This window comes from Saimiri boliviensis, chromosome 8 (assembly GCF_048565385.1).
Source record: "Saimiri boliviensis isolate mSaiBol1 chromosome 8, mSaiBol1.pri, whole genome shotgun sequence".
In the NCBI taxonomy this organism is placed as follows: domain Eukaryota; kingdom Metazoa; phylum Chordata; class Mammalia; order Primates; family Cebidae; genus Saimiri; species Saimiri boliviensis.
Window position 1 is genome coordinate 13,514,342 of NC_133456.1, and position 69,929 is coordinate 13,584,270.

General features: G+C 48.4%; 2 protein-coding genes, 1 long non-coding RNA gene and 1 other non-coding gene across 8 annotated transcripts in view; 1 reads left to right on the top strand and 3 right to left on the bottom strand.

The window, feature by feature from the left end:
* The window catches only part of CAMP (cathelicidin antimicrobial peptide), a 2,003-nt gene extending 97 nt beyond the window's left edge, over positions 1-1,906 (bottom strand). The window contains exons 1-4 of the mRNA XM_003926293.4: positions 1,673-1,906; positions 933-1,040; positions 720-791; positions 1-96 (exon numbers count right to left, since the gene is read on the bottom strand). The exon at positions 1-96 is cut by the window's left edge and continues 97 nt beyond it. Of these exons, the coding sequence (XP_003926342.1) occupies positions 1-96; positions 720-791; positions 933-1,040; positions 1,673-1,879 (483 nt within the window). The 5' untranslated portion in view covers positions 1,880-1,906. The remainder of the gene's footprint in view (positions 97-719; positions 792-932; positions 1,041-1,672) is intronic.
* A 22,352-nt stretch (positions 1,907-24,258) lies between these two features.
* On the top strand, positions 24,259-56,887 carry CDC25A (cell division cycle 25A). Of its 5 annotated transcripts, none has more exons than XM_039477649.2 (15): positions 24,259-24,914; positions 25,916-25,992; positions 28,089-28,131; positions 29,161-29,197; positions 30,256-30,357; positions 32,341-32,460; positions 35,438-35,572; positions 36,288-36,359; positions 39,891-40,064; positions 46,773-46,871; positions 48,775-48,837; positions 48,934-49,032; positions 50,538-50,668; positions 54,662-54,773; positions 55,030-56,887. In XM_039477649.2, exons 1-15 carry the CDS (start codon positions 24,745-24,747, stop codon positions 55,168-55,170), a joined length of 1,575 nt encoding a protein of 524 aa, XP_039333583.1. In that variant the 5' UTR covers positions 24,259-24,744; the 3' UTR covers positions 55,171-56,887. The 5 variants fall into 5 exon arrangements, with proteins under 5 accessions (XP_039333583.1, XP_074260027.1, XP_039333584.1 ...); XM_074403926.1 differs by having other exon boundaries at positions 30,259-30,357; XM_039477650.2 differs by lacking the exon at positions 32,341-32,460.
* On the bottom strand, positions 32,775-32,835 carry LOC120367254 (U7 small nuclear RNA). The gene has a single exon (XR_005581673.1). It is a non-coding gene; the product is annotated as a U7 small nuclear RNA (small nuclear RNA).
* Positions 56,888-67,153: 10,266 nt separating the features above from the next.
* Positions 67,154-69,929, bottom strand: part of LOC141585329 (uncharacterized) — a 14,301-nt gene continuing 11,525 nt past the window's right edge. The window contains exon 3 of the long non-coding RNA XR_012518723.1: positions 67,154-68,599. This is a non-coding gene — a long non-coding RNA (uncharacterized LOC141585329). The remainder of the gene's footprint in view (positions 68,600-69,929) is intronic.

Here is a 69,929-nt window from a genome sequence, read left to right on the forward strand (position 1 = left end):
ATCCTTGATTTTCTGGCCAATTTTTTTAAGTCCTCCGCCAATCTTCTCTCCGGCTTTCTGGAGGATACTGCCCAGCCGGGCAACTGTCCTCTTATCCTGGGGTTGTGTACAGGAAGAAACAGGTTCCTTGTGACGGCTGTGCCCAGGGTCAATCCAAGACCCCCTTCCCACCTAGATCCCCCCTTCATGGCCCCCCAGCAGGAGCTTTGGGGCCCCAGTTCAACCTCTGGCTGTGACCCTTGAAGCATGTGGTTGAATCCCTACACGCAGTAGCAAGATGAGAAAACAGTCCTGGAGATGGTGAAGGTCTTTGCAAGGTCACACAGCCCAGCCTAGCAACACTGAGATGGGAACACAGGGCTGAGAGCTGAATGCTCTAAGAAAGCCCTAAGTGGCTCTCAAACTTTACAGGAGCCAGAATCTTCTGGAAAGCTGATCAAAATACAAACTTCTGGGCCCTACCCAGAGTCTGTCTGAGTTGGTCTGAGTAAGGCCTGAGAATTTGCATATCTAACGAGTCTCCAGAAAGGGCTACACTTGGAAGAGCTACTGCTCTGAGGGATTCCAGAGCCGCCCGGAGATGGAGCTCAGATTGAAGGAAGAGCCCTGGGTAGGCGGGGCTTTCTCTGCCCTGGGTTGGGAGGGTAGGTAATTGACCCATAGAATAGTTCACATTCCATGCTCCCATCAGTCCCTGCATCCCAGAACAGCTCACTCACCTTATCACAACTGATGTCAAAGGAGTCCTCTGCCTGGTTCAGGGTCACTGTCCCCACACACCACTTCACCAGCTGGAAAGGAGAAGCTCAAGGTCGAACTTGAATCCATTTGCCATAACCTCCCAGCCCCACCCCAGTGGGACATGTTCCCCAGGCACCCCTTGTTCGGCTCTCTGGGAGGCACCCACCAACACCCCCAGCCCCCAGCCTCACCCCGTCCATCTTGAAGTCACACTCCTCCGGTGACCGCTGTATTGTCCTGGGGCACACTGTCTCCTTCACTGTGAAGCTCACAGGCTTCGGGGTGTCTGGATCCCCATCCTAGTCAGAGGAGGAAATGGGGAGGTCCATTCTTGTATTTTCTGATTTGTGTCCCTGACCCCCCCGCACCAAGAGAGCAGGCTTTCAACAGCACCTGGTGTGGGATGGGCCCTGGGCTTGGGGCTCGGGTACTGAGGGAAGGAGGACTGAGCCATTCCTGCCCTCCTAGCTGGACAGTGAGTAGGAGCAGACCTCAGATGAGCTCTAACAAGGAGCTCTTCCCACTCTGGGGTGGGGGCAAGGGAACTCAGGGGTCTCCCTGGGAGATAAGACATTCCCACTGGAACCTAAAGTCTGGACAGAGTTCTTCCCTGTGTGGGGTAACATGGTACAGAAGGGAATTAAAGCAGAGGAGGTCCCTGCCCAGAGCCAATGACCCCACCCTAGTGCCCGGAGCTCGCAGATGTCCCTACTCCTGCACGGGGTCGGGTGAGGGTATCTCTGCCACAGCAGGAATTCTAAGACAGGAAGCTCTCATTCTGGGAGGGGACACAAGCTCTAGACAGTTCCCTGGAAAAGATGGGACCACACTTAAAGGGGGAGGTGCCCTCCTGGCAGGCGGTGCAGCAGGAGCGGGAGTGATAGAAGGCTAAGCCTGGCCAGAGCAGAGCAGAACCTCCCCCACAGCTCACCACTGTGGGCCTCGGGTCCAGGTTCAGGAGGCGATAGAGGTTGGCATCCGAGGACCGCTGGTTGAGGCCATCTACAGCACGAAGCACAGCCTCCTGGTAGCTGAGGACCCGGGCAATGACGGCCAGAGGCATGGTCAGGCCCAGCAGCAGCAGCAGTGACCACTGCCCCAGGGAGGGGCCATCCCTCTGGGTCTTCATGGTCCCCATGTCTGCCTCCCTCCAGTCCACAGGAGCCTCCTTTATGCCCAGCCTGAGCCTGATGCAAAGGCCCAACCAGGAGCCTTCCTGATCCACCCATCCCTGGCTGCCTGCCAGGATGTGGGCTGAGATTTGCTTCAGCCCCTGGCTGTTGCTTCATCGGCCTTGCTTCGCAGTGAGGAAGACATGCCTTGTGTGCAGGATGAGGAAGTGGTTTCTCTGTCTCTCTGATGACCTGCCAGACCCGACAGGAGATTGTCATAGCCAGAGTTGCTCAAGAGCGTTAAGTCCTCAAGAGAGGAAGAGAGCCAGGTGCTATTCTTCATCCTTCTACTCCTCAGGAGTCAGCATGATGGATTTACTTGTTTACTGCTAAATCTCCAGCTCTAGGCACTGCCTGGCACCCAGTAGGCATCAATTAAGAATTGATGAATGAGGTGGGTACAGTGGCTCACGCGTGTAATTCCAGTACTTTGGAAGGCCAAGGCGGGTGGATCACCAGAGGTCAAGAATTCAAGACAAGCCTGGCCAATATGGTGAAACCCCATCTCTACTAAAATACAAAAATTAGCCAGGCACGGTGGCTTACACCTGTAGTCTCAGCTACTCGGAAGGCTGAGGCAGGAGAATCACTTGAACCCGTTGAACCCGGGAAGCAGAGGTTGCAGTGAGCTGAGATCGCACCACTGCACTCCAGCCTGGGCAACAGAGTGAGACTCAGTCTCAAAAGAAAAGGAAAGAACTGATGAATGAAGACGATAAGCACCCACAACCTAGAGACTCACCCTTGCAAGGGAGAAGTTGCCCTTTCAGTTCAAGGCCATACTGCCCGGCTCTCTGGACCCAGCCCTCAGCCAGATGGAGGCTCCGATCCATCCATCCCTTCTGCATCTTTCTTCGCTGTTTTTCTCAGTCTCAAAATGTTCCCAAGCCCCTCCAGATGTGGCCTTTCACCCTAGTTTCTCCAAACCCAAGTCTTAGGAAAGTTTGTCTACACTTGTTAACCCCATTTTTTCACTGTTCTTCACACTGGAGGCCACCGCAGGCTGGCCAGCCCACCCTGGGCCCACTGGCCACCCTCAGTCTTTGTCTGCACAGGCACTGGTGACCCTTCCTTCCTGCTGCCCCAGTCTGCCCTGATACCACTTTCCTGCTGTCCCTCCTGCCTCCCTGGTAGCTTCTTCTTGGTCACTCCCAAGGGCTGTCTTCTTTTTTATTTATTTTTTTTTTGAGACTGAGTCTCACACTCTTGCCCAGGCTGGAGTGCAGTGGCACGATCACGGCTTCCTGTAACCTCCACCTCCCGGGTTCAAGCCATTCTCCTGCCTCAGACTCCAGAGTAGCTGGGACAACAGGCGAGTGCCAGCATGCCCAGATAATTTTTTGTATTTTTAGTAGATACAGGGTTTCACCGTGTTAGCCAGGATGGTCTTGATCTCCTGACTTCGTGATCCGTCTGCCTTGACCTCCCAAAGTTCTGGATTACAGGCGTGAGCCACCACACCTGGCCAGGGCTGTCTTCTTTTTTTTTTTTTTTTTTTTTTTTTTTTTGAGAGGGAGTTTCGCTCTTGTTACCCAGGCTGGAGTACAATGGCGCGATCTCGGCTCACCGCAACCTCCGCCTCCTGGGTTCAGGCAATTCTCCTGCCTCAGCCTCCTGAGTAGCTGGGATTACAGGCACGCGCCACCATGCCCAGCTAATTTTTTGTACTTTTAGTAGAGACGGGGTTTCACCATGTTGACCAGGATGGTCTCGATCTCTTGACCTCGTGATCCACCCGCCTCGGCCTCCCAAAGTGCTGGGATTACAGGCTTGAGCCACCGCGCCCGGCGGCTGTCTTCTTAATATTGAGAGCTTGTGGGGTCGCCTCCTGGGCTGCTTCTCTTCCTTGGCCTCGGGTTTCCCTGGGGACGCCCTCTCCCAGGACACCAGTTGTAATGGGCAGACACCACCCGGTCTGAATCTCTGAGTTCAAGACTCCCATGAACATCCGGGTTGTCCCCACCGGGCCCCCTCGTCTGCTCTTCTGCTGAGTTCCTGCTGCTTGAGACCTGAAGCACTCCCAGCTCCTTTTTCCTGAAGGGACTCCCCGTGGCCTCCCCCTGCACCCTGTCTAGCTCCTGCCACCCTCTTCTCTCCTGTGCAGTGCTGCCCCAGCCTTCAGACTCCACCTACTCTAGGTTTCAGGCTCTCCCCAGACCATAGTCCACCCTCCACATCCTCGTCCAGGGGTTCCTTCAAACCACGGGTTTGGCCATTTCTACCTTCCGGACCCCACACGCCCCCTAGCCTGGCATCAGGGCCTGAGGCCTTTTTGCTTCCACTGCCCTCGCCCCAGCCCTGCACACCCCAAGTGCCAGAATGTCACATGCACCCCCATCCCATAGGCTCTCTGGGTCTCCTGCTCTTTCTCCCAGCTCTGTCCCACTCCCCCAGTTTGGCCTGCCCTTCACCTCAGGAAGCTCTCCCTGACCTCCAACCAGGCAGAGCCATGCCCTCTTTGCCCCTACAGCTTCCGGGAAGTCTCTCTTGATTTGACCTCAAATTACTCCCTGTTTGGGGCTCTGACTGAGACACTGAGCTGACTGGCTGACTGGTATTGGCAGAGGGAGAACACAGCTGGAGAGATAAAGGGTCAAAGCGTTAGAGGGGTCCAGCGTCCATAAGGCAAATTCCTGTCTTAGCTCCTCTGTGGACTGGCCATGTGGTCCTGAGGCCTGGGGTACCTCTTGACCTCAGTTGGCCTGTGGGACACCTGGGGGCTTGGACAGCAGGGCTCCCAGAAGGTGGCAGCCTGGATGAAGGCCACTGGTTGCACACTTGGCCTTGAGAGAAGGAGGAAGTGGGCTTCTGTGCAACCTGGTTTCACAGTTCAGGTGTTGCCCCACTGGCCTCTTGGTCAAGCAGGGCTTGCACATCAGGCCCTTTATGGCTGTTGGGAAAAGGGCCATCCAGGGACATCAGGCCTCTCAGGGCTTTCCTGCTTCCTCTACCCTGTTTTTTTTTTTTTTTTTTTTTGAGATGGAGTTTCACTCTTGTTACCCAGGCTGGAGTACAATGGTGTGATCGCCATCTTGGCTCACCGCAACCTCTGCCTCCTGGGTTCAAGCAATTCTCCTGCCTCAACCTCCCAAGTAGCTGGAATTACAGGCATGCACCACCGTGCCTGGCTAATTTTTGTATTTTTTTTAGTAGAGACAGGGTTTCTTCTTATTGGTCAGGCTGGTCTCAAACTCCTGACCTCAGGTGATCAGCTCGCCTCAGCCACCCAGAGTGCTGGGATTACAAGCGTGAGCCACCACGCCCAGCCTCCTCCACCCTTCGTACTGGCTTCAGGATCCTCAAGAAGCCAAAGTGGGAAAGAAGCAGATGGCAGTGTTAGTCTTTAGGCTAGGGTGTGAGACCCGCATGGTCTTGTGTTTCTCTAGGTGAGATCTGGCATACTCAGAGCCCCTTTCCAGCTGCCTCAAGAGGACATTCCACCTTGGCCAGTGCTGGCCACGCCCTCACATGAAATCAGCCAGGGCCCAAGCAGGATGCACAGGTCTTCTGATACAACTGCAGAAGTCTGGACTCAGGGGGACTTGCTTTCCCTCTCGGGGCCGTCGCACAAGGTCCAGGCTACCCAGGTTCCAGGAGTGAGTCCTGTCCAGGGCACCTCCACTACTTAAGGTAGGGAGGCTGACTTTAGACCTTTAGAACCCATGGCTGCCCCTTCCTCCTAGCGAGGGAGAAAGAAGGCCCTCAACAGCTTGCCTTTTTCATAATGGCTCACCCCATTACTAGAGTGATCAGAAGATTCTAGACAAGGCAGAATGAGAAAAAAAAGTGAGGCTTTTTTACATCGAGACTTGAGAGCTAGATAAATGTCCCTTCCCAAAGGCCTGGGCAGCCCCTGTCCCTCTGGCGCTATCACTATCTATCTATCTATCTATCTTCCATCTATCTATCTATGTATCTTTCTATCTATCTATCTTTCCTCTCTCTCTCTGAATCTCCCAGCCCCACTTCTCTAAGCGGTCCCTTCCTCTCCTGCAGACCCAGGAGGCTCCGGCTCCTATGCAATGTGATCAGGGAACCTGGTGCATTGAGGCTGCTAAAGGCTCTGGGAGACCTTCCAAAGATGAGCGGATGCTGGAGCTACCCGCTCCCATTCCCAGCCTCTAAGATTTTCAAAGATGGCTCCAAGTACTCCGAGCTCTGCTGACCACCTTCATCTCAGGCCTTTTCCAAACTATCCACTGTGGACATCTCTGCCCAGCCCAATACAAATCCCAGCTCAGGCCGGGCATGGTGGCTTATGCCTGCAGGGCCAGCACTCTGGGATGCCGAGGTGGATAGATCACCTGAGATCGGGAGTTCAAGACCAGCCTGATCAACATGGAAAAACTCCGTCTCTACTAAAAATACAAAATTAGCCAGGCATGGTGGCATATGCCTGTAATCCCAACTACTTGGGAGGCTGAGGCAGGAGGACCTCTTGAACCTGGGAGGCGGAAGTTGCAATGAGCCGAGATTGCACCATTGCACTCCAGCCTGGGCAACCAGAGCAAAACTCTGTCTTATAAAAATAAGAAAAAAAAAATCCCAGCTCAGAACCTGGTCAGTGTCCTTCGTTCCCCTGTGCTTCCTGGTGGCAGAACCCCTGCGGGAGGCCAGGACTGCATGCTGCCTCTCCTGGCACCTTGCCTGTACCTCAGACCCGCCTTCCCCATCTCCCTCTATATCCCAGGCCCCCAGTCTCCAGCCATCCTTTTTGTTACTGTCAGGGTAAAATGCCAACCAACTGCCAGGTCACATCACTCAGGTCATGGTGGACTTAGAATTGGAACTTCAGGGCTGGCCATGCAGATATGCAGCCCTGGGGTCCTGGTGCAGCTGTGGTGGCAACACCAATCTCGTTCAGGTAAGACCAGCGCTGCCCCTACTGCAGGGGAAGGCATAAGGGGAGGCTGCAGAGGCCACAGCATCAGGGGAGGAATCTGGGAAGAAGGCAGACTTGAGATGGGAGAGAGTGCCAGGGCCAGCAGAACAGGCTGAGCAAAGGCACGGTGGCCAGCAAGGGCTGGAGGAGGAGATAGGAGAGGAGGAGAGGGTTGGAAACAGTGACAGAGGAAAGGGGACATTGGTCCATAAGAGACTCAGTGGGGGCCGCAAGCAGGAAACTGGGGCTTGTTCTGAGTCTAAGCAGACCACAAGAGGTGGGTCAGTGAGGAGGTTCCAGAGGATGGGAATCCTAAACACCAGAAGGAGCCTAAGACAGAAGCCAGCCCAGCCAGGTCATCACCCAATGCAAGGGGTGCCAGCGACATTTGAAAATAATTAACTGAACAAAAAAAATTCCCCAGAGCCAATGGCCAAGCATCAATTTTCTAAGTGACCCATTTAGACTCACTGCAACCTCTGCCTCCTGGATTCAAGCGATTCTGTTGCCTCAGCCTCCCAAGTAGCTGGCATGTGCCACCATGCCTGGCTAATTTTTTGTATTTTTTGTAGAGACATGGTTTCACCATGTTGGCCACGCTGGCCTCAAAGTCCTGACCTCAATGATCCACCCTCTGTTGCCCAGGCTGGAGTGCAATGGCACAGTCTTGGCTCACTGCAACCTCTGCTTCCAGGTTCAAGCGATTCTCCTGCCTCAGCCTCCTGAATAGCTAGGATTACAAGCACGTGCCACCCACCCGGCTAATTTTTGAATTTTAGTAGAGACGGGGTTTCACCATGTTGGTCAGGCTTGATCAGGTGTTCTGAGGAATTGTTCTGCTTCTGGGGTCCAGAGGCTTCCAGGAGCCTACCCCCTCCCCTCCTGCCATGCCCCTCACTGCTTGCTTCACTCCAAAGGACAATGAACAGTTCCTGTTGGTCAAACAAGGAATGAGAGGGAAGAACCAGACCTGTGGATTGGACGGTGGAGGCTCCTTATACATTCCGAAAGATCTCTTAAAGTCCCCACTGCAGGAAGCAAACAGAGTGCAGGACCAGCGACATGGCGGCCACATGAACTGGGCTGCTGATGCTAGGGCTGGAAGCCTTGGAGCCTGTCCCAGCCCAGGGCTGATCTGCAACAAGATGTCCTGGCTTCAGTAACAAAACTTCTTCCAGCTTCTCTCAGCAGAGTCTGGGGCTGAATGATAAGTTGGGCTGGGCACGGATGGAGGCCAAGGCTGAGTTGGATGATGCACAAGCTTTCCAGAAGAGGACTAGGCTCAGGCCAGCTCAGATGTGGGGCAGCCGGGTGGGTTTGGATGCCAGTTCCTGTGAGTAGGCCTTCACTCTGGACATGAATGTAGAGAGGGCAGCTGGGACTTCTCAGGCAAGGCCTGCCCTTGGACACTGGAGTGCTTTGGGAAGCTTCTCTTTATTCCTCTGCAGGACAAAGTCTTGCAACTCCCCAGGATGTCAGGGTCAGCCTCCAGGAGACCATGCGCTTCAAGCAAGAGCTCCTCCAGAGTGCAATTTCCAGGAGGAGAGAGTAAGGCAGGGCACTCCATGTTAGGCCCCACAATCCCTACGCCTTTCCTGGGGGGCCCATGTGGTCCTTCCCACAGCCTGGCTTGTCCCCAGTGGAAGTCAGTCCATCTGCTCATGGATGCCCTGGAAAGGTGGAAACTGCCCCATCTAGAGGCTCCCCAGTCCCCTGCCCACCTGTATGCCTTTAGAGAGGAGAAGACAAAAGAGACTAACTCCCTGGGAGGAAGAAAGGAGGAGAGATCACAATACAATTTCCACTGACTCTATTTTCCCAGTCCTACCCCTCTCAGGGATCCCAACTTGAACTCAGATCCGAGTGACACCTGGCTTTTGCTTGTCTCCGAAAAGCAATTCAGGAGATTTTAAAGGCCGCCTTCCTGCCCACTTACCACCAGTTGAGAACCACTAATCCTACCTCCAGCGACTTCCCTCCCTAGGGTTTTCTTTCCTTCCTGAAATAGAACTAATAAGCCAAGAGCACAAGAGTAGAGCCCTCAGGAGCTGAGATTGCAGGTTGGAGAGAGACGGATACACAGTAGGCATAATGGGTGATGGGGGCTACAGGGGGTGGGCAGAGCTGGGACTGGTGGCAGTCATATGGATGTCAGACCCTGGCTGTTAGTGGAAGACACCTGCTGTCCCTACAGCTGGTGAAGCAGAAGGCTCTCTCCATTGGGCAAGGAGCCCCTGCCATGGTGATCACCTATATGGGCAAGGACAGCCCATTAAAATGAGTTTTCTCCCAGGAAACTTGCCTATAGCAACAGCACTGTGTAGGGCCTCTGGGACCCATCCTGTCACCAAAGTAAAAACCCCAACACTAATCTGTGGGTTTGTCAAGGTAACCATTGCATGCAGGGAGCCTGGGGCCACGTGCCACCTGGATCTGAGTTCAAACTGGGATCCCTGAGAGGGCTGTGGCTGGGGAAATGGAGCCAATGGAAATTAGGTCCTGAGCCTCCTCCCAGCCACACTGTGGTCATCGTGTCTATGGAGTCTGACCACTTGAGTCCAGGGATGTGACCTGCGTGTGGTCTTCTAGGATACACAGGGCTCCTGTGTGCCCACATCCTTTGAGCTCATAGCACTCCTGGAAGGACAGGGCAGGGCTGACCACCAGCCCCACTTGGCAAGGGAAGAAACTGAGGTCCAGAGCCAAGTGGGGGAGTTGCCTTGAGAGGCAGGTCTTGGCTAAGTCATGGCTGCTGGCAGGACTCAGACCTCTGGCTGCAGTTCACAGTTTCCCTTGGTCTGATCTGGGCCTCCTATTCCTCTCACCTGTGCTCCCTGTCCCCTTCTGTCTTGAGCCCACCAAACACCCTGACAGCCCTGTGTCTTTCCCGCAGTCCAGGCCAGCAAGCAGGGCTGGAGATACAGCTTTTCAATTTGCTGCACTCTGGGCATTGACAGGCTGGACTAGGGCTGCCCTTCTACCCTGTGCTACTTCCCAGGGTACCTTCCTTCCCCTCCAGGCTGTCCCCCTGCTCCTCCAGCTGCAAAGACTCCAGGGATACTCTGGGCAAGTATGGGGGGAAATATGTTATTCATAGAATGGCCTCCAGGGGCCCCTTCCTGCGTTGTTGGGAGCGTGGAGCCACTATTGCCAGGACCGACTACATAATTTGCAGCACCCAGTGCAAAATAAAAATGTGGGGCCCTTTGTTCAAAAATCATAAACAATTTCAAGACCTCAAAAACAGAGCATTAAACCAAGTACAGGGCCCTTCTGAGTGCAGGGGCCATGTATGACCACACAAGTCACACGGCCATAGCCCTGCCACCAGCACCAGAAAACACAGTCATAGCAGGAAGGGGCTCAAGAAGTGGCTTCAGGAATTCCTCAAATCAGGGAGATTCAAATCGTCTGGGAAATATAACAACATATGGCCAGGCACTGTGGCTCACTCCTGTAATCCCAACACTTTGGGAGGCCGAGGTGGGTGGATCACCTGAGGTCAAGAGTTCAAGACCAGCTTGGTCAACATGGTGAAACCCTGTCCCTACTAAATATACAAAAATTAGCTGGGCATTGGCCGGATGCAGTGGCTCACACCTGTAATCCCAGCACTTTGGGAGTCTGAGGCGGGCAGATCACTCAAGAGATTGAGACCATCCTGGACAACATGCTGAAACCCCGTCTCTACTAAAAATACAAAAATTAGCTGAGCATGGTGGTACAGGCCTGTAGTCCCACCTATTTGGGAGGCTGAGACAGGAGAATCACTTAAAACCGGGAGGCAGAGGTTGCAGTGAGCCGAGATTGCGCCACTGCACTCCAGCCTGGTGACAGAGAGAGACTCCGTCTCAAAAAAAAAAATTAGCCGGGCATGATGAGAGGCGCCTATAATCCCAGCTACTCGGGAGGCTGAGGCAGGAGAATGGCTTGAATTCAGGAGGGGGAGTTTGCAGTGAACTGAGATCTCACCATTGCCCTCCAGCCTGGGTGACAGAGTGAAACTCCATCTCAAAAACAAACCAACCATAACAGCATGCACTTAATACTTTATTTATTGGTTTGTTAAAGTGTTCTTTAAAAAATTAAGGCCAATGCGGTCGCTCACGCCTGTAATCCCAGTACTTTGAGAAGCCAAGGCAGTCAGATCACCTGAGGTTAGGAGTTTAAGACCAGCCTGGCCAACATGGTGAAACCCCATCTCCACTAAAAGCACAAAAATTGGCCGGGTGTGGTGGCGGGCGCCTGTAATCCCAGCCACTCAGGAGGCTGGGGCAGGAGAATGGCTTGAACCCAGGAGGGGGAGGTTGCAGTGAGCTGAGATCGCGCCACTGCAATTCCAGTCTGGGAACAGAGCGAGAATGGTCTCAAACATTTTTAAAAATTAAAAAAAAAAAAAAAAGAAATTAAGAAAGAGTTCTAAGCCCATACATTCAAGTGTGTGACAAAAAACACTGACTGTTGCCACTTTCCATTGTCCAGAAGGAGTAACCGAGGCCCCCAGAGAGTAGGGAGAAAAGAGGTTGGCAAGGCCCCAGGTGCAGCATAACCATGCTGGGGTTCGACCCCAGGCCAGCACTCCTTCTGCCTGCTGCAGAATTAGGAGCACCCCAGCCACCCGAACCTAGTGGGCAACGGGGAACTTGGAGAGCTGGCCCGTGCCCTCCTCTCCAGCCCGGTGCCCTTGGAACCCATGCAGGCCCAGACACTTGCCTTCCCTGCGGCCCACACACAACAGGCTGGAACTTCCCTTGGCTGAAAAACCCTCTTTCCACCCTCACCTGAGCCTCCTTGACAAGGCCCCCGTCTTCAGGAAAGCCTAGCTCAGCTGGCCTGGGGCCCCTGGGGCTCCCTGTGCCCCGTTCTGTTTCAGCACCTCCCCTGTGGTAGAACAGCTGTGGAAGTCACAAAGAGCGTGAGAATGCTCTGACTGCAGAGCAAGTACTAATGCCTCTTGGGGGATTCTGCGGAAATCCTCAATAAGCTGCTTCTGCAGGAGTCGAAATGAGACTTAGTTTAGGTCCTGAGAGGGCAGGGCAGAGAGGGATGGGGGAAGGAGCAGCAGGAAGACCCAACGCAGGAAAAAGGGGTTTGAGGCTGCGGCTGGGAGACCCCGAGTGACATGAAGCTATATCCATTTGCTTGTCTGTCTTCCCGCAGACTGTGGGCTCTCCGGGTTCTGAGTGTGGTCTGGACCACAGAGGCACACAGGATGGGGTGGATAGATGGGCCCTCGACCCTGTGAGCTCAGGAGGGACACTTGGGATTCCTCCAAGCCCACCCCCAGAGGAGGCCCTGGAATGGAAGTTGAGCCAGGAAAGACACAGCATCCCAGGCTCCAAAAACGTCTTTCTCAGCTTTCCCACAAGGCGATGTCCCTGAGGAGAAACTGGGAAAATTTCTGAAGGAAGTGGGTGAGTCTTCTGCTCTCCTGGGGTGGGATAGATGGGACAGGCTCTACGGAGGTTGGTTCTGATGAAGGCCATGCTATAAAATGGGCAAGGGCATGGACACCGGAGCCAAAGGGCCAGAGTTCAAGTCCCAGCTCTGATGCTTGCTGTGTAACTTTGGACAAGTGGCTACGCAACCTCTCTGTGCCTCTATTTCTCCCTCTGTAAAACTGGCCTTGGAAAGCACAGATCTCAGGTGGCTTTTGATAAAGGATGAGGTCTAATAATAAGTCAGCGTGGGTAAAGAACTTGGATTCTTTGGCTGGTCCATAATGGATGCTGCAGAAAGCAGGTGTTCTTACTTTCAAAAGGACAGGAAACCACCCCTAATGAAGAGGGAGACCCAGGCATCTCAGAACAACTTCCCTTTTCCTAAGACTGTAAACTTCCCCTTCTCATTCCTAAGACTGTAAACTGAAGGCCTTTTCTTTTCTTTTTTTTTTTTTTTTTGAGACGGAGTTTCGCTCTTGTTACCCAGGCTGGAGTGCAATGGCGCCATCTCGGCTCACCGCAACCTCCGCCTCCTGGGTTCAGGCAATTCTCCTGCCTCAGCCTCCTGAGTAGCTGGGATTACAGGCACACGCCACCACGCCCAGCTAATTTTTTTGTATTTTTAGTAGAGACGGGGTTTCACCATGTTGACCAGGATGGTCTCGATCTCTTGACCTCGTGATCCACCCGCCTCGGCCTCCCAAAGTGCTGGGATTACAGGCTTGAGCCACCGTGCCCGGCAACCGAAGGCCTTTTCATATGTAATTCCTAAGACTGTAAACTGAGACCCTTTTCATATGTTAAGCTCCAAACCTAAGATTCTTCCACGTGTACCATCTAAAGTATAACCCTATATAAAGAAGGAACCTTCTTTTGTTAGGAGCTTGGATATTAGGCAAATATGCCACCTGGCTCCCAGCCAAATAAACTCCTTCCTCCAATATTTGGTGTCCGAGAGATCTGTTTCCCACGGCCGCTCCTGCAACACTAAGGGCTAGTTAGGAGCTTAGACTATGAAAGTCAGGCAGACATGGGTTTCAGTCACTGGTTTGCCTCTTTGCTTGTCACACTCTGAACTCCCTTAAGCAATTTGCTTGTCTTTTCCATCATATTTGAGATAAAGAGAGAAGTTTTGGCAGGGCACAGTGGCTCACGCCTGTAATCCCAACACTTTGGGAGGCCAAGGAGAGCGGATCACTTGAGCCCGGGAGTTCAGAACCAGCCTGGTGACATAGGGAGACTGCTACAAAAAATACAAAAGGTTGGCTGATGTGCCTGTAGTCCTGTGACAGCAAAGGAGTCCCGATCCAGACCTCAAGAGAGGATTTTGGATTTTGCACAAGAATTCGGGGTGAGGGCCGGGTGCGGTGGCTCAAGCCTGTAATCCCAGCACTTTGGGAGGCCGAGGCGGGTGGATCACGAGGTCGAGAGATCGAGACCATCCTGGTCAACATGGTGAAACCCCGTCTCTACTAAAAATACAAAAAACTAGCTGGGCGTGGTGGCGCGTGCCTGTAATCCCAGCTACTCAGGAGGCTGAGGCAGGAGAATGGCCTGAACCCAGGAGGCGGAGGTTGCGGTGAGCCGAGATCGCGCCATTGCACTCCAGCCTGGGTAACAAGAGCGAAACTCCATCTCAAAAAAAAAAAAAAAAAAAAAAAGAATTCGGGGTGAGTCCACAGTGCAAAGCCAAGGCAAGTTTATTAGGAAAGTAAATGACTAAAAGAGTGGCTATACTTAGACAGAGCAGCCCCAAGGGCTGCTGGCTGCCACTGTCACAGTTATTTCTCCATGACATGCTGTGGTTACTTCTCCATGCCTCCCTGTTGTAGACCATATAGGGTAACTTCCTGATGTTGCCATGGCATTTGTAAACTTTCATGGCACTGGTGGGAGTGTAGCAGTGAGGATGACCAGGGGTCACTCTCGTGGCCATCTTGGTTTTGGTGGGATTTAGCCAGCTTCTTTACTGCAGCCTGTTTTATCAGCAAGGTCTTTATGACCTGTATCCTGTGCCGACCTCCTATCTCATTCTGTGACTTAGAATGCCTTAACTGTCTGGGAATGCAAGCCAGTAGGTCTTAACCTTTTAACCTAGCTCCTAATCAAGATGAAGTTGCTCTGGTTTAAACACCTCTGACCTTTCCCCCCTCCCTTTTACAAGAGAATCTTTAGGCCTAAGGGTTGCAGAGGGATGAAGGTCCAAATTCTGTAACTTCAGGCTGCATAGGGGCAATGATATTCCTGCCTAACTTTGAGGGTCTCTTGTATTCAGAGTAGAGAGGCTTTCAGTCAGAAAGCACCAGTATGGTGACGGCCATTCATAACTTTTGAGTTCTGACAAAAGGTGACCTATGAAAGATTAATAAGTGTTCAGTTTAAGAAAATGTTGGGCCGGGTGTGGTGGCTCAAGCCTGTAATCCCAGCACTTTGGGAGGCCGAGGCGGGTGGATCACGAGGTCAAGAGATCGAGACCATCCTGGTCAACATGGTGAAACCCCGTCTCCACTAAAAATACAAAAAAATAAAAAATAAAAAATAAATTAGCTGGGCATGGTGGCGTGTGCCTGTAGTCCCAGTTACTCAGGAGGCTGAGGCAGGAGAATTGCCTGAACCCAGGAGGCAGAGGTTGCGGTGAGCCAAGTTCGTGCCATTGCACTCCAGCCTGGGTAACAAGAGCGAAACTCCGTCTCAAAAAAAAAAAAAAAAAAAAAAAAGAAAGAAAACGTTGAGTAAGGGGCTGGGCGTGGTGGCTCATGCCTGTAATCCCAGCACTTAAGGAAGCTGAGGCAGGTGGATCACCTGAGGTCCAGAGTTTGAGACCAGCCTGGCTAACATGGTAAAACCCCGTTTCTACTAAAAATACAAAAAATTAGCCAGGCATGCTGGTGCATGCCTATAATTCCAGCTACTGGGAAGGCTGAGGCAGGAGAATCCCTTAAACCCAGGAGGTGGAGGTTGCAGTGAGCCGAGATTGCACCATTGCACTCCAGCCTGGGCAACAAGAGTGAAACAAACAAAAAAAGAGACTAGCCCCACAAATCCTTTTTTCCATTAAGCCTAACTTTACAGGAGACAGTGATTTTTACCATTCATTCAACTGGTTTGCAGAGAGAGAGAAAGGAAAGCATTGCCTGAGGCAGGGTGGGGAAGGCAAGTGCTCAGGGAGGTCAGAGAAAGACTCACCCATGGCAGCCACACTGAAAAGTTGAGGTGCGCCAAAAGTGTGTCGGTAGCAAAGGGATCTTTTCCGGCAGTCCCGTCAGCTCTCAAGTTTCCCTTCTAGGGAGGAAAAAGCTCCCCATGTCCCACAATCCTGTACATGCCTGTCACCCACAGCCATCAGCAAAGAAGGCAAGGCACATCAGTTCAGAAAGAATAGCAGTTAACATCCTGTAGTGCCAAACGTGGTCTCAGCTGAAAGGGCCTTTATCAAGAGGAACCTCCAACTCCCTGAATCTTACAAGGGACTCTAACTCTCCTAAATTGGGTCTCTAACTCAAGGTCAGTCAAGCATTCTTGCCTTTTCTTTTTCTTTCTTTCTTTATTTTTGAGACAGGGTCTCGCTTTGTTGCCCAGGCTGGAGTGCACTGGTGCCATCTTGGCTCATGCAAACTTTGTCTCCCGCTTTCAAGCAATTCTCTTGCCTCGGCCTCTTGAGTAGCTGGGACTATAGGTGCATGCCACCACCACACTCGGCTACTTTTTGTGTTTTTAGTACAGATGAGGTTGCACCATGTTGGCCAGGCTGGTCTCGAACTCCTGATCTCAGGTGATCCACCCACTTCAAACTCCCAAAGTGCTGGGATGACAGGGATGAGCCACCGCACCTGGCCTCTTGCCTTTTATTAAGAGGGGCCTCTAACCCACTCTGTTTTAGGAGAGACTCTAAGTCTCCTACATTGGGCCTCTAACCCAATCCCATTCTTTAGCCAGGTTTAGGCACCCCACTTGCACCAAGTCTGCCAACTAGTCCTGCAGTCTATTTCCTTGGGTCACGGGGTTTCTTCAATATTGTCCCTTCAGGGTTCACCAGAAAGATGTTACCGGACCCCACCACTTTCCCAGTTAGCCTTTGGGTCAGGGGTTTCCTCACTATCATCCCTTCATAGTCACCAGAAAGATGTTACAGGAAAGGGGCCCCGATCCGGACCCCAAAAGAGGGTTCTTGGATACTGCACAAGAAAGAATTCAGGGTAGACTGGGCGAGGTGGCTCACGCCTGTAATCCCAGCACTTTGGGAGGCTGAAACGAGCAGATCACTTGAGGTCAGGGGTTCCAGACCAGCCTGGCCAATATGGTGAAACCCCATCTCTACTAAAAATACAAAGGTTAGCCAGGCATGGTGGCAGGTGCCTGTAATCTCAGCTATTCAGGAGGCTGAGGCAGGAGAATTGCTTGAACCTGGGAGGTGGAGGTTGCAGTGAGCCAAGATCACACAACTGCATTCCTGCCTGGGTGACAAAGTGAGACTCTGTAAGAAAGGAAAGAGAGATGGAGAGAGAGAAGGGAGGAAAGGACGGGAGGAAGGGCAGAAAGGGAGGGAGAGAGGGAGGGAGGAGCGGGGAGGGAGGGAGGGAAGGGGAGGGAAAGAGAGACAGAAAGAAAAGGAAGTGGGGGCAGTCTTGTCCTCGACCTCTGGGATCTGATTCTATCTCCAGGTACATAGTGTCAGAAATGAATTGGAGGACACCCAGCTATTGTCCACTACAGAATTGATTGCTTGCTTGGGCATGTGGGGAAAACCCCACATACATTTGGTCACAGAAGTCTTCTTCTGTGTTGATTGATGTGTTAGCTGGGTGTTGTGGCATGCGCCTGTAGTCCCAGCTACTTGGGAGGCTGCCGCTGGAGAATTGCTTGAACCACTGCACTCCAGTCTGGGCAATGAGGCGAGACTCCACCCCAAAAAAAAAAAAAAAAAGCAAGTAGTTCAATGGTTACCAGGGGTAGGAAGAAGGATTAACTGCAAAGGGGAATGAGGGAGCACTTGGGGCAATGAAAATGCTCTGTGTCTGGATCGCAGTGGTGCTTACACCGTTTAGAACATTTGTCAATGATGATAGAGGTAGATAATTTACATGTCAATTGTCAATATAAAAAGTTGCCAGGTTGGGAGGCAAACGCTGGTAATGTGTGTGGGATGTCTTTCCAGGAAAGAGCATTGCTTCCTGTACCCACAGTCTCCCACAGCCGAGCCTGAGCTCACGAGTGGAGGGGACTTGATCCCCCTGAAGATGACAGAAAGGTATGCAGGTGAGGAAGAGGAGTAGCCCTGCAGCACACCCCTCCCCACTCACAAGGGAGGGAGGCCCAGGCTGCACTCAGGAGACCAACAGCCCAGCCTGAGGCAAGGGGCAAGAATCTTCCCCTCTATGCATTCCTGTTTCCTCCTCTGTGAAATGAACATGGGGCTGCACTGGATGAAATGGATACTTCTTACAGTTTGATCGATGGAACAGTGGTCTGCAAAATTCCCTGTGAAAAGGGTTTCTCATGCAAGGAAGTATGTGGAACCTCCCTCTTGCTGTTTCTTGAAGACTCGCAATACACCACGGATTAAAGGCACTGAGGAATGCCACAAAAAAGGAACCTGTTTCACTCTGATTAACCCTGATTTCTTCAAATCTGCTCCTATTTTCACAAGACATACAAACATCCCAGAAGGCCTGGGGCATGCCTTGGTGTCTGGATGTTAGGCTGGAAGGACTGGAATGGGCCCAGCCCCAACTCCTGGGGCAAGCATTGCTCAGGGTTAGAAAGGGACAGAGTCTAAAACCCAGGCCTCCACCCCCACCCTGCCATCCCTTTACCTGTCTCCACACCACACTTTGCTTAATATGATCATTTGTCAACCAGCCATCAGCAGGATGGTGCAAGAGGCTCTAACTCAACCAGGACAAGAGGGAACCCAGGAACAATTCACCTACCAGAGGCCCAAGGATTGAGAAAGGCCAGAACTGGGCAATGATGGCACAGGTCCAGCTGATGCAGGTCTCCAACCCCTCCCAGCCCCCAGCACAGGGTGTTTCCTCTCCTCTGAGTCCATTCTGTTCCAGGGGCACAACACCCTGGTATAAGCTGTGAGGAGGACTCAGATGCTACCTAGGAACTCTGTCTTCCAGAAGGAGGACCCCAGGAAACCTCACAAGAAAACTTAGCCCTCTGATGGCAGGGCGCCGTGGCTCATGCTTGTAATTCCAGCCCTTTGGGAGGCTGAGGGGGGCAGATCATGAGGTCAAGAGATGAGACCATCCCGGCCAACATGGTGAAACCCCATCTCTACTAAAAATACAAAAATTAGCCAGGTGTGGTGATGGGTGCCTGCAGTCTCAGCTATTCGGGAGGCTGAGGCAGGACAAACACTTGAACCTGGGAGGAGGAGGTTGCAGTGAGCCGAGATCGCACCACTGCACTCCAGCCTGGCAACAGAGCGAGATTCCATCTCAAAAAAAAAAAAAAAAAAAAAAAAAAGCCGGGCGCGGTGGCTCAAGCCTGTAATCCCAGCACTTTGGGAGGCCGAGGCGGGTGGATCATGAGGTCGAGAGATCGAGACCATCCTGGTCAACATGGTGAAACCCCGTCTCTACTAAAAGTGCAAAAAATTAGCTGGGCATGGTGGCGCGTGCCTGTAATCCCAGCTACTCAGGAGGCTGAGGCAGGAGAATTGCCTGAGCCCAGGAGGCGGAGGTTGCGGTGAGCCGAGATCGCGCCATTGCACTCCAGCCTGGGTAACAAGAGTGAAACTCCGTCTCAAAAAAAAAAAAAAAATGGAAAAAAGGCCAGGCATGGTGGCTAACCCCTGTAATCCCAGCACTTTGGGAGGCCAAGGCAGGCAGATCGTGAGTTTACCAGATCGAGACCATCCTGGCCAACATGGTGAAAGCCTATCTCTAAAAAAAAAAAAAAGAAAGAAAACTCAACCCTTTGAATGAAGTCCTCACCCTATTCCAGACCTATTATGGCTTCCTACTGCCCCAGTGGCCTCTGTTCACTGCCCACTGCCTCTGACCTAACTCATCACCTCCACCTACTGGGGTATCATCTCCCCTAGAACGTTAACATTGGACACCCACTCAAAGCAGTGTTCACGAGTGTTAGCGTCACACACCCAGTAGTACCGTCACATTAGCATGGGGCAAGGGGGACAGTGAGGATCAGCAACTTCTCGAATTTCTTTCTTTTCTTTTTTTCTTTTTTAATATTGAGATGGAGTCTCACTTTTACCCAGGCTGGTCTTGAACTCCTAGGCTCAACTGATCCTCCTCTCTCAGCATCCCAAACAAAGTACTGGGATTAGAGGCATAAGCCACAATGCCTGGTCAACCCCTCAGATTTCTCTGGCACATTTTATTTCAAAGTTCCAAACACTATTTCGGTACTACTTGCTGTGTTTTCTGTGTGGGAGACCAGCCAGGGGCCACTACTCCCATTTTCTAGAGGGGTGAAACTGAGACCAAGAGTTGTCTACAGGCTGCAGGTGCAGTGGCTCACACCTGTAATCCCAGCACTTTGGGAGGCCCAGGGGTCACTTGAGCTCAGGCGGTTGAGGCTTCAGTGAGCCAAGAGATTGCACCACTGCATTCCAGCCTGGGTGACAGAGTGAGATCCGTCTCAAAAACAAAACAAAACAAAAAGAGTCTAGCTGGGCACGGTGGCTCACACCTGTAATCCCAGCACTTTGGGAGGCCGTGGTGGGTGGATCATCTGAGACTGGGAGTTCTAGACCACTCTCTTCAACATGGAGAAACCTCGTCTCTACTAAAAATACAAAATTAGCTGAGTGTGGCAGCGTATGTCTGTAGTCCCAGCTATTTGGGAGGCTGAGGCAGAAGAATCGCTTGAACCTGGGAGGCGGAGGTTGCAGTGAGCCAAGATTGCACCATTGCTCTTCAGCCTGGGCAATAAGAGCGAAACTCTGTCTCAAAAAAAAAAAAAAAAAAAGGCCAGGGCCAGCAGTGACCCACTCCTGGCTCTGAGCATGTCCCATCTTGCAGAGGGCTCTGGAAACATCCCAGAAAGTGGGGTGCATTTGGTTTCTCACACATGTGCCAAGCTCTCTTTTTTTTCCTACCAGCAACTCTCAATTCTTTCTCCAAGTATGGTCTCCTGGGAAAATAGTGCCCTCTGGTGGCCCTCCTCAGTGCTACACCAATGACCTCCAATGGGAAGAGTGGGATAAAAAGTCCTCAACCTTCTCGGAAGTGAAAAAGAACCCTAGGAAGCCATCTCATCACCCCAAGTAATAATCCAGTCTATCTGCCATGGGGAAGATGAGGAGACGAATGATGGCTTCTCTGAGACCCTTTCTAAATCCACTGCCTTCGGGATAACATTCAAAGTCTTTTTAAAAATTTATTTTTTTTTAGGAGATGGGGTTTCGCCATATTGGCCAGGATGGTCTCTGTAAGGGTAGCCGAGAAAAAGGAGAATAGACCCAAAGTCGGGCAAGAAAGTTTTATTAACCTGCCGTAAGTCAGAGGAGGTAGCCCTGAGCTTACGAAAGGAGTGGTTTATGTGGGGTGAGGGGGGCATAAGGGGGTTTTAGGACTGATATAATCTATCTGCTGGTAACAGGCACAGAGATAGTTTGCTAACTTGTAACAGACCTACAATACATTATCCTGTGACTTTTGTGGTGGCAGTCTTTAAAAAAAAAAAAAAAGAGAGAAACTAGAAGTTTTTTTCGAAGTACGGACAACCCACCTATGTTTTCCCTATCCTCCCTCGAGAGCTGCCCGGATGGCTGCAATCAGGTTTTGCTTAATTGCAGCACGTCTGGCAGGCTTGATGTAGCCCCTAGGTAGGGGTTTAGGAATGCAGTTGCAGAGCAATCAGAGGTGGGGAGGGGTCAGCCTGCGCCAAAGGGGTTTTCTTGTCCCTAACAGTCCCTAACTCCTGAGCTCATGATCCACCCGCCTCGGCCTCCCAAAGTGCTGTGATTACAGGCGTGAGCCACCGCACCTCGTCAAATAACTTTGTTTTATTTACTCATTTTATTGTCGATGAGCATTACGGTTGTTTTCTGTTTGGAGCTAAAATGAATAACATAGCCATGAATATTCGTGTACGTGCATTTGGCACACTTGAATTGTACTGTAGCTTCTGTGCCAACTTTTCCCTTCCTATGGCCTTCTGTGGCCACCTCCTCGCTTCCCACAGGATTTCTGTGGTTGCCCATGACCTGCTTCCGGCCCCTCCAGTGACTCTCCTCGGTGGTCCTCTGAACTGCAGACTCAGCCCCTCCCTTGTGCTTTCTTTCTCAGCGGCAGCTTTGCAGTCCTGCCCTGCTACATCCAGTCCTCAGTCTGGTACTCCCCAGAACCAGGGTCCTAAAAACCCTTTGTGCATCCTCAATGGGCATTACCATCTTCATGCTAATCAACATCAAATCTGTCTCCTGACTACACTCCCCAGACAATCCACCAATACCAAACTGAGCTCCTCAAATCCCTCCAGGAATTATGCCTCCAACTGTTGAAATATTACATCCACCCAGGTGCTTGAGTCATCACCTAAGAGTCACTTTAGCCTCCTCCCTTCCCTCTAGCCCCCTACAATCTGAACTGTCAATTATCAAAATCCAATGAGATCTACCTTCTTCAGCGCTCCCAGGGTCATTCCCTTCCTTCAGACTCTGAGGCCCCCACCTTGCTTCACAATCTCCTAAAGTTTTGGACAGCCTCCTCCTTGTTCCTCAGGCCTCCCCACTCTCCCCCACTGATCCACCCTACAGCAAATCTGATCCAGTTATCACATACCCTCCACACCCTCCACTTCCACAGGATAAGGCCAAACTCTTCAGCCAACTCCAATCCTTTCAAGAACTGTCAACTGTGTCGTGCTTAGGTCCTTCAGTCACTCTCCTGTGCCCATTCTAGAACCGACTGGAGCAACTCAGAAGTAGTTCCCGACAAGTGCAGCGTTCCTCGTCACCTCCTGGCTGCTGAGGGCCTTTTCCTTAGAAAGCACTTCCCCCTGCCCCCAAGCACCCCTTCTCCAACAACCTTCACCTTCAGCTTTAATCTCCCTTGGGACTTGCCCCCCACCACACTGCCTTCCCTGTCCCCACCCCTCCTCCGGGTGCCCACCAGCCCTCCACAAACCACAGCTATTGTCATGGTAATAATTACCGCCTTATGCTCAGTGGACCAGAGCTCCCTGAGGGCAGAGATTGTATTATTTCAAGCCCTGAATTTGTTCTAGGAATCCCTGAATAAACATGTGTTGGATGAATGAATGCAGTAACAGGAACGCTGAGCCAAGTATTACTACACAAAACCCAGGAGGAGAGGAAAGTATTCAGAGATATAACAGGGAGAACTATTTGAAACAGTGGGACCACAGACCATGTGAACTGTGCAGAGAGGCCTAAATAGCCTGGGGTTTCTGGAGGGAAAGGGGGTTCCTGGGTGGTGGAGCACTTGTGAGCAGAAAAGGAGATGAATCCTGAGAGGGAGATGCCTCACTGTGAAGGGTCTGGTGTTGGGACCAAAGGACTGGGGCTTCCACCTGTCCATCATAGCTTTTCAAACCGTAGGCTGCATCTGTTTGTTTTGGAAAAGAAAGGGAGGGGTGGGGGAGTCTCACTTTGTTGCCCAGGCTGGTCTCAAATTTGAGGGCTCAAGCAATCCTCCCACCTCAGCCTCCCAAAGTGTTGGGATTATAGGCATGAGCGACTTCGCCCAGCAGTAGGTTGCAATTAAATCATGCACCTATGGCTCTCATAAAATAATGCTAGGAGCTGTCACAGGTGCAGGGGCTATCAGAGTAAGTATGGCCACCTAGAAAATGGGGATAATTCGCTGGGCGCGGTGGCTCACGCCTGTAATCCCAGCACTTTGGGAGGCCGAGGTGGGCGGATCACGAGGTCAAGAGACCCGAGGCCATCCTGGTCAACACGGTGAAACCCCGTCTCTACTAAAAATACAAAAAAAAAAAAAAAAAAAAAATTAGCTGGGCATGGTGGCGCGTGCCTGTAATCCCAGCTACTCAGGAGGCTGAGACAGGAGAATTGCCTGAACCCAGGAGGCGGAGGTTGCGGTGAGCCGAGATCGCGCCATTGCACTCCAGCCTGGCTAACAAGAGCGAAACTCCGTCTCAAAAAAAAAAAAAAAAAAAAAAGAAAAGAAAAGAAAAAGAAAAAAAGAAAATGGAGATAATTCCTATGTCACAGAGTTGTAAGGATTAAACAAATTAATACAGATTTAACACACCGGGTCAGTGTTAAGTTCATAAGCGCTATGTAAACTTTAACTATTATTTGCTATTATTGTATTTGCCGTTATTGCTGTCTAGGAGCTCGCAGGGGGCTGGGAAGTGGTAGGAAAAAAAGAAATGATGCTAAGAGTATCCAATAAGGTCTAGACCGGAGATGAGCAAAGAATGCTGAGGCCCACAGCACAGGCTGTACTGCAGGGTTCAAGTCCCAGGAGGCCAGCAGCACCTAGGGGCTGTCGGCGCTCCAGAGTTGGGGCCTGATGGTCGAGTCCAGTGCTGGGGGTCATTTCATTCCCTCCTTCATTATAAATTGGGGCCTGGAGGCCCGGGGCGGAAGAAACGGGTCCACAACCCGGCACGGCTAGAGGCCGAGCCAAGCTGGATCCGGCCAGACTTCCACAGGCCTTCCTTAGCCTCCACATTCCCTCAAGGTGTGGGGCGCCGGGTAGGGGGGCGAGGTGGCTGGCGGAGGCCCAACGGGGGCCGAAGGTGACCGGACGGCGGCTCGCGGTGGGAACTACGCTTCCCAGCATGCAACGGGGCCGAAGGACCTTTCAGCCGCGATCAGCGCCTCGCAGGTTCTGCTGGGAGTTTTCATTGACCTCTGAGCACCCCCTCCTTTCGATCCGCGCTCTTCTGCTCTAGGCTCCGCCCCCTTCTGAGAGAGGGTGACCCGGCAGAGTCCCGCGAGCTGCTTCCTTCTTCCTCTCTCATTGGCCCAGCCTGGCTGCCATTCGGGTGCGAGAAGGAGAAGTTGCTTACTGATTGGTGGATTTCGTTTGGCGCCAACTAGGAAAGGGGGGGCGGGGCAGCAGCCGCCCCCACTGAGCTGCTATTACTGCGAAAGGCCCGCTTGGCTGCGACAGTCTGAGGAAGAGATAGAGGTTAGCTCAGTTGTCTGCTACCCGGAGCTGGTCAAGCGGGTAGGAGAACAGCGAAGACAGTGTGAGCCTGGGCCGTTGCCTCGAGGCTGTCGTCCGCCTTCTCTTGCCGATCCGCCGCGTTTGTTTGGATTTAATCTTCAGGTTGCCGGCGCCCGCCCGCTGGCCTCGCGGAGTGGGAGAGAAGTACCCGTGCTTGTGGCTGGCGCCTGGAGGGTCCGCACACCCGCCCGGCCGCGCAGCTTGCCCGTGGCAGCCGCGTCCCTGAACCGCGGAGCCGTGTTTGTGTTTGACCCGCGGTAGCCGGCGGCGCGCGGCGGAGGCCGGTGTCGGTGTCGGCGGGGCGGGGCGGGCGCGGCGGAGGCGGAGGAAGAGGCAGCGGGAGCCCTGCGAGGCCGGGCGCCGCCATGGAACTGGGTCCGGAGCCCCCGCACCGCCGCCGCCTGCTCTTCGCCTGCAGCCCCCCTCCCGCGCCGCAGCCCGTCGTGAAGGCGCTATTTGGCGCGCCCGCCGCCGGGGGACTGTCGCCTGTCACCAACCTGACCGTCACTATGGACCAGCTGCAGGGGCTAGGCAGGTGAGGAGAGACGGGTGGGCGGTCCCCCAGCCCCCTGGCCTCGGCCTCGGGGAAATCAGGCCACGAAACGGACCGGGAGAGGAGCGAGACCCGCCCCGGTTCGGAGTTCGCCGCTCGGGGGCAGCCAGGCTAGGGCCCGCCATGTGCACCCCACCGGGGCGGAATGTGCAGCGGGAGAGGCTGTGCGGACCTCCCAGGGGAAGAGGTGGAGGTCGCCGGGCCTAAGCCCGAACCAGGCCCACCTTCACTCCTTTCGGATTGCTGCCTACGCTCCTTCTGTCTTTATTCCTTTGGAAGCTCTTTGGAATTTATCCCCTCGGGGCCAAATCCGACCCTTCTAGGCGCTCACTTCCATCCTTTGCTGAACCACCTCTCAGGATCTTAGTTTACTGTGAGCTTTGCTCCGTCTCAACAAAGGGCCATGGCATTTTCCTTCCTGGCGTTTATGCAAAACCATCTCAGTCCCTCGCCCCGTGTGCGTTTCTGATGTCCACTCTGCTGCTCTCCTAAGGCCGGGTCTTTTTTACCCAACTTTCGGAAAGCTTCCTGGGCTTTTCCTGAGAGCAAAAAATGCATCCCACGGTGTTTCCGGCGGAAGAGCTACCTTCCCCTTCAGTCTCCGGGATCCTGTTTTCTAAGCACATGTCTTGCGTTTTCCAACTTCTGAAGAGCAGGAAGTGTCCTGTTTAACTTTCATTCCGACTTCTGTCACAGTACCTAGAACACAGACTTATTTCAGGAAATACCCCAGCATTACCCCCAGCCGTCACATCCTGCAATGTGACCCAAGGCCATGCCCAGCCACTGCTTTTTCTCCTTTTCCCAAGTGCTAATTGGGTGTTCAGAGTAGCTAAGTGGGTACTTTGCCACTCGTGCTGTGGCCTAGAAATGGTTTATGGCAGCCTGGCTGCTTGGTAATTTCATGGCCTATCTCCTGCATGTGACCTTTTAATTATATCCTAGAAATCACTCATGGATTTAATAATTTCTCTTGGTTTCAGTGATTATGAGCAACCACTGGAAGTAAAAAACAACAGCAATCTGCAGAGAATGGGCTCCTCCGAGTCAACAGATTCAGGTATTTAAGTCTGCTGTGTGGGGTGCAATACTGTGAATTTCCTGAAACATGCCTTTCTACCTGGGAAGTTAGTTTTGGTGAGAACTTAAGGGAATCATGGCATTGGGTGATAAACATTAAGAATAATACATAGCCAGGCGCCATGGCTCACGCCTGTAATCCCAGCACTTTGGGAGGCTGAGGCAGGCGGATCACAAAATCAGGAGTTTGAGATCAACCTGACCAATATGGTGAAACCCCGTCTCTACTAAAAATGCAAAAATTAGTCAGGCACAGTAGCGGGCACCTGTAGTCCCAGCTACTTGGGAGGCTGAGACAAGAGAATCCCTTGAATCCAGGAGGCGGAGGTGGCAGTGAGCTGAGATCCTGCTACTACACTACAGCTTAGGCAACAGAGCAAGACTCCATCTCAAAAAAAAAAAAAAAAAAAAAAAAAAAAAAAAACACAACAGTACAAAGGACCCCTTGTTATAGTTTATGAAGAAAGGAAATAGGTTCCAAATGTCTGTAAGGAGGTGGTGTGTGCTTGCCCTTGAAGGACGGGTAGTAAAGCAAAATTCATCATACCACCGTAAGTGGCCTTCGGGCAGGCTTACTGGTTATAATACAGGGTCAAATTATTGGAAATACAGTGTAATGAAATCATTTCAGTGATGCTGCTATGGAGGAAATTGCCAGTGCATTTCATTCTTCATGAATTCATATTACTGCAGAGTTTATCCCTATTTGTACAGCTAAGAGCATTGGGGCAAAGATGCTTTAGGTTAAAAGAACTGCAAGAGCAAAAGTCTTAAAATGTAATGTAGGCTTCTGTATGTAGAATGTAATTTAATATAGAACTGGGAATAGGATTATCGTTTGTAGCACTGTGGAGCAAGGGCTCTAACACCTAACTTTCCGTAAGTCTACATAGACATGGAGACATGCAAGCTAAGGGCTGATGGGTCTGAGTCATCTGAGTTGGCATATAAAAGTAATTCGGAACAGTGTCTCCTTGACCCTGCTATTTTTTGTGAGATGGACATCTTACTTGGTGTCATTTTGTTAAAGGCAACAAATGCTTGCCTTGCATGTCATGACTAGCAGTTGTAGTTTTCTTTTTGAGACAAGGTCTCATTCTGTCGCCCAGGCTGGAGTGCAGTGGCTCCATCTTGGCACACTGCAACCTCTGCCTGCCAGGTTCAGGTGATTTTCCTGCCTCAGCCTCCCCAGTAGCTGGGATTACAGGCGTGGGCTACCACACCTGGCTAATTTTTGTATTTTTAGTAGAGACAGGGCTTCACCATGTTGGCCAGGCTGGTCTCAAACTTCTAACATCAGGTGATCTGCCTGCCTCAGCCTCCCAAAGTGCTGGGATTACAGACATGAGCCACTGCACCTGACCTCTTGCTCTGTTTTCCAGGCTTCAGGCTGGAATGCAGTGGCACAATTAGAGTTCACTGTAGCTTCAACTTTCTGGGCTCAAGCAAACCTTCCACCTCAGCCTCCCCAAGTAGCTGAAACTTACAGGCAGGTACCACCACACCCAGCTAGGTTTTTTTTTGGAATTTTGGTAGAGGCACTTCTTGCTATGTTGCCCCAGGCTTGTTTCAAACTCCTGGCCTCAAGCCACCTGCCTGCCTCAGCCTCCCAAATTGCTGGGATTACAGGTGTGAGCCACTGAGCCTGGCCTAGCAGTTGTATTTTTCAAACTCCATATGGTTTGACAAGATAAAATATTTAAAACTATGCCAAGAAAATCCGGTACCTATTCTTTCTGTGCTTGGAACTCAAAGTTATCTGGGTCACCTCTGTCTGAATAACCAAACAATCATGATACGAATCAGTTTTATTTACCCTCTCCTCGAATCCTATTTCCCTTGATGCTATTTGCAAGTAGGAGAAAAAACAGTAAATATACTATGAAAATATTAAGACTTGCACAAACATGACATTTTTGACAGGCAAATAGAGACTTGACATCAATTCTGGCAAAAGTACAAGCCATGAGTATTTGTTGCCTGACAAAAAACCCGAGCACTTTCTTTGGTGTTTTTATTTTAATGACAAAATGGTGTTTTTTGCATTATTTCTTGAGAATTTTTTTTTCCCCATAGGATTCTGTCTAGATTCTCCTGGGCCCTTGGACAGTAAAGAAAAGTATGTATTAACTGCTTTTCAATGTTTATGCTTAGAAAAAACTTGTCTAAATTTAAATACCTTATTTAAATGAAGTTCTTCATACACTGGACTGGAGCCCTGGATTTAGCTGTCCCTATAAACTCGCTGGAATCTCAAGAATGATTAGTTTGCGTCAGCAATTTTCAGAGCTTTTTCTCCTTTATTCAAGCTATAATTTTAGTGTTCTGTTCGTGTTTTACCCAAGCCCTTATTCTACACTCTGACGTCATAGCCTCACGAGAACATGGTTTTTTTTGTTTGTTTGTTTTGTTTTTGAGATGGAGTCTCGTTCTTTAACCCAGGCTGGAATGCAGTGGCTCAATCTCAGCTCACTGCAACCTCTGCCTCCCCAGTTCAAGCAATTCTTCTGCCTGAGCCTCCTGAGTAGCTGGGATTACAGGCACATGCCACCACGTCTGGTAATTTTTGTATTTTTAGTAGAGATGGAGTTTCACCATGTTAGTCAGGCTGGTCTCAAACTCCTGACCTCATGATCTGCCCACCTTGGCCTCCCAAAGTGCTGGGATTGTAGGCATGAGCCACCGTGGCTCACTGCCACCTCCACCTCCCAGGTTCAAGGAATTCTCCAGCCTCAGCTTCCCAAGTAGCTGGGATTACAGGTGTGTACCACCACACTGGGTTAATTTTTGTATTTTTAGTAGAGAGGAGGTTTCATCGTATTGGCCAGGCTGGTCTCAAACTCCAGAACTCAGGTAATCCACCTGTCTTGGCCTCCCAATGTGCTGATATTACAAATGTGAGCCACCTCGCCTGGCCGGACATGTGTATTTTAAAAAAAGAGATGGGTTTGTTTTTTTCACCTTGAAGCCTAGTGTTGGGAGTACTCCTAAGAACAGGGCAGCTTCAAAAATTTATTCTCCCATCTCTTGCCTAAAATGGGATCTGTGACTGCACCCCCAAACTACAGGCTAAACACTGTCTCTCTGCTTATATGAATATCTTTTTACTTGTTTTATCCTCACTATTTACCTTCTGGTCTCATTACAGCCTTGGAAATCCTATGAGAAGAATAAATTTCCTACCTGTAAGTTAGTTTCCTGGTTTATTTTGAGCTAATACTGTTATTCGTTCCTTATCTACCAGCATGACCTTGATAGGAGACCTTAGAGAGTGAAAACTGCTCTTTTTGTGTGTTTGTTTTCTTTTCTTTTTGAGATGGAGTCCTGGAGTGCAGTGGCACGATCTCGGCTCACTGCAACCTCCACCTCCTGGAGTCAAGTGATTCTCCTGCCTTAGCCTCCCGAGTAGCTGGGACTACAGGCACCCACCACACCCAACTAATATTTGTATTTTTATTAGAGATGGGGTTTCACCATGTTGGCCAGGATGGTCTCAATCTCCTGACTTTGTGATCCACCCGCCTCGGCCTCCCAAAGTGCTGAGATTACAGGCGTGAGCCACTGTGCCCTGCCAAAAACTGCTTTTCTTTAGTCTCTTCTTGAGACAGGGTCTTGCTGTGTCACCCAGGCTGGAGTCCAGTGGCAAAATCTTGGCTCACTGCAACCTCTGCTTCCCTGGCTCAAGTGATCCTCCCATCTCAACTTCCAGAGTAGCTGGGACTATATATAGGGGTATACCATCACACCTAGCTGATTTTGTATTTTTTATGGAGATGGGGGGGTCTCACTTTGTTGCCCAGGCTGGGTTTGAACTCCTGCCTCGGCCTCCCAAAGTGCTAGGATGACAGCCAAGAGCCACCATTCCCAGCCTTTCCTAAGTCTCATAAGTACTCAAGATGCTCTGCCTGAATTTGTCCTCCATGCCTAACAGCTTTATCAAACCAGGAAGGATTCTTTTGATGCAAATGTTATTTGGGGATTGATTTGGCACTATACTTCCTGCTGAGAGGGGTAAACCTTGTGAGGTTAAGTTTAAACCCATGGAATGGAAACATTTATGCTGTGTCCTGGCAAGAGCCCTGGCCACATTTACTGGTTACCTACTGCAGTGTGTGAGGAGCTAGATTAGCTAGCTTACCCACTAGCCAACCCCTCTTTTTTTTTTTTTTTTCTTTTGAGAACTGTATTTTCTAATGGAATTTTATTTCTGTACCTTAATTATTTTCTTTTTTCACTTTGACAGCAGAAGCTCTTGGGATGTAGCCCAGCTCTGAAGAGGAGCCATTCTGATTCTCTTGACCATGACATCTTTCAGCTCATCGACCCAGATGAGAACAAGGAAAATGTGAGCAAGAGTTTGGTGTTCTAACCTGAGGCAGAGGTGAAACCCACAGGCTGTCAGTGGCTTAAAGAGTGGCTGGGCTGGTTTCTGGGAGACTGAACCTTGGCCGTTATGTGCAGTCTTTGGAGTCAGAGAAATCCGGGTTTGGATCCCTCTTACTAACTGTGTGACATTGGCAAATTCTTCTCTTTTTTTTTTTTTTTTTTTGAGACGGAGTTTCGCTCTTGTTACCCAGGCTGGAGTGCAATGGCGCGATCTCGGCTCACCGCAACCTCCGCCTCCTGGGCTCAGGCAATTCTCCTGCCTCAGCCTCCTAAGTAGCTGGGATTACAGGCACGCGCCACCATGCCTAGCTAGTTGTTTTGTATTTTTAGTAGAGACGGGGTTTCACCACGTTGACCGGGATGGTCTCGATCGTTTGACCTCGTGATCCACCCGCCTCGGCCTCCCAAAGTGCTGGGATTACAGGCTTGAGCCACCGCGCCCGGCCAAATTCTTCTCTTTTTAATCTTTTTTGTTCTTTCGTAAAATAGGAGTAGTAATACCTTTTAGGGATATTGTGGCAATAAGTAAGATTATGCATAAAACATTTAGAATGGTGCCTGACAGGCAGGAGTTGCTCAGATGGTAGCTCACAGGATTAATTGCATGTATAAATAGTTTGTCTAGAAGGCTCTAGTCAGGCTGTCCTTACCTTCTTGCCCTGACCCTGAAATGAATTGTAAGCTTAGGAAAAGGCTCTTTGGCAGTACTTGAAAGAACAGGGCCAATAAGTTCTAGGGAATCGAAGAGTGACTGAAATGGTGGCTTGGAAGGTAAATCTGTGGTTGTCTGTCCTGAATGCGCCTGAGGTTTTCATTCTCTTAGACATGGCACAGAGTAGGCATCCAAAACAGTTGTAATGTTTTCAGCCTTCTCTCTACTGTATTTCTCTGTATTTACTTTCTTCCCTTTTCCATTCCTGCTAAAAATGCCACAGTTCATAATAATCCTTACAATCTTCCAGGTTTAGTGTAAAACCTACTGTCTTCATGAACTCCCCTGATGATTTCTTTATCAACTTGGGAAATGTCATGAAAAAGACTATGGAAATGAGTTCCTGCCTTGAGTGCTTAGAACAGCGCATCAGCCTCTGTAGTCCTTTTTACCAGGGCAAAGCTGTACAACATTATGCTTTGAAGACTCGTCCATATTGAGTATACCACTAGGGCTTTTTTTTTTTAATTGCTTTTAGTATAGAATAGAATAATTATTATTATTATTTCTTTTTGAGATGGAGTCTCGCTCTGTAGCCCAGGCTGGAGTGCAGTGGCACAACCTCAACTCACTACCACCTCTGCCCTCCGGGTTCAAGTGATTCTCCTGCCTCAGCCTCCCAAGTAGCTGGGACTACAGGAGCACACCACCATGCCTGGCTAATTTTTGTATTTTAGTAGAGATGGGGTCTCACCATGTTGGCCAGGGTGGTCATGAACTCCTGACCTAAAGTAATCCACCTGCCTTGGCCTCCCAAAGTGCTGAGATTTCAGGCATCAACCACCATGCCCGGCCAAATAATAATTTTAAGTAGAAAAAATTATCTCCAGTTGGTAGGAAGAGGTGGAAAATATGAAGCCGTCAAACGGATGGATCTAGATGGAAAATTTTGACTACTACTCATAGACAACTATATTAGATTTTATTTATTTTCCCTTTAGATTTCAGAAAGTTTGTGATTTAGCTTATCATGCATTGTGTTTTATATATTTGGCAGATACTTGTGTTAGGAAATGCAGTATGACAAGAAAATGTTACTTTAGAAGTTAGCTGTTGACAGAGCCTTGGAAATTCTTAGTTATACAGATCCAGTGTTGAAATTAGGTGAAACTTGAATTTTGAGCAGTTAGAAAGGTGATCGGTGCCCACTCCCTTGCCTCTTTAACACAAGCCGAGGCCCTAGAGCTAGTTTTCATGGACAGTAGAAGATGTCTCGACTATGTCTTGCAGGAAGCCTTTGAGTTTAAGAAGCCAGTAAGACCTGTATCTCGTGGCTGCCTGCATTCTCATGGACTCCAGGAGGGTAAAGATCTCTTCACACAGAGGCAGAACTCTGCCCCAGCTCGGATGGTATGTGTTCTGGCTCTCATAGAGGAATTACTGACAGGAAGAAAGGATTAAAACACTCTCTGTAATCCAGAATTGAAGGCACTACAGTAGCGCTAGCTGTCTTTACCTTGACTTTGTCTTTTGAAACTAGACTGTCAAACATTCTTGGTGGTTTTGCTGTGTCTGGAGAGTAGACAGACTGTAGTTAGAGCAGGAGATGGTGTTTGAAATATTGGACTTGTGTAAGGAATATTTGACCTTGTTAATCTAGGAAATCCTGGGTCATCCTAAACGCATGTATGATGGGATAACATTTCTTACTTTTTTTTTTTTTAAGGGGCTTTCTGGTAAAAACTGCAAAGCCTACCAGGCAAATTCTAAAAGAGTGTAACACTAGGTCTCTTACTTAAAACTTGCTCTTTTACTATGCATTCTAAGTGCTTCTCAAAGAATGATTTTGTTGGAGAGAGGGCACTTGACTTCTTCCAAAGGTGGTTTGTTAAGAACTGTTATGGGCCAGGTGCCATGGCTCATGCCTATAATCCCAGCACTTAGGAAAATGGAGATAGGAGGATCACTTGAATCCTGGGCAGCATAGTGAGACCCCCATCTCTCTTTTTTTTTTTTTTAATAACTATTATGGATTCCAGTGAACACTTAGACTGCTGGACAGTTTTGGAGTCACTTGTTTCAGGGCTGTGTATTTGCCAGACAGAGACTGTCATTACTTTCAAAGTTTCCTGTTGTTGGTCTGAATTGAATTAACCGATATCATCTGTTGACTGGAGAGGCCCAACTTGAGCAAGATAACCACATTTGGCTTCCAGGTTTTGCTAGATTCTTAAATCTGAAAATACACCTTTCCAGTCTTGCTTGTGTTCTAAGCTTCAGCCAGTATTGCTATTCTGTCTAGCATTTGCACAAATCACTTTTATATATGTTCTTGTCTTGTGAAGTAAGTGGAGTTAACCCCCTTGACAGATTAGGAAAGTACCACAAGAGAGGTTTACCAAAGATAAATAGGAGACCAGGATTTAATAATCTCTGGCTGGGTGTGGTGGCTCATGCCTATAAGCCCAGCACTTTGGGAGGCCAAGACGGAAGGATCACCTGAGGTCAGGAATTCAAGACCAGCCTGGGCAACATAGTGAGACCCTATCTGTACAAAGTTAACAAGCTGAGTGTGGTGGCTGGTTTCTATAGCCCCAGTTACTTGGGAGGCTGAAGTAGGAGGATTGCTTGAGTCCAAGAAATCGAGGCTGCAGTGAGCTACAATCATGCCACTGTACTCCAGCCTGGGCAACAGTGAATCCCTGTCTCAAAAAGCAGTCTCTGAATTCCCAAGTACACAGTAACACTTGAAGAGTTGGGCATCAGAAACAATATATTTGGTGTGTGCTTAGAGACTAGAGCCTATATCATATCTGCATGTAGGGATCCCAGAAAATCCTCACAAAAGTTGGTGTGATATAGTGTGAGCCTTTGTGATAAAGTTATCTACCCCTAGGCTCAGCTGGCTTTAAAAAAAATTGCCATTTCCCAAGTGTGGTCAGGTATACCTGGGGAGGACCAAAGAATGCCCAGAACTTGTTTTGTATTGCGAAGCAAAGCTAGTTCCAGAACCAGAATAGGCCAGCTGCAGAGAGGATTCCTTGGTGCATGATCCACTCAGAAAACCGGAGGGCCACTTAACTAACAACAGGTTCGTACCCCAAAGAGATTTGGATTTTAAGGATTACTTGTAGGACTTAACATTGGGACCACATTGCTACTGTGAAAAAATAACTCTAAGCTTTTTTTCTGGACTTGAAACTGCCTAGAAAAGAATTTAGTGTTAGCAGTGTTTGCATTAGTAGTATTTATCTCCAGGTGTGGATTTATGAACAGTTTTTCTACATTTTCTATATTCCATGTTTAGAGGTTTCCTAAAAATATATGATTATAGGTTGGCTATTGAGGTACTGCTTTTTTTTTTTTTTTTCCTTGAGACGGAGTCTTGCTCTGTCACCCAGGCTGGAGTGCAGTGGCATGATCTCGGCTCACTTCAACCTCAGCCTGGTGAGTAGTTGGGACTACAGGCACGTCACCACACCCAGCTAATTTTTTGTATTTTTAGTAGAGACGGGCTTTCACCATATTAGCCAGGATGGTCTCAATCTCCCAACCTCATGATCCACCCGCCTCCTACCAAAGTGCTGGGATTATAGGCCTGAGCCATTGCACCTGGCCGTGGTACCACCATTTTAATTCCAGGAATGATTGTCTCCTAGGGAGTTAGTATAGTGAGGAGAAGAGTCTGGATTTTGGAATCAAACAGGTAAGGTGTATAATCTTGGTAACCTCTCTTAAGCACCAGTTTCCTGATTTGCTAAAGAAAAAGGAAAGGATTAGCTACCTTTAGGATATTGTGAGGCTTCTCTTGAATTTTATGTGTAAAGATGTATCATAGTATCCGGCGCACAGTAATTCCTCATTTAAAAACTGAGCAGCATTTAAATCCCAAGCCTAAAGAACAAGGATAGATTTTATAGAACCAATTCACCTTTTATTTCCTCCTTTCAGAGCTGGAGTTATATACGCACATTCTCTAAGTCATTTTATGGTGTCCATAGAGATTTGCATCTGCTTGCCCTAACTCATTTCGGCAGATTCTCACACTGTCACAGTCCTCAATGCTGATCAGTGTTCACTGATGGCAACCTCCTAATAAAAGAAACCTTACTCTTCACAAGAGGCTATCTCTAGCACCCATTATAAGGTAAATTGCTTCCAGCAAGAGTTCTCTGTGAAGCCTAGCCTCTGTCAAGGCTGTGTGTGGACATCACATCACTTACAATCTTGGGATATATTTTCCTATGATCAGTAACTGCTAAAATTTTACTTTGTATAACAAGTATAGCATAGTATGCTTTCATCATAAAAACTAGTGATCCATTCAAGGAAATGAAAGTAGACCAGAGCTGTCATTTATTATTAACCCATGAATTTTGTCTTACAGTTTTTCTCAAATGAAAGAGATAACAGTGAACCAAGAAATTTCATTCCTCTTTTTACACCCCAGTCACCTGTAACAACCACTTTGTCTGATGAGGATGATGGCTTTGTGGACCTTCTTAATGGAGAGAATCTGAAGGTACCGTGTGTGTGTGTGTGTGTGTGTGTGTGTGCGCGCGTGTGCGTGTGCTCGTTCCTATCTATTCTCATTACCTCTGGAGAAGTCATGTGATGTGAAAAAAGAACAGCAGTTCCCTGGGGCTTGCTTGGCTGGTTTTTTTTTTTTTTTTTCTTTTGAGACAGTCTTGCTCTGTCACCCAGGCTGGAATGCAGTGGCATGATTTCCGCTCACTGCACCCTCCACCTCCTGGGTTCAAGTGATTCTCCTGCCTCAGCCTACCAAGGTGCTGGGATTACAGGCATGCGCCACTACTCCCGGCTAATTTTTGTTTTTTTAGTAGAGATGGGGTTTTACCGTGTTGGCCAGGCTGGTCTCGAACTCCTGACCTTGTGATCTGCCTGCCTTGGCCTCCCAAAGTTCTGGGATTACAGGTGTGAGCCACCACACCCAGCACTTGGCTAATATTTTGTTCATTTGGTGAGAATTTATTTAATATTAAGGCTGCCAGCTTTATTAAATCCTTTGGGTTGGGGGACAGGGGTGTCAAAAAAAGACATTGATATGATCCTTCTTACCCTAAAGGAGCTAACAGTCTATATGAATAAGATGGTATATTAAGATACTTCCTATCCAGGCCTGTCTGGCATTCTTCAGGCAGAAACACACCTAAAGCATTTAAACAAATGTTAGTCTCCACAGGATCTTTTCAAAGTCAATTTTTCTGTTTCTTTAGAATGAGGAGGAGACCCCTTCGTGCATGGCAAGCCTCTGGACTGCTCCTCTCGTCATGAGAACTACAAACCTTGTGAGTTGTTCTGTTGTGTCTGGAGGAAGCCCTGAGTGATTGGGCCACTAGATAGAGTAGTCCTTAGTTGAGTATAGCCAAAGGTTGAAATGAATGGTAGGATTTGGGGATCTGGATTTTAGGCTTCACTTTGGCCACCTACAAACTGTGACTTTTAGTTATGATATCTCTCTGCATGTCTCCTGATCTATAAAGAGTGTGGGTTAGGAGGAACCATGATCTTTCCTAGCTTTTAACATCCAGATAGTTTGAAAAAAGCCTATTTGAAGTCTTTGGCCTGAAAACTTTTCTTTTTTTAGGTTATTCTCATTTATATTCCACAGAACCTAGCATAAAATTAGACAAGCACAGTAACTCACAGGTTTTTTTTGGTTTTTGGGTGGTTTTTTTTTTTTTTTTAAACGGAGTCTCGCTCTTGTCACCCAGGCTGGAATGCGGTGGGGCGATCTCGGCTCACTGGAACCTTGGACTCTCAGGTTCAAGCGATTTCCTGCCTCACCTTCCAAGCAGCTGAGATTACAGGCCCCTAAGTTAGAGGCAAGAATGCCTACACAGGTATATTTCAGAGATATACACCTTTAGCTAGACATCTAAATTAATGTTCATTTTTTTTTTTTTTTTTTTTTTGAGGTGGAGTTTCGCTCTTGTTACCCAGGCTGGGGTGCAATGGCGCGATCTCGGCTCACCGCAACCTCCGCCTCCTGGGCTCAGGCAATTCTCCTGCCTCGGCCTCCTGAGTAGCTGGGATTACAGGCACGTGCCACCATGCCCAGCTAATTTTTTGCACTTTTAGTAGAGACGGGGTTTCACCATGTTGACCAGGTTGGTCTCGATCTCTCGACCTCGTGATCCACCCGCCTCGGCCTCCCAAAGTGCTGGGATTACAGGCTTGAGCCACCGCGCCCGGCCAATGTTCATATTTGTTAATTATCAATAATCTGAACTAGGCCGGGCACGGTGACTCAAGCCTGTAATCCCAGCACTTTGGGAGGCCGAGGCGGGTGGATCAGGAGGTCGAGAGATCGAGACCATCCTGGTCAACATGGTGAAACCCCGTCTCTACTAAAAATACAAAAAATTAGCTGGACATGGTGGCGCGTGCCTGTAATCCCAGCTACTCAGGAGGCTGAGGCAGGAGAATTGCCTGAACGGGGGAGGCGGAGGTTGCGGTGAGCCAAGATCGCGCCATTGCACTCCAGCCTGGGTAACAAGAGCGAAACTCCGCCTCAAAAAAAAAAAAAAAAAAAAATCTGAACTATAATTTGGAACAAATGAGCTTTAGTTTTTTGTTTTCCTTTTTTTCCTTTTTTTTTTTTTTTTTTTTTTTTTTTTGAGGTGGAGTTTTGCTCTTGTTGCCCAGGCTGGAGTGCAATGGTGCGATCTTGGTTTACCCAAACCTCTGCCTCCCAGATTCAAGTGATTCTCCCGCCTAAGCCTCCCGAGTAGCTGGGATTATAGGCATGTGCCACCACACTTGGCTAATTTTATATTTTCAGCAGAGAAGGGGTTTCTCCATGTTGATTAGACTGGCCTTTGACTCCCAACCTCAGATGATCTGTCTGCCTCAGCCTCCCAAAGTGCTGGGATTACAGGTATGAGCCACTGTGCCCAGCTCTGTTTTTTTTGTATGTGTTTGTTTGTTGTTGTTGTTTTGAGACAGAGTCTCCCTCTGTTGCCCAGGCTGGAGTGCAGTGGCACAATCTTGGCTCACTGCAACCTCTGCCTTCTGGGTTCAGGCAGTTCTTCTGCCTCAGCCTCCTGTGCTTCACCACTCCTGGCTAATTTTTTTGTATTTTTGCTGGAGACAAGTTTTCACCATGTTGGCCAGGCTGGTCTTCCTTGACCTTAGGTCATCCACCCACCTTGGCCTCCCAAAGTATTGGGATTACAGGCATGAGCCACCACACCCAGCTGAGCTACAGTTTTGAGATTACTTATGGATTATAGTAGATTAATGTGCATAGCTGTTGAGAAGATAGGTTAACTCAGTACAAATGTATGACTAAATTTACCAGGTCATTTTGACAGACACATAGAATTACGCAGAATGTGAGAATGCTTTGGAAGTGGCTATTAGTTTTATTTATTTATTTTTCAGAGGCAGAGTCTCGCTCTGTCACCCAGACTGGAGTGCAGTGGTGCAATTTCAGTTCACTGCAACCTCTTTCCCAGGTTTATGCGACCCTTCTGCCACAGCCTCCTAAGTAGCTGGGGCTACAGGTGTACACCACCACGCCTGGCTGATTTTTTTTGTATTTTAGTAGAGATGGGGTTTCACCATGTTGCCCAGGCTCGTTTTGAACTCCTGAGCTCAGGCAGTCCACCCACCTAGGCCTCCCAAAATGCTAGGATTACAGGTGTGAGCCACTGCGCCTGGCCAGAAGTGGCTATTAGTTTTATAAATTTAATTTTAAAATCATAAACATGGGCTTGTGGGCTCTTAATAGTAGGAAAATTTCTTCCATAAATGGTTATTATAGACTAACCATTTCTGGGATCTGTAATAGAAAATAAACTTCAGACAAAAGAAGGAGAAAATCCCTGGTCTCAATGGGAACAGATGCGGAAGTGATCCATTCTACTGAGGACTCTCAGGAATATTTCAAAGAAGTGACATTGAAACGTTAGCATCAACTTGAAAATGACTATTCGCTGAGGTGTGAAAGGACATTCTGTACAGAAGGAAAAGCCAGGCCAAGACACACAGAATGGAGAACAGGCTAAGATGCATTTACAGAGCTGAAGTTAGACTCTGTCTCTACCACTGGTCAGATTGGCTTCCCCTGGACTCTGGAAAATTAGTCTTTATTTGTTTGTTTTTTATTTTTATTTTTTTGAGACAGAGTCTTGCTCTGTATTTTTAGTAGAGACAGAGTTTCTTCATGTTGGCCAGGCTGGTATTAAACTTCTGACCTTAGGTGACCCACTGTGTTGGGATTATAGGCGTGAGCCACTGACCCCAGCCTGGTAAATTAATCTTTAAAAGACCAAGTAGAAAAAAGGACTTAGAACACAATTTTGAAAGGCATTTGCTACTCTGCCCATCCCCACTCCCTCGAAACTTACCATCTTAACTATACCTTAACCATGATGCCTCCGTTTTTAGTATAACCTAGCTACTTTGCATCTTTTCTGGATTTAGTTGGGGTTTTTAAACCTGTTGAGCTGCTTAAGCAAGGTGCAAGTAATAATATGGAGGGGAAGATAGGCAAGCCAAAAGTGTGTTCCTGACTGAAAGCTGACACTTCTCTTGATGCAGGATTATGTAGACAGTTTTTGTGAGGGAAAAGGATGTTTTGCTCATCTCTATATAATGTCAGCTGAGTATATATTCATTGAGTGCTAAATGCTCAGTGCCTGCTATGTGCCAGGCCCTATGAGAGTTGCTGGGACTAAATGAATCAGCAGTATCTGTTTGCTAATTTAGAACTGATCTTAAATCATCCCAGGTAGCCTTTGATTTATTTGTCTTACCATGCAAGTGAACAGGTTTTAATGAAAGATGGGTCTGTCTTTTTTTCTTCCTGTAAGGACAACCGATGCAAGCTGTTTGACTCCCCTTCCCTGTGTAGCTCCAGCACTCGGTCAGTGTTGAAGAGATCAGAACGATCTCAAGAGGAGTCTCCACCTGGAAATACGAAGCGGAGGAAGAGCATGTCTGGGGCCAGCCCTAAAGAGGCAGCTAGTCCAGAGAAGGCCCACGAGGTTAGTTTCATAGGTTTCTTTTTGCTGTAACACAGATACTGTATTTTTCAGTTCTAAAAATTTCCACTTAGTGGTTTATTTTCTTTGCTGGGGTTTGTGTGTGTGTGTGTGTGTGTGTGTGTGTGCATGCATGCGTGTGTGCGTGTCAGCGTCAGCGTTTTGCTTTTGTTGCCCAGACTGGAGTGCAACAGCACAGTCTTGGCTCACCATAACCTCCGTCCCCCCGGTTCAAGTGATTTTCCTGCTTCAGCCTCCTGAGTAGCTGGGATTCCAGGCATGTGTCACCACGCCTGGCTAATTTTGTATTTTTTTAGTAGAGATGGGGTTTCTCCATGTTGGTCAGGCTGGTCTGAGAATTCCTGACCTCAGGTGATCCATCCAACTCAGCCTCCCAAAGTACTGGGATTACAGGTGTGAGCTACCATGCCCAGCCTCTGCTGAAGCATTTTTAAGATTGCTGCTTTAAAATCTTTGTCAGACAAATCCAACATAGTGTTCATAGTGTTGTTGGCATCTGTTGATTGTCTTTTCTATTCAAGTTGGGATTTTTCTGGTTCTTGGTATGACCAGTGATTTTTCAATTTTCTCCTGTATATTTGTATCAGAATTGGCTCTCTGTAAATTTTAGCAGATCTCCTCTGATACTGTAGGAAAGGTGTGGGTGGAAGTCTGGGTTCCCCGGCACAAACTCTATTGACATCTTGGGTGGGGACTGTCTCATTGCTCGGAGGGAGGGGAAGTTTATTCCATCCCAGTAGGGTATGACTGGAGCACTACATTAGAGCTGGGCAAAGGTGGAGGCCCCCGCTTGCCATTAGCCATAATTGTTTCCGTGGCATTTGACTGTAAGAGAGTGATTATTGTCAAAAAGTCTTCTGCCTCAGTGAACTGTCCTTTGCCCAAAGAGAGCAGGCTTTTCTTGGGGCTTGTTGTGTTGCTGTCTCCAGCTTCATGAGTTGAATGCTTAACTCATTTGTTTTTAATTTTCTTATTCCTGGATAAACCTATTTGAATCTATGAATTTCTCACTGCTTTAGATTTGTCTCATAATTTTTGACTTGAATGATTTTGGTTTTTGGTTTTCTTTTTTGAGACAAAGTTTTACTCTTATCACCAGGCTGGAGTGCAGTGGCACGATCTCTGCTCACTGCAACCTCTGACTCCCTGGTTCAAGCAATTCTGCTGCTTCAGCCTCTTTTTTTTTTTTTTTGAGACTGAGTTTCGCTCTTGTTACCCAGGCTGGAGTGCAATGGCGCGATCTCGGCTCACCGCAACCTCCGACCTCGTGATCCACCCGCCTCAGCCTCCCAAAGTGCTGGGATTACAGGCTTGAGCCACCGCGCTCCCGGCTGCTTCAGCCTCTTGAGTAGCTGGGATTACAGGCACGCGCCACCACGCCTAACTAATTTTTGTATTTTTAGTAGAGATGGGATTTCACCATGTTGGCCTGACTGATCTCGATCTCCTGACCTCATGATCCAGTGCTGAGATTACAGGCATGAGCCACCACGCCCAGCCCTGAAATGTTTTTATTGTCATTTGTTGTAGATATTTTATTTCATTTTAATCCAGACCTATCATGGCCTATTAAATACTTGATTTTTATAAAGTTCTGTCTTAATTCTTCAAGTTAATTACTCGCATTGCTCATAGTTGTATAGGTTGTTTTGTTGTTTTCTGTTTCTGAGACAGTCTCTGTCACCCAGGCTGGAGTGCAGTGGCATGATCTCAGCTCACTGCACTCTCCACTTCCCAGGCTGAAGCAGCTGAGACTATAGGTTCATGCCACCAAACCCAGCTAATTTTTGTATTTTTTGTAGAGACATGATTTCGCCATGTTGTGCAAGCTGGTCTTAAACTCCTGGGCTCACGCAGTCCTCCCACCTTGGCCTCCCAAAGTGCTGTGATCACAGATATTAGACATAGCACCTGGCCTGGGTGAGATAGTGTCATGGTTGTCTGGGCCTAAGTCCTACGGTCCTTTGTGTTATTTATTCTATTTATTCCATGGCTAGACACACAAAACACTGGTTTATTTGTATGTTTTTCCTTCATTATACTGTCCTTATATTAAAGTTTGATATTAAGCATTATAAAATGGTAAACTGCCTGTGTTTTCTGTGGCATGAAAAGGTTTAAGTAAACCTCATCTCAGTCTTAAAAGGTTAGATGACAGGAAGACATTTAGGCCTACTGCCTTATATCGTATCTGCTTTAGTTACTAGTGCTTTATGAACATTTTCTCTTTAAACTATTCTAAAAGAATATTTTAATGACTGCATAGTATTTGTTTTGGTAGGGTTGTTTGGTTTTTGTTTTTGTTCTTTTTGTTTGTGGAGAACACAGGGTCTAGTGCTGTCACTCAGACTGGAGTGCAGGAGCACAATCATGGCTCCATGGGCTCAAGAACTCCTCCCGCCTCAGCCCCACTAACAGCTGGGACTACAGGCATGTATCACCACACCCAGTTAATTTTTTTAAAAAATTATTTTTTGTAGGAAAGGGGTTTTACTCTGTTGCCCAGGCTGGCCTTGAGTTCCTGGACTGAAGCAATCCTCCCACCTCAACTTCCCAAGTATCTGGGACTACAGGCATGGGCCAATGCACCTGACTGATAATGTTTCATCTTACAAGTATACTAGAAATAATTGAATAAATCATCTTCTGGACATTTAGAATTTCCTTTTTCCTGATTTTTCTTTTTGTTTTTCCTAATTAAGAAGGAAATTCTAGCTGAGCGCAGTGGCTCCTGCCTGTAATCCCAGCACTTTGGGAGGACGAGGTGGGTGGATCATGAGGTCGAGATCGAGACCATCCTGGTCAACATGGTGAAACCCCTTCTCTACTAAAAATGCAAAAAATTAGCTGGGCATGGTGGTGCGTGCCTGTAATCCCAGCTACTCAGGAGGCTGAGGCAGAAGAATTGCCTGAACCCAGGAGGCAGAGGTTGCAGTGAGCCGAGATCGCACCATTGCACTCAGGCCTGGGTAACAAGAGGGAAACTCTGTCTCGAAAAAAAAAAAAGGAAATTCTAGGTTTTAAGGGCAAAAACAGTTATGAAACTTTGCATTGTATGCATGTCAGAAAATTGCCTTCCAGAAAGCTTCTTCTTGTTTACATATCTATCAATATTTTAAAATATTTTTCAGCCGGGCGCGGTGGCTCATGCCTGTAATCCCAGCACTTTGGGAGGCTGAGGCGGGTGGATCACGAGATCAAGAGATCGAGACCATCCTGGTCAACATGGTGAAACCCCATCTCTACTAAAAATACAAAAATAATTAGCTGGGCATGGTGGCGCATGCCTGTAGTCCCAGCTACTCAGGAGGCTGAGGCAGGAGAATTGCCTGAACCCAGGAGGCAGAGGTTGCGGTGAGCCGAGATCGCGCCATTGCACTCCAACCTGGGTAACAAGAGCGAAACTCCGTCTGGAAAAAAAAAAAAAAGTATTCATTTTTGGCCAGGCACTATGGCTTACACCTGTAATCCCAGCACTTTGGGAGGCCAAGGTGGGTGGATCACAAGGTCAGGAGTTCAAGACCAGCCTGACCAACATGGTGAAACCCTGTCTCTACTAAAAAAAATTAGCCAGATGTGGTGGTGCACGCCTATTATCCCAGCTACTCGGGAGGCTGAGGCAGGAGAATCATTTGAACCCAGGAGGCAGAGGTTGTAGTGAGCCGAGATAGCGCCACTGCATTCCAGCCTGGATGACAAAGCGAGACTCCATCTTTTTTTTTTTTTTTTTTTTTTGAGACGGAGTTTCGTTCTTGTTACCCAGGCTGGAGTGCAATGGCGTGATCTCGGCTCACCACAACCTCCGCCTCCTGGGTTCAGGCAATTCTCCTGCCTCAGCCTCCTGAGTAGCTGGGATTACAGGCACGTGCCACCATGCCCAGCTAATTTTTTGTATTTTTAGTAGAGACAGGGTTTCACCATGTTGACCAGGATGGTCTCGATCTCTTGACCTCATGATCCACCCGCCTCGGCCTCCCGAAGTGCTGGGATTACAGGCTTGAGCCACCGCGCCCGGCCGGGACTCCATCTTAAAAAGATTATTCATTTTTTTTTAACCATACTAGAGATTGACCTTTTTGTTTCCGTATTTGTAAAACTTTCTTGGATAAAATACTGTTAATGATTATTTTGTGTATATATAGGCCCTCTGTTTGGTTTATTTTCATATATTTTAATATTTAGTATTTTAAATTTCATTGTGGAGGAAATTTCAAGCATTGCTAGAGTACCATTATTACACCTGTGATACTGTGAATTATATATTCGATCTTTCCCCCCTTCTGTCATGTAACTCTTAATATCCTTGAAATATCTAAGGTCGTATCTTTTTGTATGCTAATGATTGACTGATAGCTTCAGGATGGGACTGGTCACTGGTGGAAAGACAGACATGATTAGTGGTTGGAATTTTTAGTCCCATCCTCCAACCTCTAGGGAGAGGAAAGGGGCTAAAAGTCAAGTTGATCACTCATGGCCAGTGGTTTAGTCAATCATTTCTATGTAATAAAGCCTCCATAAAACCTTGAAAGGACAGGGTTTAGAGTGCTTCTGGATAGCTGAACACATGGAAGTTCCTGGAGCTTGGTGCACCCAAGGAGGGCATGACAGCTCCATGTCCCTTCTCCCATATCTCACCCTATGCATCACTTCTTCTGTATCCTTTGAATATCCTTCATAATAAACTGGTAAATGTGTTTTCCTGAGTTCTGTGAGCCACTCTAGCAAATTAATCAAACCCACAGAAGGGGTGATAGGAACCCCCACTTAAAGCTGGTAGTCATTAGATTAGAAGTTCCAGAGGCCCAACTTGGGACTGCTGTCTAAAGGGTCATACAGTTTTGAGGACTGGGCCCTCAGCCTCGAATCTGACACTCTCCAGGTAGATAGTGTCAGAATTGAATCAGAGGACACCCAGCTATTGTCTACTGCAGAATTGCTTGCTTGTAGGGAGAAATCCCCTCATATTTGTGGGTAACAGAAGTCTTTCGTTGTTGAGTGAGGGAATAGGAAAAAGCACTTTGAGTTTGTGGAGTGTTTTCCTCATACAAACACATCATTACAGAGCTAATTTTTTTTTTTTTTTTTTTTTTTTTTTTAAGATGGAGTTTTGCTCTTGTTGCCCAGGCTGGAGTGCAATGTCAATCTCGGCTCACTGCAACCTCCGTCTCTTGGGATCAGTCAAGCTATTCTCCTGTCTCAGCCCTCCTGAGTAGCTGGGATTACACGCATGCACCACCATGCCTGGCTAATTTTGTATTTTTAGTAGAGACAGGGTTTCTCCATGTGGATCAGGCTGGTCTCGAACTCCCGATCCCAGGTGATCTGCCTGCCTCAGCCTCCCAAAGTGCTGGGATTACAGGCGTGAGCCACCACACCCAGCCCAGAGCTAAATTTCTTATTATCAAATGCCAGATATCCAATCTGAGTTGTTTTCTCCAGTTGTCTCCTAAATACTTTTACAATTTATTTGTTAAAATCTGGATCCAAATAAAGTCCATACACTGTAGTTGGTCGATATGTCTCTTACTCTTCAGATTTCAGTGCTCCATCTGTTTCCGCCTTGGATATTTTTATTTGTTGAAAAGCCAAGTCATTTGTCCTGCTGAGGTTCCCACAGTCCTGTGGGGTCTTCAGACATTGTCTTCTATCCCCTGTCTTGCCTTAAAAACCTAACTCTGGAAAGGCTGCATTGAATTCTGGTTCTGTTTGTTTGGCAAGAATATTACATGGGTGATTTTTGTCTACTTTGATCAGGAGGTATAACGTGCCAGTCAGCCATTGGTGATTGCTGCCCAAATTCTTCATTTCACCAGGGTGCCTATAGTCCCAGCTACTCGGGAGGCTAAGGCAGTTCCTTCATCCTTTCCTCGTTAATTAGCTAGAATATTTCTATACAGAGAAACTTAAACTCATCAAACTTCTGTGGTTTCCCTTGGGAAAGGCAGGGTGAATACTGGATCTCTTTATTTGCCAGTTTCCAAGTAGTGCCCTACCAAGCATCTTCCAAAGTTGAAAGCAAGAGTTACAGTTGTTTTCCAATAATAATCAGGAATGCATGGATTAAAACATTTGATTTGTTTCTGTGTACTGCACATAATTATCCTTTTGTTCAAATTATCCCATTTTAATAGCCGGCTGCCTCTTTTCATTGGATAAAGCTAAGACATGGGCCAGGCGCGGTGGTTCACGTCTGTAATCCCAGCACTTTGGGAGGCTGAGGCACACAGATCACAAGGCCAAGAGTTTAAGACCAGCCTAACCAACATGGTGAAACTTCATTTCTACTAAAAATACAAAAATTACCCAGGCATGGTGGTTCTCTCTGGCCTGGGCAACAGAGCAAGACTCTGTCAAAAAAAAAAAAAAAGCTAAGACATACTTTTTCTAAACTTATCCCTAGTTTGAACACCCCCCCCCCCATTTCTTTTCTTTCTTTCTTTCTTTTTTTTATTTTTTATTTTTTTATTTTGACAATCTCACTCTGTCACCTAAGCTGGAGTGCAGTGGCGCCATCACCACTCACTATAACCTCAACCTCCCCAGGCCCAGGTAGTAGTTGGGACTACAGGCACGTACCACCTGTGCCGGGTTTTGTGTGTATGTGCGTCTAGTCTCCTCAAGACGTGCTCCAAGTGAATGTTTTCAGAAGTTCATTCAGAGCCCTGGCCTCATTCTCTACCTTTGTTACAGACTCTACATCGGTCTTTATCCCTGGCATCTTCCCCCAAAGGAACCATTGAGAACATTTTGGACAATGACCCAAGGGACCTTATAGGAGACTTCTCCAAGGTAACTGTAAGCAGAGCTGCTCTGGCGAGTGCAGGAAAGAGTGTGGATATCTAGAACCCCACTGAGCCTTTCTTCCTAAGGTGGTTCCTGGGGTGCCTCCAAAAGGACACAATTAAAGAATGTAGGGAAGCAAACTTGGTTTCTCATGATGTGTATGTTGGTCTCCGAGACTGTAGATCTCACTCATGCTGATGGGAAGTTTTACGTGGGGAGCTGTCCACCAACCATCATGATTCTAACCCAAAGGCCAGGCTACCTGGGAACTGTGTTTCTGATTATAAAAATAGTAATTAGCAGGATAGTACGAAGCAGAAATAAACCTGTTGCCTCACCACAAGTCTACATATTGAAAGGTTATCTTAGAAGGTCTGGGATTGAGACTAAATTTCTCCATTGTCCAGAGAAACTTGGCCATTTAGAAAGGCCATCTAGGAAGTCTAGAGGAAGATCTTCTAATAGCCTGATAATGCTACTTGAAGGCTTGTCTGCTTTTGACAGGGAATGTGTCAATAGCAGCTTCTTTAGTCACATTTTGACTTGAAGGTTACCAGATCAACGTTTTTTTCATTAATTTAGTTAACATTTATTGAAGCACTGATGTGTTAGGCAGAGATTCCAAAATGATACCCAGTTACTTCCCCCAAAGAACTTAGTATGTGGTTGGAGAGGTAAGACGTGAACTACATGTACCACATGGTAGATTGAAATAAATTTCAGTGAGATATAAACAGCAGACCGTGAGAAGTAAAAAGGTTTGTCTTGGCTAGTGGATTGGAGAATGTATGGGCTTGGGCCATTGATATTTCAGCCCAAATGGGTTTCAAAGGAACAGGGAGAATGAAGAGAACAAGCAAAGACCCAGCTGTATCCTCACTTTTGGAAGCTTCTCTTGTTTGAGGGGGAGAGATGTGGTCTTAGTATGTTGCTCAGGCTGTAGTGCAGTGGCTGTTCACACATGCTATATAGTACACTGTAGCCTCAAACTTCTGGCCTCAAGTGCTCCTCCTGCCTCAACCTCCCAAGTAACTGGGACGATAGGCATGCATCACCACACTCTGGAATTTTCACCTTGAATTGAGGCTTGGTTATGTTTGTCTCCTCCCCACCTCTGCAGCCCCTGAGACAGAGTCTTGCTCTGTCACCCAGGCTGGAGTGCAATGGCGTGATCTCGGTTCCCGGGTTCAGGTGATTCTCCTGCCTCAGCCTCCTGAGGAGCTGGGATTGCAGGCGTGCACCACCACACCTAATGCGGTGGCTAATTTTTGTGTTTTTTAGTAGAGACGGGGTTTCACCATATTGGTCAGGGTGGTCTCAACTGCTGACCTCGTGATCTGCCTGCCTCCACCTCCCAAAGTGCTGGGATTACAATTGTGAGCCATCGTGCCCAGCCCTGTAATATTTGTCTTAATGGGCCTATATGTGGCAATGGCGAACTCTTGACTCAGCCAGTCACCTGAATGAGTAATTGCTAATGTGTCCATCTTCATCCTCAAGGCTGGGCTAAGTCTTTTTTTCTATTCCCAGTGCCTTGTACCATGCTAGACATAGCAGGTACTCAGTAAACGAGTGAAATCTGTATGTTTAAGTGCTGTTGTTCACAGTCTGACATGTGGATTCTTGACAAAAGCAGGAGGAAAATGAGATTACCTGAGGTTTCTTTATTGAAATGTGGCTTACTAGCTAGGTAACCTTGGATAAGGTGCTCAAAATGGGGATAATATACCTTATTGGTTTATGTGAAAATTAAATGTCAGGATGTTAATGAAGTAACTTAGAAGAGTAACTACCGTGTACTTTTAATGTTTTATTTTTAAAAGATACCTCCTACCAGCCAGACAAACAATATAAGTATGAATATATATAGGCTTTCAGATTCTCTAAGTATCTTTTTTTTCTTTTTTAGGGTTATCTCTTTCATACAGTTGCTGGGAAACATCAGGATTTAAAATACATCTCTCCAGAAATTGTGAGTTCATCCTTTTGGAACCTACCACACATGGAGTACTTGAATTTAGTTTTTCCTGACGGTCAAAGTTCATTCTCCTTGGTTTTCTCTTAACAGATGGCATCTGTTTTGAATGGCAAGTTTGCCAACCTCATTAAAGAGTTTGTTATCATTGACTGTCGATACCCATATGAATACGAGGGAGGCCACATCAAGGTATGGATTCCTGAGACTTGCTATAGAAGGAGCCCTAAACAGGATCTGTGGGTTTTTTGTTTGTTTGCTTGCTAATTTTTTTTGAGGTGGAGTCTCGCTCTGTTGCACAAGCTGGAGTGCAATGGGGCAATTTTGGCTCACTGCAACCTCCACCTCCTGGGTTCAAGCGATTCTCCTGCCTCAGCCTCCCAAGTAGCTCGGATTACAGGTGCCTGTCACCACGCCCAGCTAATCTTTTATATTTTTGGTAGAGACAGGGTTTTACCATGTTGGCCGATATGGTCTCGAACTCCTGATCTTGTGATCCATCTGCCTCAGCCTTCCAAAGTGCTGGGGTTACAGGTGTGAGCCACTGTGCCCGGCCAGATCTGTGGTTTTAAAGGGGGAGACAGTGACACCTGGCTGCTTAGCTCGTATGCTAGTTGTTAGAAATTTTAAAACAATAAAGTGAGTGTGGAAGGCATTTGATTCCAGGTGCTCCAAACGAATGTTCCCTTGTCTGCAATACTCTCTACCACCTTGTGCTGCAGTTGCTCTTTATGTTTGTCCCTCACATCACCATCAAGGGCACTTGTAGGAGCTACCCACTGATGTTTAAGCCATTCAGAGGACCAGAAACTACCTACAAAGTGTATCATAGTCATAGCTGAATTGCCCATTTCCAGTCCCATGTACATTACTGTGCAATCAGTATGTACGGACCCATAAAGCTCCATTGAGATACAGGTGCCAGATGGTCTACTGGGCTCTTCAGCCAAAAGAACTGCAAAATCACAAACTGGTCTTCTGAACTTAAAGATCATTCTTTTTTTTTTTTTTTTTTTTTTTTTTGAGACAGAATCTGACTCTGTCACCAGGCGCCAGGCTGGAGTACAGTGGCGTGACCTTGGCTCACTGCAACCTCCATCTCCCAGGTTCAAGCAATTCTCCTGCCTCAGCCTCCCAAGTAGCTGGGACCACAGGCGCGCGCCACCATGCCCAGCTAATTTTTTTGTATTTTTAGTGGAGACGGGGTTTCACCATGTTGGCCAGGATGGTCTCGATCTCTTGACCTCGTGATCCGCCCGCCTCGGCCTCCCAAAGTGCTGGGATTACAGGCGTGAGCCACCGCGCCCAGCCTTTAAAGATCATTCTTTTTTTTTTTTTTTGAGACAGAGTTTCGCTCTTGTTACCCAGACTGGAGTGCAATGGCGCGATCTCGGCTCACCGCAACCTCCGCCTCCTGGGTTCAGGCAATTCTCCTGCCTCAGCCTCCCAAGTAGCTGGGATTACAGGCACGTGCCACCATGCCCAGCTAATTTTTTGTATTTTTAGTAGAGACGGGGTTTCACTATGTTGACTGGGATGGTCTCGATCTCTCGACCTCGCGATCTACCCGCCTCGGCCTCCCAAAGTGCTGGGATTACAGGCTTGAGCCACCGCGCCTGGCCTAAAGATCATTCTTGATGAATCATTACTTCAGGTGTGAAGCATGCAGGTTCCAAGGGTCTCTGTTGTCTTCATAGGGTGCGGTGAACTTGCACATGGAAGAAGAGGTTGAAGACTTCTTACTGAAGAAGCCCATTGTACCTACTGATGGCAAGCGTGTCATTGTTGTGTTTCACTGCGAGTTTTCTTCGGAGAGAGGTCCCCGCATGTGAGTACTGCACAGAACTGGGCTCTGGGGCAGAGGCTCCATGATGCTTTTTTGGGACATGCTGGTTTGTGGCTTGCACTCAGCATATTTTAGCATATCAAGCAACCTCTGGCACATAACAAGCCAGTTTCATGTCTCAGCCTACACCCATGATATGTAATTTTATATTGAGTTAAACTTTGGCTCTTCTAATTTCCCCCACTGTCCTTAGTTTGTATGTATGTGTGCACACGCATGTGTGTATTGTGTCTTTTGGTTTGTTGTTTTTTTTTTGTTGTTTTTTTTTTTTTCAGACGGAGTTTTTCACTTTTGTTACCCAGGCTGGAGTGCAATGGCGCGATCTCGGCTCACCACAACCTCCACCTCCTGGGTTCAAGCAATTCTCCTGCCTCAGCCTCCTGAGTAGTTGGGATTACAGGCACGTGCCACCACGCCCAGCTAATTTTTTGTATTTTTAGTAGAGACGGGGTTTCACCATGTTGACCAGGATGGTCTCGATCTCTCGACCTCGTGATCCACCCGCCTCAGCCTCCCAAAGTGCTGGGATTACAGGCTTGAGCCACCGCGCCCGGCCATCTTTTGGTTTTTTTGAGACGGAGTTTCACTCTTACTGCCCAGGCTAGAGTGCAATGGTGTGATCTCAGCTCACTGCAACCTCTACCTCCTGGGTTCAAGCAATTCTCCTGCCTCAGCCTCCTGAGTAGCTGAGATTACCAGCTACCACCACCACCATGCCTGGTTAGTTTTTGTGTTTTTAGTAGAGACGGGGTTTCACATGTTGGCCAGGCTGGTCTCGAACTCCTGACTTCAGGTGATCTGCCCACCTTGGCCTCCCAAAAGGCACGAGCCACCACACCTGGCAGAAATTTCAAATTTTGAGATGGGATCTTGATATTTTGGCCAGGTTGGTCTCGAACTCCTGGCCTCAAGCACTCCTCCTCAGCCTCCCAAAGTGCTAGGACTGCAGGTGTGAGCCACTGTACTCACCCTTATGAACCATTTTAAAACTCAAAAAGAGGTGAGGTTATGGCTGTGCACAGTGGCACCAACAATTTGGGAGGCTGAGGCAGGAGGATCATTTGCTCAGGAGTTTCAGACCAGCCTGGGTAATACAACGAGATCTCACCTCTGCAAAAAATAAGAGGTGGGAGGATCGTTTGAGCCCAGCAAGTCGAGGCTACACTGAGCCGGGATCATGTCACTGTACTCCAGCCTGGGTGACAGAGTGAGACTCACACACACACACACACACACAAAGGTTATACTTGTATACACTTCACCTGATTTTATTAATATTAATATTTGTCACATTGGCATGTACATGCTCTACACACAGGCAACTACATTAGAGCTTGACACTTGTGACTGTCATCTCATGAGTCCTTCAAGCATCTGTCTCTGAAGGATGAGTGCTTTGCCCTATATGTTACTACATGCATAGGTGATATTTGAGCAAGAACTTAATGATCATTCATAAATGCAATTATTCACTCAGCAGATTGGTGTTTTGGTTTTTGTTTTGGGTTTTTTTTTTTTTTTTTTTGAGATGGAGTCTTGCTTTTTCACCCAGACTGGAGTGTAGTGGCGCAATCTTGGCTCGCTGCAACCTCTTCCTCCTAGGTTCAAGCAATTCTGCTGCCTTGGGCTCCCGAGTAGCTGGGACTACAGGCGCATGTTACCATGCCCAGCTAATTTTTATGTTTTTAATAGAGATGCGGTTTCGCCATGTTGACCAAGCTGGTCTCTAACTCCTGACCTCAAGTGATCTACCCGCCTTGGTCTCTCAGAGGAAAGATTTCGGATTGACAGGTGAACTCATTTTAACTACAGACAAATGCATCTAGCTACGTGCTGCTGAGGAAGCTGCTGCCCATTCCTCGTGACTGGAGCAGTTACCATAGGCCCCAAACCACTGAGCTTCAAGAGAAATCAGATACTCTTGCCTCTCATGTACCAAATACTTTTCTAGATACTGAGGGAGAAAAGCAGTGAACAAAACAGACCAAAAAATCCCTACCTTTGTGGGACTTACATTTCAGAGTAGATAGGAGTTCAAGACCAGCCTGGCCAAGGTAGTGAAACCCCGTCTCTACTAAAAATACAACAATGAGGCTGGGCGTGGTGGCTCAAGCCTGTAATCCCAGCACTTTGGGAGGCCGAGGCAGGTGGATCACGAGGTCAAGAGATCGAGACCATCCTGGTCAACATGGTGAAACCCCGTCTCTACTAAAATACAAAAAATTAACTGGGCATGGTGGCGCGTGCCTGTAATCCCAGCTACTCAGGAGGCTGAGGAAGGAGAATTGCCTGAACCCAGGAGGCGGAGGTTGCGGTGAGCCGAGATCGTGCCATTGCACTCCAGCCTGGGTAACAAGAGCGAAACTTCATCTCAAAAACAACAACAACAACAATGAACCAGGCATGGTGGCAGACACCTGTAATCCCAACTATGCTGGAGGCTGAGGCAGGAGCATCTCTTGAACTCGGAGGGAGGGTGGAGGTTGCAGTGAGCCGAGATCATGCACCACCGTACTCCAGCCTGGACGACAGAATGAGACTGTCTCCAAAAAAAAAATAGTGGCTGGGCACAGTGGCTCATGCCTGTAATCCCAGCATTTTGGGAAGCCGAGGCGGGTTGCCTGAGGTCAGGAGTTTGAGACCAGCCTGGCCAACATAGTGAAACCCTGTCTCTACTAAAAAATTAGCTGGGTGTGGTGGTGGGCACCTGTAATCCCAGCTATTAAGGAGGCTGAGGCAGGAGAATCGCCTGAACCCAGGAGGTGGAGGTTGCAGTGAGCTGAGACAGCACCACTGCACTCCAGCCTGGCAACAGAATGAGACTTGTCTCAAAAAAAAAAAAAAACTTGTTCAGAGGAAAATAAGGTGGGAGCTTCCAGGCAGCCTAGAGGGACAGTAGTGGGCCACAGGGGCTGGTGTGGGATGAACAAGGGGCAGAGCAGCAGTGGGGGTGATGAGCTGTAGGCCGCTGAAGGACTCGAGGCCTTATACTTTTATACCAAGGGCGAGGCAGTAAGCAGCCATCAGCCAGATAAGGATATCGAAGAGCATTCAGTCAAGGCAGAGGATAGAAGCAGGTGCCCTGAAGCAGAAGCAAGTTCAGCCTCTTTTTCTTTTATTTATTTATTTATTTTTAAAGACGGGGTTTCACCATGTTGGTCAGGCTGGTCTTGAACTCCCAACCTCAAGTGATCTGCCCGCCTTGGCCTCCTAAGTGCTTGGATTACAGGCGTGAGCCACGACACCCAGCCAAGTTCAGCCTCTTTAAAAGCCACTGAGGCCGGGCATGGTGGCTCAAAACTGTAATCCCAGCACTTTGGGAGGCCGAGGCGGGTGGATCACGAGGTCAAGAGATCGAGACCATCCTGGTCAACATGGTGAAACCCCGTCTCTACTAAAAATATTTTTTAAAAAATTAGCTGGGCATGGTGGCGCGTGCCTGTAATCCCAGCTACTCAGGAGGCTGAGGCAGGAGAATTGCCTGAACCCAGGAGGCGGAGGTTGCGGTGAGCCGAGATTGCGCCATTGCACTCCAGCCTGGGTAACAAGAGTGAAACTCTGTCTCAAAAAAAAAAAAAAAAAAGCCACAGAAAGAAAATCCCACTTAGTAGAAAAAGGTGAGTGAGGGAGCCTGGCTGAAGGGAAGGCTGGGGTGGAGAATGCAAGAGGAAGCTGGCTTAGATGGTGAAAGTGTTGCCACAAACTGGCAGTGAAGGTGCTGGGCAGGACTCAGAAACTAGTACTGTTAGAGAAAGGAAAGTTGGGGAGAGGCCATCTACTGGCACTGGCTGTGAATGCTGCTCACATGGCCAGGAACTTGCGACTCAGCACTGATGGTTCCTAAGAATAAATGTAAAGTTGGGAAGATGTGTGTAAGGGAGACCTAAACCACAACTGCTGCTTTGACTGCGTTGCTGTGGTGTTGCTCTGTGTTGAAGGAGGTAACCCTGCTTTGGCCTTCCTTCCCCTGACTAGGTGCCGGTATGTGAGAGAGAGAGATCGCCTGGGTAATGAATACCCTAAACTCCACTACCCTGAGCTGTACGTCCTGAAGGGGGGATACAAGGAGTTCTTCATGAAATGCCAGGTAAGACTGGGGCTGTGGAGAGCATTCCTTTCCCCCACCCCAATGGTAGACCAATGAGTCTGTCTGGTCATGATGATTTTCTTGCCAGGGGTCTGGGGACAAGGTAGGTATCTGCTGAGCACAAAGAAGGCCTCTGTAGAACTGGTTGCCCAGATCTGCCTGGCCGCTCCCAGCCTTGTAGCCCTAGGCAGAGAGGAAACCAGGTTGTGGGTGTGAGGCAGGTGTACCCTAACCTCATTCTGTCCTGTCCCCTCAGTCTTACTGTGAGCCCCCCAGCTATCGGCCCATGCACCACGAGGACTTTAAAGAAGACCTGAAGAAGTTCCGCACCAAGAGCCGGACCTGGGCAGGGGAGAAGAGCAAGAGGGAGATGTACAGTCGTCTGAAGAAGCTCTGAGGGTGGCTGGGCCACCCAGCAGCAGCCCGAGCTTCCCTCCGTCCCACTTTGCTGCAGAGGAACTTGAGCAAAGGGGTCAGCTGTGTGACATTTGGAGAGGAGGCCTGGGACTTCCACGCCTTAAACCTACCTCCCACACTCCCAAGGTTGGAGCCCAGGGCATCCTGCTGGCTACGCCTCTTCTCTCCCTGTTACACGTCCTCCGTCCATATCAGACTGTGCCACAAGGTACCGTGTCAGGCTGCTCTGAGCCACAGTGGGATGAAGCAGCTGAGGCCATATTGGGCTCCAGCCTTCTCATGAAGGGAGAGGAGACAGAGGGGAGTAGAGAAGTTACATAGACAGAAATGCTGCTGGCCAAATAGCAAAGACAACCTGGGAAGACAAGGCCTTTGGGATAATCTGTATCTTTAATTTATTCAACTTCATCAATCACTTTATCTTTTTTCTAACTCCTGGAGACTTATTTTACTGCTTCATTAGGTTGAAATACTGCCATTCTAGGTAGGGTTTATTATCCCAGGACCTACCTCGGCTTTTAATTTTTTTTTTTTTTTTTTAAAGAAGGGGGTAAGAAAATGCAAAGCTGTTGTAAGTTATGGGACAGAGAGCTAAGTGCTCTGTCACCCCAGGAGGTGCTTCGGTACTGGGGCTGCTGCTATTTAAGCCAAGAACTGAGGTCCTGCTGAGAGGGAGCGCTGGATCCAGGCTTGGCTGCCTGACATAAGCTAAACCTCCCAGACCCACTGCTGGCCACTGAGATCTATTTGGTGGGAGGTGTGGCCCTGCTCTTCCACACTCCAGTTCCCTGTGACATTGGCTGGTATAGGAGCCGCAGTCAGGAAAGCACTTGAGGCAGCTTCCATGAGGCCACGCCCCGGTTGGTGCCGGAATGTTGCCGTGTAGGTTTCCCAGGGAAGCGGGGTAGGGAGGTGGGCTCCACAGGACAGGGGAAGAACATGTCCACTGAGTGTCTTCCTTATTTTGCTATGATATTGTTTGATAGCTTTTAATTTTTAAAAAATGGTCATATTATGAGTCACGGAGTATCAAATCAGTGTTGGATGGGCCACCCAAGTGTGGGGAGTGGGTGCTGGCATGGACATGACTGGATAGGATTTTCTCAGGAGGGAGCTTGGTGGATTTTGAAGTTAAAACTTTCTGGGTTTATCATGTTTTAATTTGAGGGACGGAGAGTGATGAATCATCACCAGCTGTCCCCTTATCTGACCCCATAGAAGTGGGTATTTCAAAAGAACACCATCCAAGGAGCTGGGGCTGACTTCATTGATTCTAGAGAGGCCTGTTTCAGTGCCTACTCATCCCCACCCTCTGGTGCCAGCCTCCTTACCATCACAGCTTCATTGAGGTGTAGACAGGTTTCTCTTATAACAGGAGACCGTCTCTCCCTCTTACCTCAACTTCCTATTCTGGGGGTGGGAGAATCAGTGATACTGGAGATGACTAGTTGCTGTGTTAATGGGTTTGAGTTGTATTTGGTCATAAAACAACCTTGTTGGGAAAAGTATGGGGGAGAGGACTTCTTCCCACACACGTGTGGAGACATCCCAACTGGTTAATGATATTGTTTGTAAGAAAAAGATTCTGTTGGTTGAGTGCCTAAAGAGAAAGGTGGGGTGGCCTTCAGATTATACCATCTCAGCTAGCATTGCTAACCAATTATTGCAAGCTCTGAAAATAAAAGATCTTGAACCCATGCTCTCTGCCTAGTTCTTGATAGATTTAAAGAGAATTACATTTCCCTTTAAGGTCCTGGGACAACACTTAACTAAAACTAGTGTTTGGGATAGCTACATTTCCTCAGGAAGCCAAAGGGCTCTCAGATGGCCTGGCTCCAAGGATGGCTAGAACAACCCTCAGTTATTACTCTAAGTCCAAAAACTTGTGGTTCAGATTGATTTGCAAGATAAAATGGGCACGTTAAAAGTATGCCTGAGGCCAGCCGCACTGGCTCCTGCCTGTAATCCCAGCACTTTGGGAGGTCAAGGCAGGCAGATCACTTAGGGCCGGGAGGTTGAGGCTGCAGTTCCTGCACACAACCAGTGGTGCTGGGGGCTACTGGGGACAAAATATATAGGGCTGAAACACAGATGAGCACCCAGAATGGAAAACGTGTTCCTTTATGTGTTTGTTGGAAAACAGGGTTCAGGAATATTTGATATTTTTTTGAGACAGTCTCACTCTGTCACTCAGGCTGGAGTGCAATGGTGTGATGGCTCACTCTAACCTCTACTTTCCAGACTCAAGCAATCCTCCCACCTCAGCCTCCCAAAGTGCTGTGATCACAGACATGAGCCACCATGCTTTTTTAAGTGTACTTTGAGCAGGTAATATTTCCCTGGATTGCTGCAAAAGCAAGCCAGCTTCCTGTCTGACCTACCCTTGCCACAATCAACTTTCTAAAATTGCAAACTAAGTCAACCCATTCTTGAGAATTTAATGTTGCCTGTAAAATGAAAACTTCAACACTTTAGTCCGTATGCTAAGATACACCCTCAGCCTTAGCCTGCTCATTTTATGCTCCACTAACAGCTCAGGATTCTGTTTCTAAAATGCCCCCTGCTCTGAAACTTGATTGTTACAGCTGGAAGCCTGCCATGCAGGAAGTTTGCATTTACTATAGAAAAATTTATGTGTAGGCACCTATTAGGTCAAGCGTTGGTTAGCTCAAAACCATGGGCAAAACTTATTTAAATTTTTTGGGATAACTGTTCTAAGGTGTGATCTGATTCAGATTAAAAAATTTTAAAGGGCCGGGCACGGTGGCTCAAGCCTGTAATCCCAGCACTTTGGGAGGCCGAGGTGGGTGGATCACGAGGTCGAGAGATCGAGACCATCCTGGTCAACGTGGTGAAACCCCGTCTCTACTAAAAATACAAAAAAAAATTAGCTGGGCATGGTGGCGCATGCCTGTAGTCCCAGCTACTCAGGAGGCTGAGGCAGGAGAATTGCTTGAACCCAGGAGGCGGAGGTTGCGGTGAGCCGAGATCGTGCCATTGCACTCCAGCCTGGGTAACAAGAGCGACACTCTGTCTCAAAAAAAAAAAAATTTTAAAGTATGACAGATGCACAAAAAATAATTCACTCCTATTTCACACACCAGCTTAAGAACAAACCGCTTGGCTGAAGCCCCTTGCCCACCCTGACTTGATCATAAATGCATCAGCTTCACCCAGCCCCCACAGGGTAACCATTATCCTTCCCTGCCATAATGATCATTTCCTAAGCAAGAAGATAATTTCGTATTTTTTTAATTTTTTTTCATGTTTTAAAGCTTTACAAATTGTGCACCTATAATTGCATCTACTGGGAGGCTGAGGCAGGATTGCTTCAGCCCAGGAGTTCAAAACCTGCCTGGGCAACATAGTGACCCCCATCTCTTAAAAACAATCTCGGCTGGGCGCGGTGGCTCACACCTATAATCCCAGCACTTTGGGAGGCCAAGGCAGGTGGGTCACAAGGTCAAGAGATCGAGACCATCCTGGTCAACATGGTGAAACCCCGTCTCTAGTAAAAATACAAAAAGTTAGCTGGGCATGGTGGCGCATGCCTGTAATCCCAGCTACTCAGGAGGCTGAGGCAGGAGAATTGCTTGAACCCAGGAGGCGGAGGTTGCGGTGAGCCGAGATCGCGCCATTGCACTCCAGCCTGGGTAACGAGCGAAACTCTGTCTCAAAAAAAAACAATATTATGTGCTGGTTCATCCGTGACTCACTTTGATTTTTAGTTCTCTGCTTATCACACTTAGGGGCACTTGGCTCCAGGAAGGGCAAAGTATGAATCATTAGTGACTCAGGCTACAACTCTCCATCAGAGGAATCTGGAGTAAGTCACTTCTCCCTCAGGGGCCTTTCTTTGCAAATAACAAGTGCATTTGAACTAGATGTTTCCGCCAGGGGCAGTGGCTCACACCTGTAATCCCAGCACTTTGGGAGGCTAAGGTGGGCAGATTGTTTGAGCCCAGTACTTCTTGACCAGCCTGAGCAACATGCCAAAACCCCGTAGCTATTAAAAATACAAAAAAATTAGCCAGGCGTGGTGGTGCATGCCTGTGGTCCCAGCTACTTCGGAGGCTGAGTGGGAGGATCACCTAAGCCCAGGTAAGTTGAGGTTGCTGTGAGCCAAGATTGTGTCACTGCGCTCCAGCCTGGGTGTCGAGTGAGACCCTGTCTTAAAAAAATTCTTTTTTAAAGTAGATAACTGGATGTTCTCTGTGACTGCCCCTGAACCAACATGGCTCTATCATTTGGATGACCCCTTTGCATACCCCAGTACTCACTTCAGATCTACTTGGAAGAAGGACCTCCTGGGAGGAAAAGCTGTTTCTCTCACTCATTCAAGGTATGTTTGACTTGTGTTGAGCACTGAGGATAAGGAAGTTTGTAAGATGCAGGCATTGTCGCAAGGTACTCACCGGCTACTCACTAAAAGATGATGAGGTCTTAGGTGTAACATTTCCATATAACAGAAGCTAGGATAAAGAGGTCTAGAGGATTGGCTGGGCACGGTGACTCAAGCCTGTAATCCCAGCACTTTGGGAGGCCGAGGCGGGTGGATCACGAGGTCAAGAGATCGAGACCATCCTGGTCAACTTGGTGAAACCCCGTCTCTACTAAAAATACAAAAAATTAGCTGGGCGTGGTGGCGCGTGCCTGTAATCCCAGCTACTCAGGACGCTGAGGCAGGAGAATTGCCTGAACCCGGGAGGCGGAGGTTGCGGTGAGCTGAGATCGGGCCATTGCACTCCAGCCTGGGTAACGAGAGCAAAAACTCCATCTCAAAAAAAAAAAAAAAGAAATATGTGATCTTGGATGGGATCCTGGACCAAACCAAAATAAGAGTACTATAAAGGACATTTTTGGAACATTTGACTACATTGAAATATGAACTTTAATTAGGTACAATTATTATCTCAGTGTTAAGTTTCCTGAAGTTGGTAATTATACTACAGTTACATATGAGAACATCCTTATTCTAAGAAAATAATACACTGAAATATTACAGGTTAAGTGTGTGTGTGTGTGTGTGTGTGTGTGTGTGTATGAGAGAGCGCGTACAAGAGAGAAGTAGAAACACAGACGAAAGCAAATGGGGCAAAATGTTAAAAAATTAAAATGTATGACCCTTGGCAAAGGGTATAAGGGAAATCATTATACTATATTATTACTATTCTTGCAACTTTTCTGTAAGCTTTAAATTATTATTTTTTCCTTTCAAGACAGAGTTCCAAAACAATGCAAGAGTCCATCTCAAAAAACAAGAAAGATCTCATCTCTAAAAATAAAAATTGGGCCGGGCGCGGTGGCTCAAGCCTGTAATCCCAGCACTTTGGGAGGCCGAGGCGGGTGGATCACAAGGTCAATAGATCGAGACCATCCTGGTCAACATGGTGAAACCTCGTCTCTACTAAAAAAATACAAAAAAATAAGCTGGGCATGGTGGCGTGTGCCTGTAATCCCAGCTACTCGGGAGGCTGAGGCAGGAGAATTGCTTGAACCCAGGAGGCGGAGGTTGCGGTGAGCCGAGATCATGCCATTGCACTCCAGCCTGGGTAACAAGAGTGAAACTCCGTCTCAAAAAAAAAAAAGGCCGGGCGCCGTGGCTCAAGCCTGTAATCCCAGCACTTTGGGAGGCCGAGGCGGGTGGATCACAAGGTCAAGAGATCAAGACCATCCTGGTCAACATGGTGAAACCCCGTCTCTACTAAAAATACAAAAAATTAGCTGGGCATGGTGGTGCGTGCCTGTAATCCCAGCTACTCAGGAGGCTGAGGCAGGAGAATTGCCTGAACCCAGGAGGCAGAGGTTGCTGTGAGCCGAGATCGCGCCATTGCACTCCAGCCTGGGTAACAAGAGCGAAACTCCGTCTAAAAAAAAAAAAAAAAATTGGGCCAGGTGTGAGCCACCACACCTGTAATCCAAGCACTTTGGAGGCCAAGGCAGGTGGATCACCTGAGGTTGGGAATTCAAGACCAGCCTGACCAACATGGTGAAACCCCATCTATTTAAAAAAAAAAAAAAAAAAAAATTGGCCGGGCGCGGTGGCTCACGCCTGTAATCCCAGCACTTTGGGAGGCCGAGGCAGGTGGATCACGAGGTCAAGAGATAGAGACCATCCCGGTCAACATGGTGAAACCCCGTCTCTCCTAAAAATACAAAAAATTAGCTGGGCATGGTGGCGCGTGCCTGTAATCCCAGCTACTCAGGAGGCTGAGGCGGGAGAATTGCCTGAACCCAGGAGGCGGAGGTTGCGGTGAGCCGAGATCGCGCCATTGCACTCCAGCCTGGGTAACAAGAGCGAAACTCCGTCTCAAAAAAAAAAAAAAATTGAAGGCTGGGCACCATGGCTCATGCCTGTAATCCCAGCACTTTGGGAGGCCGAGGCAGGTGGATCACAAGGTCAAGAGATTGAGAGCATCCTGGCCAATATGGTGAAACCCTATCTCTACTAAAAAATACAAAAATTAGCTGGACATGGTGATGGGCACCTCTCATCCCAACTACTCAGGAGGCTGAGGCAGGAGAATCACTTGAACCCCGGAAGCAGAGGTTGCAGTGAGCCAAGATCATACCACTGCACTCCAGCCTGGTAGCAGAGTGAGACTCCATCTCAAAAAAAGTAAAATAAAATAAAAAATTAAAATAAATAAATTTGAAAACAAAAAGAGGAGCTGCCCTGCTGAGCTCTTGTGTGGACAGGGGGTTCCAGGCAGTGACTGTTGCAATGCCTGGGTGGTCACAGGATGGATGAATTTGAAGAGTGCTCCAGAGAAATATCGAGGCTGGTTACAGCAAATTGTCACATGAATCCAAATGGCAGTTGAAGGGACCAATGTAGAAGAGAGGGAAGCAGAGAGAGAGCTCAGAGAGCAGGATGCCAGGAAGCCAGGCAGGCCCCAGGGGTCGGGGGCGGCCAGAAGGAGGACTCAGACAGGGTTAAGCTCAGCTGCCTGTGATGGGACATATGTCACTGATGGCCTTGAGACACAAAGGTCTACCCCACTTGGGTAGGGTAGAGGAGGGACAGGGAGGTGAGGCAGAAACAGCAGCAGGGGACAACTGGGTGGTGGTGGGCATGCTCAGCCTCTGTGTGACTGTGACCTGGCAGCCAGGATGGGGATGGATTACCTCGATGATTCTAAGACCTTAAGATCTTGGTCGTTCTGATTTCTAAGCAATGACTCCTGCAGTTTGTGCAAAGCCCAGTCCAGAGCCTCTGCGTGCACACTCCCAGGACAGAGGAGGCAATTCCTTCCAGTGCTGGCCACAGCAGGGCAGCTCTTCCGCAGGCAAAGTCAAATCCACACCTCCATACTGTGGCTATTTTGTACATGTTAATTCATTTTCCATTTATGTTTTCTGTTTAGTTTTTCAATATGGATGTCTTTCTTCAATATGAAGTATTTCAGACATACAAAGCACCCACATACCCACTGTCAAGGGTAAATAAAAACTTCCACCGACAGGCTTTCTTTGCCCTCTTGCTTCACTCCGCTGTCAGGCTGCCCACGGGGCTTGGGACCATGACTGCTGCAATGGCCACAGGAAGCCATCAGGTGGCAGTGGTGCCCCAGGTTTGTCTCCTCAGGCATCTCTGCCTTTTAGCTTCTCTTCTCCAGAGCCAGTAACTGAGAGGAGCTGGGGGCTCTGCAGGAGCTTCCCACCCCATCCCCCGCCCTGGCTTCCAGATGCATTTAATGGCACTTTGCCTGCTCTGAGTGCAGGCAAAGCTGTGGCTGTTCCTTGTCCAAGCTGCAGTTCCCAATGGCCTAGTCCAAGCATGTGTTTCATGTACCACAGTGCAAGGGCTCCCAAAGGGGAAAACGGGAGGAGGGCTGGTTTGGATTATTAGCTTTTTTTTTTTTTTTTTGAGACGGAGTTTTGCTCTTGTTACCCAGGCTGGAGTGCAATGGCGCGATCTCGGCTCACTGCAACCTCCACCTCCTGGGTTCAGGCAGTTCTCCTGCCTCAGCCTCCTGAGTAGCTGAGATTACAGGCACGCACCACCATGCCCAGCTAATTTTTTGTATTTTTAGTAGAGACGGGGTTTCACCATGTTGACCAGGATGGTCTCGATCTCTTGACCTCGTGATCCACCCACCTCGGCCTCCCAAAGTGCTGGGACTACAGGCTTGAGCCACCGCGCCCAGCCTATTTTCTTTATAAATTACAGCCAGGTGTGGTGGTTTGTGCCAGTAATCCTGAACTTTGGGAGGCCCAGGTGGGTGGATTGCCTGAGCTCAGGAGTTCTCAACCAGCCTGGGCAACACGGTGAAACTGTCTTTTAAAAAATAAAAATAAAAAAATATGTTAAAAAAGGAAAAAAGAAAAGAAAAATTTCAGTCTTGGCCAGGCACAGTGGCTCACACCTGTAATCCAAGCACTTTGGGAGGTCGAGGTGGGTGGATCACCTGAGGTCAGGAGTTCAAGACCAGCTTGGCCAACATGGCCAAAACCCCATCTTTACTAAAAAAAAAAAAAAAAAAAAAAAAAAAAAAAAAACATTGCTGAAACCCCATCTCTACTAAAAACACAAAAACAAGCCAGGCATGGTGGTGGGCACCTGAAATCCCAGCTACTTGGGAGGCCAAGGCAGGAGAATCGCTTACTACACCCAGGGGTATAGTAAGTCAAGACTGCGCCATTGCACTCCAGCCTGGGCAACAGAGGGAGACTCTATCTAAAAAAACAAAAAAACTACAGTTTCATGCTTGAGGGAATGGACACTCCATTCCCCATGATGCACTTAATTCACATTGCATGCCCATATCAAAACATTTCATGTACCCCATAAACATATATACCTGCTATGTACCCACAAAAATTAAAAATTAAAATAAATAAATAAATTGCAGTCTCAGCTGGCCGTGGTGGCTCTTGCCTGTAATCCCAGTGCTGTGGGAGGCTGAGGCAGGATGATTGCTTGAGCCCAGGATTTCAAGAGCAGCCTGGGCAACATAGTGACACTCCTGTCTCTATGTTTAAAATAAAAATAAAATATTAATAAAATAAATTACAGTCTCAGGTATTCTGTCATAGCAGCAGAAAACATATATTAGAATAACTTAGATATATTAGAATAATCCAGTTGTCCCTTGGTATCTGTGGGGAGTTGGTTCTGGGATCCCTGTTGATACCATAATCCACAAATGCTCAAATCCCTTATATAAACAGCATGATATGGCCAGGCACGGTGGCTCACGCCTGTAATCCTAGCTCTTTGGGAGGCCAAGCGTTCAAGACCAGTCTGGGCAATATGGTAAACCCTGACTCTACTAAACATACAAAAAAATTAGCTAGGCATGGTGACGTGCCCCTGTAGATAAAGAATTTTCACCTGGTTTCTTTATTGCAGGGTTTCGCAGAGCCCTTGGCTTGCCAGCATGCATCATGAATTTCAGAAGAGGACAGAGCATTTTCCAAACCTATTTGTCCATGGAGTCTTTTTTCCATGGAGCATCTCCTTGGACTTAAGTTCCTGAGGACTGACTCTGGGGATTCTGGTTTCTCTTCTATGTGGCTTTTTTTTTTTTTTTTTTTTTTTTTTTTTTTTTTTTTTTGAGACGGAGTTTCCCTCTTATTGCCCAGGCTGGAATGCAATGGCAGGATCTCAGCTCACCACAACCTCCATCTCCTGGGTTCAAGTGATTCTCCTTCCTCAGCCTCCCGAATAGCTCTGATTACAGACATTTGCCACCACACCCGGCTAATTTTTTGTATTTTTAGTAGAGACGGGGTTTCTCCATGTTGGTCAAGCTGGTCTCAAAATCCCGACCTCAGGTGATCCACCCACCTCGGCCACCCAAAGTGCTGGGATTACAGATGTGAGCCACCGCGCCTGGTCCTGTGTGGCTATTTTCATCTGATTTTTCACAGGATGGAATTCACTCTCATTTTATGGATGCGAACACCCGTGCTCATGGAGGTAAGTTACTTCTAGTTCTCAGTCAACAAACAGCAGAGATGGAAGTAGATGTTTGGGTTTCAGCTTCTGAGGCCTGAACTCTTTCTTGACTTTCTCCTGCTTTCAAGTCACCTTCCCAAGAGGAAGGCTGCTGAGCTTGCTTCTCAGGGAGGTGGAGAGCAGGCTGACTGCTAGGAAGGGGAAATTTCAGGGAGCCACCGAGTGCCAGCTTCAGAGCTAGTGACAGGGACAGAGCTCTGTGTCGGAGTTCCCAGGCTTTAGCCCAGTAACTCCTAGTGACTCCACTCACGAAGCCTCTGCTCTGGCCCCACCCACCTCACTGCCTCCGGCTGCAGAATGGTGAGTGAGGCAGGGACGTCGCATGAGAGGTGGAGTTTCCAGGAATACCGGGGTGAGAAAACACCCCAAGGCCTGAGCCCCGATGGAAAGATCCCCACACGAGTGGGTCTGGAGGGGAGAAAATCCTCAAGGCCTGAGCCATTGTCTCCTTTCTCCGGCACTCTGGGTCCACCCCACCAAGGAACTCAGTGTTCCCTGAATGAATGGGAGATTTTCAGGGTTCTTTATACCACTCTGCCTATTTTTGTTTTCTCTTTCTGTTAAAAGTGCATTCACACAGGACATTTCCTTCCTCTAACACAAAGCAGCACTGGGCGGCGGGAAGGGTGCTGGCTGGGCATGAGCCGCCTTGCCGAGCACTGAAACAGGCTGCTCACCTCTGGCCTTCACTTCCAAATTTTGGCTTCAGCTTATCGAGCCCAGAAGCTATCTCTTGGTGACACCAACATTGAATTTCTTTCTTTCTTTCTTTGGAGACAGAGTTTGGCTCTTGTCACCCAGGCTGGAGTGCAGTGGTGTGATCTTGGTTCACTGCAACCTCCGCCTCTTGGGTTCAGGCGATTCTCCTGCCTCAGCCTTCCGAGTACCTGGGAGTACAGGCATGAGCCACCACACCCAGCTAACTTTTGTTTTTGTTTTTGTTTTGAGATGAAGTCTCACTCTTGTCCCCCAGGCTGGACTGCAATGGCACAATCTTGGCTCACTGCAACCTCCACCTCCTGGGTTCAAGTGATTCGACTGCCTCAGCCTCCCAAGTAGCTGGGATTACAGGCGTGTGCCATCATGCCCAGCTAATCTTTGTGTTTTTAGTAGAGACGGGGTTTCACCATGTTGGTCAGGCTGGTGTCGTACAATTGACCTCAGGTGATCCACCTGCCTGGGCCTACCAAAGTGTTGGGATTACAGGTGTGAGCCACCGAGCCTGGCCCAACACTGAATTTTTTGTTTGTTTGTTTTTGAGATGGAGTTTTGCTCTTGTTACCCAGGCTGGAGTGCAATGGCACGATCTCGGCTCACCGCAACCTCCGCCTCCTGGGTTCAGGCAATTCTCCTGCCTCAGCCTCCTGAGTAGCTGGGATTACAGGCACGTGCCACCATGTCCAGCTAATTTTTTGTATTTTTAGTAGAGGCAGGGTTTCACCATGTTGACCAGGATGGTCTCGATCTCTTGACCTTGTGATCCACCCGCCTTGGCCTCCCAAAGTGCTGGGATTACAGGCATAAACAGCCGCGCCCGGCCAACACTGAATTTTTATGAGATTAATTACTGGCTGGGTGAAGTGGCTCATGCCTATAATCCCAACACTTTGGGAGGCCGAGGCAGGCAGATCACTTGAAGTCAGGAGTTCAGGACCAGTCTGGCCAACGTGGTGGAACCCCATTTCTACTAAAAAATACAAAAATTAGGCCGGCACAGTGGCTCACGCCTGTAATCCCAGCACTTTGGAAGGCTGAGGTGGGCGGATCACGAGGTCAGGAGATGGAGACCATCCTGGCTAACAAAGAGAAACCCCATCTCTGTTAAAACTACAAAAAAATTAGCCAGGCGTGGTGGCACACACCTGTAGTCCCAGCTACTTGGGAAGCTGAGGCACAGGAGAATCACTTCAACCCTGGAGGCGGACATTGGAATGAGTTGAGATGGTGCCACTGCAATCTAGCCTGGGGAGAGAGTGTGAGACTCTGTCAAAAAAAAAAAAAAAAAAAAAAAAAAGAGGCCAGGAGCAGTGGCTCATGCCTGTAATCCCAGCGCTTTGGGAGGCGGAGGTGGGCGGATCACAAGGTCAAGAGATCAAGACTATCCTGGCCAACGTGGTGAAACCCCATCTCTATAAATAAATAAATAAGAAAAAAAGAAAGACTTAATTTCCTAATTTATGGTAGTAAAGAAGGAACCTTCTTTTGTTAGCGGGCTCGGGAAACAGTAGGAAGACCCGGCTTTCCCTCTCCTTCCTCACCTCATAATGGGAATAGTTGAGAATAAAGGAAGAGATCAGGGTCACTTGATCTATGTTTGATGAGTGAGAGAAACTGTCCCTGCATCTGGGCAGAGGGCATCTCCTGGGAACTCATGTTCTTGGGCATCACATCTCTCCCTTGATTCAGCTGGCCATGCACAGGCATTTTTGTTCTCCTGAGCCCCGGTTCTAGATGGGTTAATGCTGTGATTCAGCTGCAGTCTAGTCTCAGCTCTCCTGAGTTTGGGAGACACCCTGTCTCTCCCCTGCTCCCTGCCCCACGCCTATCCTGCACCTCGAGGGCAAGGGTAGCAGGACCTGTGGAAGCTGAGGCACCTCACCTGCCTGGCATTTGCCAGCACCCAAACAGCTGGGTGTGCAGAAGGAAGAATGAGGAGCCTTGGCAGCTGCCAAGCTATCCAGCAGGGGAAGGAAGGTGGCCAGGTGCAGCCAAAACAGGGTGTGGCGACTGGTCTGGGAGCTCAGAGGCCTGCCCAGACATCTGGCTGGGTCAGGAGGGCCAGGTGTGCCGAGAAGTGTGGGCTGCCCCGAAGCACAGGCTACTGAGTGCCTCGTGAACACAGGATCTGGTGAGCGCCTGAGCGGAGGAGGGGATGGGTGGATGGAAACTTCAGATTCATTATCTGTAAAATGTGGATAAATAGCAGGGTGGTTTGAAAATTAAATGACTTTCTTTTTTTTTTTGAGACGGAGTTTCTCTCGTTACCCAGGCTGGAGTGCAATGGCACAATCTCGACTCACTGCAACTTCCGCCTCCTGGGTTCAGGCAATTCTCCTGCCTCAGCCTCCTGAGTAGCTGGGATTACAGGCACGCGCCACCACGCCCAGCTAATTTTTTGTATTTTTAGTAGAGACAGGGTTTCACCTTGTTGACCAGGATGGTCTCGATCTCTCGACCTCGTGATCCACCCGCCTCGGCCTCCCAAAGTGCTGGGATTACAGGCTTGAGCCACCGTGCCCGGCCTGAAAATTAAATGACTTTCTTATCAGATGTGGCCAGGGCACAAAAATGATTAAAAAAAAAAGAAAATTAAATGACTTAATACATATAGGGTACATAGCATGGTTCTAGTAAGTTCTCAAAAGTCCCAGGTATGATTATGATGAGTCCAGCACATAGGGTAGGGCAGGTTCCACGACTGATTCATCTGTCATCCTCCACATAGCTACAAAAACAAGACAGAATCAGGACAGCAACAAAAGTCATCTCCCTCAAGTCCTCGTGAAACCCTGAGGCAGATACCATTATTGAGCCCATTTTGCAGATGGACAGACAAGTATGGTGAGGCCATCATAATCAGCTAAGGCTGAGGCAAAGGTGGTTCCTCCACCGGGCTTCCTCCCTCTACCCTCTCCCACCACCTACCACCGGGTCTCAGAAGCCTGCTGAGGCAGATGAGGAAACAGGGAACTGAGAGGTCACAGGCAGAGCCAGGAGCAGGTATTCTGCCTCCAAGCGGTCTCCGCAGGCGGCCTCCACCAGACCCTGCCCTCATTCCTGAGCCCACTTCCCTCTCTACCCCTCCACTTCTCCCTCCCTTGCTATCGGTCATCTCGGCCTCTTTCCCTCCAGGAAGTCTTCCCTCAGCAGCCTGCCTGTCAGGGGAGTGCTCTATGGTGAACTCTCACCCTGGGCATCTATGGAAGTGAGTAAATGGAGCCCCTTCCTTCTCCACATGACTTTGGTGAACCACAAACAGTCTGGGAGAGATACTCCCCAAAGGTGTTGGCCAAAGCCAAGAGACAACTAAAACAACTATTGATATCTACAGAAAACTTCATCCAACAGCTTTTTTTTTCATATGGGGTGTCACATTGTTGCCCAGGCTGGCGAGTAGTGGCATGATCTTGGCTCACTGCAGCCTTGACCTCCCCAAACTCAGGTGATCATCCCACCTCAGCCTCCCAAAGTGCTGGCCAGGAGATTGCTTGAGCTCAGGAGTTTGAGACCAGCCCGGGTAATATGGCGCAAACCCATTTCTACAAACAGTACAAAACATTAGCCAGGCATTATGTCTCATGCCCCTGTAGCCCCAGCTACCAGGGAGGCTGAGGTGGGAGGATCACCTGAGTCCGGGAGGTCGAGGCTGCAGTGAGCCAAGATCATGCCACTGCACTATAGCCTGGGTGACAGTGAGAACCTGTCTCAATAGTAATAATAATAATAATAATAATAAATAAATAAAATTGGCCAGGCCCAGTGGCTCACGCCTGTAATCCCAGCATTTTGGGAGGCCGAGGTGGGCAGATCACGAGGTCAAGAGATCAAGACCATCCTGGCCAACATGGAGAACCCCTGTCTCTACGAAAAAACACAAAAATTAGCTGGGTGTGGTGGTGCGTGTCTGTAGTCTCAGCTACTTGGGAGGCTGAGGCAGGAGAATCACTCAAACCCGGGAGGCAAAGGTTGCAGTGAGCCAAGATCTCGACACTGCACTCCAGCCTAGCAACAGAGTGAGAATCTGTCTCAAAATAAATAAATAAATGAACAAACAA

Bases quoted from the DNA above. Each gene is read 5' to 3' on its own strand.
- CDC25A (XM_039477649.2), top strand. From the start codon at position 24,745: ATGGAACTGGGTCCGGAGCCCCCGCACCGCCGCCGCCTGCTCTTCGCC. The intron at 28,132-29,160 runs GTATGTATTAAC...GTCTCATTACAG, and splicing joins CCCTTGGACAGTAAAGAAAA to CCTTGGAAATCCTATGAGAA. The intron at 46,872-48,774 runs GTAACTGTAAGC...TTTCTTTTTTAG, and splicing joins TTATAGGAGACTTCTCCAAG to GGTTATCTCTTTCATACAGT.